We start from the raw sequence: 62,600 nt of genomic DNA, 5'->3' as shown, positions 1-62,600 counted from the left end.
TATATATTATAAGTCAACAGTATCAAACATTATATTTATATGAAACAGTTATCAGCACTGGGCAATTCAATAATATGAACTGAAAAGTGAAACCATTTTTTTTTTTATCTTAGTGACAGTGTGAAGCATTGCTCTTCTGAAAGTAGAGTTTGTATTTCAAGTACAACAGGAAAACTACATTGAGATACTTAGTAAAATGTAGCCTACTGAAAGCTTGTATTCTAGGATAAATTTCAATAACTATTTTGCTGTAAGTGAAGCAGCTGGTGACTGTTAGTAACATGCACTTTATCTGTGAAAGTGGAACACTTTATTTCCAAATTGAGGCATGATCGAGAAATACTTACCTGTACTAGAATGTAGTTTTGGAAATGTCAAAGGGGCACACTCTGGATAGGATGAAAGTCCTGCATTTAAGCCTTCAGTGATTCAATTTTTAGCCCCCTTCCCCTTCCCCTGTGTAACTTTACTTATTTACATTCCAATAATACATCATGAATCAAAGTTCAAGATATATTACTTAGTAACTACATTCATAAATGGTAGACAAAAAGGTTTTGATTAACCTTTAATGTCTGAAGTGCCCCGATCGGGCCAGTGATGAGTATGGTCGTCATGGCCAAAGTACCCCGTTTTGGCTGGTTGGGCATTTAAACTCCACTAGTGGAAACGCACGCACATGCTGCTAGTAGAAGTGCATGCAGTTTTTTAACATTTATTTTTAAATGTAGTAATTACCAGACAGACTTGAATAAAATCATAATAGAGGAATTAAAATGATACCTAAGTGAACAACAGCAAGAAAGAATATACGTATGAGTTATGCCCACACTCATCCACGAGCCGGTACTTTTATTGCAGATTCTGCAGATTAATGTGTTAAAATATATAGTAAAATTCTATGTACATACCTTTTCTTTTTATCTACTTGATATATATATATATAGGCTGAAATGAAACTACAGTATTCGATTTCACTATGAACGCACAGAAAACAGATCACACTCTGTATCTCAGCCATGATGCGACTGTCTGTTCACGATCCTAGAAAGGGCAATATTCTCTTGCAGCTATAATGGAAGGTCTTAGCACTGAAGAAGGGAGCCTTCTAGCTTTCTCTTGAATAGCCATTCTTTCATTCTTCTGTCCTTTAGTCAAAAAATTCGAAAATCCGAAGAGTGTAAGCAGTGCTAGCGGAAGACCAAATTATTTTATTGCTTCAATCTGTTTTATGACACCAGGGACTGCTAAAATTTGTCCAGTGTTACAAACAGAAATGACTTTATAATGCAGAACATCTCTGTGAAGAACTGGGAAACCATTTTTTCAGTATACATCAAAATTAAAAGAAGAAAACTGAAAATAGAGTATAACTCTTTGTATAAAAATTTTCAAATCTTCCGTTATAATATGCGACACAATGTTTTTTGCTAATACAGACAAAGTTAATTCCATTCATTTATCATAAAAATTGAGTTAGATACAACATTTTTAAACACAATGCTTAAAATTATTTAAGCGCCCTAACAGGAACGGACATTTAAACGCAGAGTAGCAATGGGCATTTAAATAAACTCCGGCCAGGTCAAGCTTACCACCATTTCAGAAGTCTGGCGTTTAAAGGTTAAACACTTGGCACATATGCATTGTATACAATTTAGAAGTTCACTTTAATATCGATAAAAACATGGGATATTTACATTTTTCCAACCTTCTCTTCCAACTTAAATAGGCTACTCAGAATTCAACATTTCGAAGTTCACATATCCCTGATTATTATTGCATGCACCATATAGAAAGGAGTGCATAGTGAAAACTACAATGTGGAAGTTTTGTAACAGAACACTGTACATATACATGAAAAGATAGTTTCTCATACATCTCACCTTCCACTGTTATAATACTAACCATTGCAATACATGGCATAAATAGCTGCCTTCCACAGAATACTTTTATTACGGTATATTCATTTACATGATCTATAATAATACAGTGAATCTATATATGTTGAGTATAACAGCTTATTTAGATCTTTCACTATAGTAACACTGAAGAGAATGAGAGAAAGTTAAAAACACTTAATTTTAAACTATAAAATAACTGACTATGAGATTCACATGGATTTATTAGGTTTTCCGTATTAAAGCATGCTGTCTGTTTGCCAGTCTGATCTGTTTCTTTAATTTTATGGGAATTTTATGATATTAGACATAAATTTCTACAGAATGGAGCCATAAAATCTCTTGAGGTGAGAGCAATACTGGCAACCCTAAATATATGTAAAATCTTTATGGTATGCATGCTATTTGTGTGTCATGATATTACAAATGGGGCCATCTACATAACAATAATATTGTCACATGTAGCAGTGACTAAGATGCAGCTTTGGATTGGTAGATCAGTTTACTGGATCTTCACTAGTCATAACTACAATTAGTTCTTACACTCTTAAGATTACTGTAACTATAGCATATAAAGTCTTCAAGGCTGTTAACACTACACAGCTGAATCCTCACAACTCCTTTCTGTGACAGCTTCATGTCCTTGACTCAAGGCTTTTAGCTATGACTGACTGCAAATGACCTTCACTCTCCCCTCTAAACCTCTGGCATGGACTCCACAGAAAACACCTATTATTGTAGACATGTTTACATTTCTGTTGCTTAGCACTGGGTATGGCATGGACCACACTGAAAAATCTTCTTCTGCTGTCAAAATTGTTGCATAACCTAGCAATAGACTGTTTACCAAGAACCTGTCTTCACGGTAACTTGTTTACCAACCCATTGTCGAGCAATGGGTGTACATGTAACATTATCTATGAATGTAAGCAAAGACAAATCAATACTAATGTATCACTATGCCTTTATTGTGCAAAGGTGGTTTCGACTTTCAAGAGATCATCATCAGGTGTACTTACAAGAATCAGTCTTAGTTCTTCAATTGAACTGAGTCATAGTTATTAAGTTGTTAGGTGGCAGGTTGACCCAGTGCAAGTCTAAGCAGAGCCGCAATGCAAACAAAAAAACAACAACAGGGATTCCTTTGCATACACATACATATAAGCATTAAACTCTCTACTTATGAGAACAAAACTAATTGAGAATGACACAAGACAGAAAACTGCTGAGCAACCCAAAACCGACGAAAGAAGTAAATCAACACTACGAAGATTCTGAGAAGGGCCCCCTCACTTTGCATCGACTTGCTACTTATGACTATAGCAAAACCTGATGATCCAAAAAAACTACTCCTAATTTTAAGCTTATCTTCGAACCAACTCTATATCTCAAGTGTAACCCAAGTAGTTAACTGGGAAATCTGAAAACATTTTTAAAATCAAAACTATATAAAAAGTTATCAGTCTTAATATCCAAACAAACGCAAAACTTTAGTGTGTATTTATTAGTATATTTAACAATATGGTAGTATTCATTATCAAAAATAAAATAAATTGTAATAATATGGATCCATATTAAAATAAATTCAAGAACTAAGACTGAATTCTTGTAAGTACACTTGATGATGACCTCTTGAAGGTTGAAACATGTAGCGAAACACCTTTGCACAATAAATGAATGGTGATATATTAGTACTGATTTGTCTCAGTTTACGATCACAGATATTACTGTTGTACAGACAGCCACATTTGTAGTATATGTAAAACGTCTACTCCAGTAAGAGCATAACAGAAATTAAGAAACTGACACATCTACCGCAGCATTATTCAACAGCATCACACCCGTGAGAACAGTGTCTAGCAGTGTGATGAAACAGCACATAATGCAGTTACATCCACTGTCCTCATAATGCTCTTTATTACTGAACACCATGCGGTTCAGAGGTTGTCTTGCAACAACTTCTGAATTAGATCATTTGGGTTTTGTAATCATAATTCAGCAGTATAAACTCTGACAACGAAATCATTATGATAACTGATGAACCACTGTGGTAAAGACCAATACAAGATTTGTATGTAGCATATTTTGTGTCTATATCAGTTAAAACATAATTACAGTATCAACATTTGAAGATGTCTGTTGGATTTCTTAAGACTATGCATAAGTGCTTGGCTCAAAGCTTCAGAAAGAGACAACTTAACCCTTCAGCGCGGTCATTTAAATTCAGCTGCTGTGTCTCTCCGGCAGTAATATTTTCAGCCGACCATTTAAATTTTGCTCGAAAATGATTTATTCATCATTATTCTTAAATTATATGAGATAGGAACATGAATCTTTCACTAAAATGATCTTAAAAGATGGATTTATAATCTTACCTTATAATATGAGCGCCCGGTATCTCGGCAATGGAAGCAGGTGGTTTAGAAGTTGAGCAGTGTATGGTATGCCTTGAAGCATTCTTCTAAACACAATGCTGCCTCACATTCACCACACCAATACTTCGTATCTTTCCTTTGGCCCTTTTTTTCCGCAAACCACACATATTCTGTGCGGTCTTGCCTTCTTCTCCGTGGGGGGAATACACTCAAGGAAATGTCTTTCCGTGAGTCGTTTAGGCGGCGGCTGAACTGATGGACGGCCGTGTACAGGATGACGTACCCCAGAACCGTGCTTTTCCACGAGCCCTTGCACTAGGGAAAGTCTGAACTGTAGTGTCCAGGTTTCGTTTGTTTGTGTGGGACCGATAGATTACCATACTGTTGTGGATTGCTACATTGAGTAACCGCCTGAACAATTTTAGGTACCACTTGGTACCCTTCTTTCGTTCAAGCAGGTACGGTTGTAGCATCTGGTCTTTCAGATCCACCCCGAGCATGTTTTTGTTGTAATCGCAAACAACCACAGGCTTTATTTCTGTCTTGTTTGCACGATTAACAACCACACGCATATCGTTTTTATGGTATGTGGATATCATGGTCACCCTTTTTTTGTCTTGCCACGTCTCCTGAGTGCTGAGCACAGTGTTCACCTTTTTTTCAATTTCTTATTTTTCACTAATGGAGGAACGTTTTTCCTGTTGGGACGTAAGGTTCCAACACAGTCTGTAGTTTTAGACTTCAAGAAACGAGCCAAATCAGGGGAGTTATAAAAATTATCCATCCACACTGTGTGTCCGCGACCCAGAAGATTTTCTAACAGTGTTATTACAATTGCTGTAGTTTTGTTTGTCTCTGCAGTCACATACTGATTTGTTAGTTCCATTCCTTGTCCAGTATAGACAAGAAAGGACCAAACATAACCAGAACTAGACTCGCAGAGTTCAAACGTTTTGATACCAAATTTCGCAGCCTTGAGTGGCAAGTACTGCTTGAAAGACAGACGACCTTTCCATAGGGTCAAGGATTCATCTATGGCAATGTTGTGACCTGGAAGATAGAGAATCTGAAATTTTCTACTCAGGTGCTGAATGACGGGATAAATTTTGAAAAGTTTGGAAGGGCCTTGGTACTCATTTTGCTTGCTGTTGTCCGAAAAATGCAGAAATCTCATTATGACCTCAAGTCTTTCCAGAGGTAAGGTCTCTGCAAAAAACGGAGTGAACAGCAGGCGGTTCTTTGAGTAATAAGACCTCAATGTAGGCCTCTGATCAATGCCAGTCAACATAATTAGTGCCAAAACCACGTACATTTCGTCCACTGTCACATCTTCCCACTTCCGAATCCTAGAGCGAAATGTGAGAGGTCTGGCGATTTTCGATATTTCCTGTTGAGCATACCTGTTCGTTTCATCAACAATCAGCTGCACAAGGGAAATATCGAAAATGCTTTCAAAAACACTGATGACATCTAGTTCAGCAGTGTCGAACTGAAAACACTGATGACATCTAGTTCGGCAGTGTCGAACTGGGGACCACACACACCACAAAACAATTCTCGCGAAGCGTGAAATGAATCGATATCTTCCCACACAAATCTCCTGGGCACCTCTTCCAATTCATCGTGGGCCACGATATCCTCAGGCTCACTGTCCCTTTCACTAGCACTGATGGTTTCAGGTGGCACCAGTTGTGTGTAATCATAGTCCGATGCACTGTCATCATCGGAACTATAATTACTTAGGGTTTCGTCATCCAATACTTCGTTCAGCACGGTCACTTGTTCGACCTCCGTCAGCGCACGACTTGTGGAAGGGCCAGCCATGATAGGACTCAAAGTTTTGAAGTAAACTGTTGGTGGCCTGGTGTATGGAAATTATGAAGACACGCGTCTTTAGCTTGACAGCTCAGCTGCAGTAAATTCAACCTTTATGTTATCATAACAAGGGGTTGGTGCTATGCGTTTCATATTCCATCCATTTTGGCTGCAGCAGATGTCATAGGGGTGACCATAGAATTCATGAAGTTATTCTAAGAACTGGCTGGTATGTAGTTCACGAAAGCAGCTTAGCTTTCAGGACAAAATTTCTGGGCATCCCTCGACTCGACCACCAAGGTCAGTACGATAAAATGGAGTCAACTGGAGCGATAATACATGAAGGAATTAGTTCTTTTTTCCCCCCGTATCGTCACAGCGGGTGACCACAGTGTTCTGCCTTTAATTCGTGATGTTATTCTAAGAACTGGCTGCTATGTACTGTGCGAAATCAATCGATCTTGCAAGAACAAATTTCTGGACACCCCTCTTCTAAGAATTCTAATTAAGTGGGTTGATGTGGCCTGCTCAGGGCAATATGATATTATTCACACAGCACATAATACGTCTCCGCTGTTTATAACTTCATACGAAAGAAAACACGCCATTCATAACAGTTTGAATGATGAAATCTCTTCTCGAAGAAACACGCTTTTGCTGCAAGACAGGCATAGGTAACGATAACGCACCGCAGCTAAACTTATGTTTCATATATATATTGTTCTTCTGACAACAGGCCAGCGAAAAATCTAACAATCTACAGCAAAACCATCAATTATTATGGGCGTTATAACATAGGTGTGCAGCTGGACGATACATAGTCGTCGAACCCCCGCGAACCATTTAAATCCCTTGATGAAACATACATGTCAAACCGTGCTGAGTGGTTAATAAAACAAGACCTCCAAACTCGATGCTTCACAGCTTCTAAAAGTTGTATCAAAAGTGTTTCTTCATAATATAAACCCTGCTTTTAAAACAAATCTTAATTGTTCATCAGTGGTTAATGAGGACATCAAAGCCTATTTACTAACATTTGAATACTGGACCAAAATGCATTCCCTGCAATACCTGGTCTTTGTGGCAAAGAATGCTATGTAATAGGATGCTTCCACAACACAGCCTGGCTCTTCACCAAACTTAGATGAAACTATTCTTCAACTGGCATGTTGCCATGATTCAGCATGTTGCAGACTTAATCCTGAAATTAAAATCTGGAACATGGAGGTGTTTTAATTTACTGAATGGAATCTGAGGATTGCCCTGCCTGCTATTTCCGACTGACAAAGTTTCTTCACAACTTCGCAAGCTTCTTCAGCTGGGAACACACAATGTGGTGGAGGTTCAATCTGGAAAAAAAATAGAGGACACTGCTGAAAGAAAGCACATGCATGCATGTACGCGCATGCACACAAACACACACACACACACAGGGCCATTGTCAGGCATACACGATGATTTGCATAAACTGTTATACTGTATTACAAGGTGCTATCAGAAAGTTCCGGGACTAAGTCAAAAAAGGAATGCTAGCTTAACTTACTCAATTTTGGCTGCCATCTCCTTCAAAATAGTCTCCTTTGGAGCATATACCTGATCCCATTGTTTTTTCTATGCTTCAAGAGCACTGTGGAAGTCATTTTCCTTAATGTTGTACAGTACTGCTTGCAATTCCCTTTGGATGTCAAACACTGTTTCAAAATGTTGTCCATTCAGTTTCATTTTCAATTTGGGAAACAAAGCAAAATCACAGGGGGTTAAGTCTAGAGAGAAGGGAGGATGGGGAACAATAACAATGTTGCTGTTAGTCACAAATTCTTATGGTTTTCAGGGATCTGTGGGCGGGCACGTTGTTGTAATGAAGGAGCCAGTTGTGGTTGCACCCAAACTTCTTGTCTTTTTCGTAGCACATATTCTCTCAAGCATCTCAAAATATCACAGTAGAAGTCAAAGTTGACCATAGTATTAGGAGGAACAAATTCATGTTAACAATCCCCTTCACATTGCATAAAATAATGAGCATGCTGTTTGTTGAACTTTGGAGCTGCTGTTCCTTGTTTGCTCTTGGTGATTGTGGGCTCTTCCACTGAAATGACTGTTGCTTTATTTCTGGATCATAACCATAAATCCAACTTTTGTCACCTGTTATGATCCTAGAGATAAAAGATGGGTCCTTGTTAGCCTTCTATTGTAGCTCAAGGCACACGTTTATGCGCTGCTGCTTTTGATTGTTTGTCAAGAGTCGGGGAACAAACTTCATGGCAATGTGGCACGTGTTCAAATTTTCTGTTAATTAAACTCCATAACTGATCCCAACAGTGTGTGCTCATGGATTGTTCAGTGATAGTCTTTGTGGACGAGTTCTCACATTTCTTAATCATTTTCTGTTGTTTTGCTGGTGCTTGGTCGCCCTGAATATTTGTCATCTTCAACTGACACTCGACTGGCCCTGTAACGTGAATGTCATTCAAAACTGCTGACTTAAAGAATGTTCTCCAAAAGCCTCACAAAGCATTGCAAGGGTTTTGGTAGCAGATTTGCTAGCTTCACATAAAACTTGACACAGGCATGTTGCTTGATTTTGCCATCCATTGCAAACAAAACAAAACATGAAGTGAAAAAGCACTCGTGTAAAAACAATGTATGTTCACAGTGTGGTGTCATGTGGCAGACTGATACAGTAGGCTTGCAGAAGTGTGACCTTGGCCTTGCCTCTCATCTTTCACTGAGGCAGTTACAACAGTAACAGTCTGGGAACTTTCTGATAGCTGTACATCTGAAAAGTTTACCATTTAAACCAATTCTGATACCTGTCAAAATTAAATATATAAAATTATTTTACATTTTTTAAAATGATGTATTTGTGTCATGGCATTCTCCTTTCTTGTGTTCTAAACAGACTAAATGCAAGGCCAGATTTGAGAATTCGATTTTCCAGTATCAAGCTACACACACAAGAAAGAAATTGTGAAGAAAGGAAGAACCATTCTTTGCACTGGAAATTGCAAGTATGTGGTGTATTAGTTTTTAACCTTTATGTTTTGTATGCATGAAACGTGAATCTATTTCTAAATATGTGCAATAAGATAATATATTGATCCATATTCCAGTTTAACATCTATATACAGGGAGACTGAAAAGTCGCGCACATCAAACTAAAAGTTGTTATAAATTGTATTGCAGTTAATCTCCTACTGCCAGATGGTACTGTAGGAGTACTAACAATGAGTTGAATGCCATCTGTCATGTATCAGTCATAGAACGTCTGCAGTATAGCTTTGTTTTTGTGTGACAGACATGTTGTTTTCCAAGAACGAGTTCTCATTGTGGAACATCATTTTGCCAGTCATTCTTATGCACATGTCGCAGATGAGTTTCGTCAGGAATATCCAGATTCTGGAGTTCTAACAATTCAACGATAATGAGAATAATCAACCGATTTCGGGTATGTGGATCAGTTTCAGATAGGAAGAGATCTGGGAGACTGGCCATTTTGACTGAGGCTAAACTGGCTGATGTGGAGAAAATGTTAAAGTGTTCCCCTTCAAAAAGCCTGAAGAGACTATCAGCACAATCAGGGATTTTGTATCGAAGTGCTCAGAACGCGATGAAGAAGTTACACCTTCGTGCATATCGTGTTAGCTGTGTGCAGGAACTGAAGGACCTGGATAAAGAAAAACGCTTAGTGTACTGTAGATGGTTCTGGGCATTTGTTGGCAACCATAGAATTGAAGAGTTTGATTGGGTTTTCTTCACTGACGAAGCATGGTTTTGCCTTAGTGGCTACATGAACAGTCAAAACAATAGGATTTGCTCATCTGAAAATCCACATGTGTTACATGAAAAGCCCTTGCACTGTCAGAAAATTGGAGTGTGGCATGTTATATCACATCGTCGAATAGTGGGTCCAGTTTTATTTGAAACAACAGTGAACAGTCCAGTGTACCAAGACATCATTACACAGTTTATTGTGCTTCTTGAAGTTGATGAACATGAATGTTGGTTGCAGCAAGACAGTGCCACATGTCACACATCTAATGAAACCATGAAGTTCTAGCGTGAGTTTTTTGGTGACCGTCTCATTTCGAAAGGATTGTGACCCCTGCATTCGCCCAATTTGTCACCTGCAAATTTTTTCCTTTGGAGGTACCTCAAAGGAATGGTCTTTAAAAACAACACATACACTGGATGACCTCAAGAGGAACATTATGACGGCGATTAATAGCATCAGTTTACAGGTGCTCCACAAAGTGGCCTCAGACATGGTTAAAAGAGATCGTGCATGCATTGCTGAACAGGGAAACCATTTCAAGCATATATTGTAAAGACATGATTTGATTTTGCATTTCTAAGATAGAAGGTTATAAACATTAATAGTAAGTGCTGTATGTTGTGTAGTATGTGCATTAAACCAGCAAAATATAATGGCTTAGTGTGATGTGTGCGGCTTCTCGATCTCCCTGTATTGTTCTTACATATTTATGGTCCAGTTTTTTAGTTTCATTTATATATACTACTGCGTTTTATCAAGAATTAGTGTGAGAGAGAGTGTTGAGGTTCTCACAACATACGTGTATCAAAATTATGGTCTCCTGGTATGTGATGCCATGTAATTTGATAGGTAGGTATTCACATTTCAGAGGAATCTGTTGCTTCCAACAATTTAATAGTGTTTCATCTGACAAACTTCCTCTTCCCTTTCTACTTTGAAATATTGGAGTCATACTGACATGCAGTGTAATCAGTTTCAACAATCAGAAGTATTCACTTGGACTTGAATTTAGTTTTTCTCTCATATATACAATATCAAACATACATATAAAACATGCAACAGGAACTTTGTCTTGTTAATTTATATACCTTCAGAAACTTTACTTTGACTCTATATCACTTCCATGCATGTGATACTGCATGCAGATAAACATATTTCCAGTACCTCTCCTGTTCCCACTAGCTCAACCAATTGTCGTAGCTGTTCAATGGAGCCCATGTCAACAGGCTTGATACACTGCTGGCGTTCTTCTGCTCTTCGACTGAATTTTGGAAGCAATTTCTCAGCAACTTCAGAGCTGATAAATACAACACCACCCTAAAAATAGGAATATATCAGCTCATATCACTAGTTTAGACTTAACAGGAAGATGGATATGAAATTTTTAATGAACTATATGCGTACCCTACTCAGGCACTGAAGAGATCGATGCAGACTTCGAGATGTGGTTCCAAAGTCAATGACAATGTCAACAGTTCCTTGACAAGCATCCTTTGTGCGCTCAATAAGTTGTTTTTCATACAAGTCTTCATTCCACTGGACCACATTGACCCTTAATAAAAAGGCAAATGTTAATAAAATATAATCAAATGAGTTATTGGTCTGCTTGTGTGAAATCTCCCTAAATTCTCACTACCTATAATAATCAAAGCAGGGGAAAGTGACATTATGCAAATTATTTATAGAATAGGTTCTTGATGGTATGCATAGTCAGCTCAAAAAGCTCCTGCAATGACCATATGGAGTAGCACCAGTCATGCACACATGGATATGCATGGAATGGCTGATAGCTGTGACTGTAACCTACATTTAGAAATTTGTTCCAAACATTGTGGGTGACATTCTGTAGTGTTTTAACCATTGGCATAATTGTGTGGGTTTGGTACTGTCATGTTGTGATATGGCATCCATAATGGAGCAAAAAACTTGTGCGAAAGATTTTATCAAACAGGGCAGAACAGTTGTGAAAATCCATAGAATGTTCTGTGAAGCTTATGGCAACGAGGTTTTGAATAAAACTATAACCTATGAATGACACACATTTTTCAAAAGCAAAAGAACTCCAGATAATGACATCATGCAAACTTTAAACTTTGAGAAATAATTTTTGACTGCCCAGGTGAAAGACGTTATCTGTGAAAATCACACACTAACTGTATATAGTGTAGCAGAATGGCCTTACGAAGTTTCCCGTGAATGTTACAGTAGGAGTCGGTATTTATGTAAACATCATCTTTTGGCTGAACATTTTCCCGATGATGAAGCCATAGAAAGGGAAGTCACCACCTGGTTCCGATAGGAGCCCAAAGAATTTTATGCTGCTGGTTTTCAGGAGCTTGTGAAATGATGGGACAAGTGCCTCAATGTACAGGGAGATTATGCTGAGAAATATAAGCATTTTTCAAATTATTTGTTTAAGTTCTATATCCATTTGTAACTTACTTATTGAATTACCCTCCTATCAATATTTATAAAGTCCAACTGGCCCCAAAACATAAACATATCTACAAAAGTACAGGGTTGGGTCAATATAGGAAATTCTGCCACCACCCCCCCCCACCTTCCCGCCAAATAAAATAAAAATTTACTATAATTTCAAAGTTGACTCTTTCTACCTCAGAATTAACTGTAGAACTGCATGCAATAATTTTCCTGCTAAGACCAAAATCCTTCATCTGGTATGTTTTCCTATTTGGTAAACCTCAGCATTTTCCAACCACACTATTTATGAACACACAAATGAATGTTAACACAAATACTATTAATGTTTATTTTATCTCCCATCATACCTTACACGTACATCATCATTCATCACAGATATTGATGAGGCCTGAATTAGTTGCTTAGTTTAATTAGTTCTGATATATGGCATAGATTCCAGTCGCTTCTAACAGTAGCTATAAAATTTATTACAATGTCATGTGTTAGTGACAAAGACATGGGGTTTGGACTGACAACTGGATTTACCGAAGGCTTTACTGCCAGTTCAGTGTCTTCAGAACAGGCAGTACAGTGTCATCACCACGTGAATCACATGAGAAATAGGAGCATTGTTTAGTCTCAAACATCCTGGAGGAGGAGATACAGTGATCAATTTTACTGAATGCTAAGTGAAACAGTTAACCTTCCATGTACAGCATTTTTATTTCATTTATGGGAAGTTGTAAGGTGTTTCACTTGTCTCAGTGGTCATTAATGTGAACTAATAAGAAACTTGTAGATCTCTTATCCATCACTCTAATCCGTGATTCTTTCTCTAATCATATTCAACCAACTTATATGGGTCATTTAATTTCATGAAGGTGATAACCAAATTTGAAAAATAAAAATGTAGTAGAGAATGTGCCTCTTACGTGCATACAAACAAATCTGTCATTTTCCTGTAAATTATGCCTAAAAAAGGGATGGGGGGAATTTTTCCAGTTGTCTGCAAGTTTCTAATTTATAGAGGACTCGAAGCTAAATAAATGATTTGATGACGTTCAAGATTGAGACTTCACATCTGAGAGGTATTTTTGTGATTAATGTACTGCAGTTTTTAAGAAGAGAAGACTGGTAGCACTTTCCCCACATATACTCACATTTAGGGAAACCAGGATGGCTTAGTTACTAGACTGACTATGCTACAGGCTGTACAGCTGAGAAATCAGTGTTTGATTTCGGGTGGGTGAAAGAACATTCCCTCTTCTCCACAGCATCCAAACAGGCTCTTAGGCCCACTAAACCTCTCACCCAGTGGGTACTGTGTACTTTTACACAGGCTGTAAAGTGGCCAGGGTGTGACACAAACCACTCACCTCATCCTAGTGCCAAGGTTAAGAATGTGTATAGTTATACCTCCACTCTTCATGTGGTGGTATTTAATTAAATATAGGGATAATTTTATCTTTGCTTACATTTTATGTAGAGACTTACTTCTCATACTCCCGGGCTAAAAGGAAACCTTCATCTTTGAGTGAAGCAACAGTGATAGACACCCGATTCTTCATGTTCTGATAATGGTGACCAGCAATGCGCAAGGCCCACAATGCTAAGCCACCAGTGCCAACAATGAGGATCTTACATGAACCTGTGACAAAACAAAATGTAACAAATACAGGGGGTGAGCAGAATAATAAGAACACTTAGAAATTAAGGAACAGAATTTGTATTGGCTACATTGAAAGAACTTCAGCTGGCAACACTGAATGTTTTTCTTCCATTTGTTTATACTCTGTAGTGCTTGTGTCAGTGGATTATTGATCGTGCTGAGTGACATTCTGTGTAACAGAATTGGAAAATGGGAGACTTGTCTGATTTTGAAAGAGAACAGATTGGTGGTACATGTTTAGCTGGAGCATCTGTGACAAAAACTTCCACATTATTAGGTGTACAGAGAGCGGCAGTTTCTAAGGTTATGTCAGCGTACACGAATCATGAGAAGAAAACATCAGTGAAGAGTAACAGTGGGTGAAAATCAATGCTGACAGATTCATGGATTGATGAGGGAAACATTTCAGATACACTGTAATGGGTTTGCAAGCTCATATGGTATCTATTTTAATCACAAATCACATGATAATAACGGCACCTGCATGTGGGAGGCTGATGGACAGCGCCACTACTGATAGCTGGGAGAACTACAATGTGACAAGTACAGTAAGTGCCAAAAGATATAGTACTGAAATGAAAAGACATCCTATTGATACCACTGTCTATTCATGTGAAGGCCCCTTGCATGACAGGACCTTCTCAAATCCTGAAGAAATGGTCTGATCGCCATGTCCCTGTAGCGTTCTTGGGTGACGGTAAGAGCATCGCCTTCCTCATCCTCAATGAAATAGGGGCCTAATATACCGTGTGCTGAGACGGCACACCATATTGTCACACATGTACTATGTAGCGGTTTCTGGACGATAACATCTGGCCGCTCAAAACTAAGGAAACGAGGTGTCTGGTGACCACTTCCATACGAGCGGAAATAATACTAAACTATGAATACTTTTTCCTCCGTTGAGAGATACATTTCCAACAACTGCACAAAACAACTTCCTTTTCACTACTGGGAACAAGTGTGGCTGGAGCTATGCCCCGTCGACAAACACACATGCACCATCAAGACATGCGAGTTTCAGTACTGAAATGTACTGTATACTGCATACTGTAAATGCATGGACATAGCAACGTTGCTTTAAGTAACTTCAGAACATTGTTACATTTCTTTGATATCTGTCAGTTGCATGAAAATTCTGAATGCCTGGATAGAGCATAACTAAAATTTTTGGTACCTGTCTTTTTCTGTGAATGTGAAAAGAATGACTTACAAGTCTCTGTAAGTGTAGTGTCAGTAGTGTAAGTCACTAATGCACTGGATTACCATTTTTACTTCTGCAATTTCTTCCTCAAAATTTGAGATGGGGTCATCTAACTTCAAGTGACTGATATGCCAGCTGCATGTTCATGCAAATTTTTAAAAATTCCTTACTTTTATTGAAGAATAAAATAAATTCACATATTATTGTAGAATAAGACAGAACAACTTTTTCTTTGAAACTGACAAAGTTCTTTGTTATCGTCTATAAAAATATCTTTTCAGTTCTGGTGCCATTATTTTAAAATTGTGTAAAATGATTTCCCCATATTTTCACCAATCTTGATAAACAGCTAAATAAATAATGGAAAATTCATGAGTAAATGCAATATCTTTTCTGCTTTCATTACCTTAGTGATAGAGAAGTTTGTACTATAAAAATGTGAGTCATTGGTGTGTATTCAATGATATCACTCTAACATGAGTCTTCAGGTACAAATCTGAAACACACTCAGGAGACTCAAGTCGGATGGATAAGGATCTACCCTATATGATGCCTAACTAAATATACATTTTAGGAGCACAAGAAAGGCAACTGATTGCCACAAAAATATATTAAATGTATACAATCACTTGACTAGAATGGAAGTAAAGTAACAAAATAGCCCACTGCATTTAGACTTTCTACATAAACCAACCATTATCTCCTCGCTCTCGCAGAATGTTCTCAACATATTCATGTGCTTTGAAGACTGTGTTCATGGCAAGAAGGGCACCAGTGGGCAACATGGCAGCAACACTCAGTGATATTGTGTCAGGGATTTTCACCAGGTACTGCAATTCTGGAACAATGATGAACTCTGCATACCTAGAAGACAATAAGTAACATGAGTTGGGGCAGCTATTGAAATACCATCAGAAGTAGGCAATGTTTGATTTATACTGACTGTTGGTTTGATAAAAGTGTTACTCTCATTTGCTTACTGGAAGTTTAAATCAACTGTCCTCTATTCTGAAATTACCAGTTCTTCTTCCAAATTTAACTATATACAGAGTATGCTAGTCTTAATGGACGAATTCAGGGGTTTAATAGTAGTTGATTTAATTACCTACATTCTCTTGAAAGTTTCACATACTTTGGAAAACATGAAGTCATGATCGTACTGAAATTCATGTTATCATAATATGTGCATGCTCAGTAGGTGATGAAGGAACAAATTAAATTAAAACAAGCATGACTTACAAACCTTAATCACCTACCACATAGATTTGTAGTCCCATTAATCTATTATCCCTGTTATCATTATTATTTTATTTTTCTGAAGAATTTATTACTCACATATTTTTCATGTGTTAAAACTGTCAGATATAGTCTCAAAGTTTTGAACCATCTCCATGTTTTCAAGTGTTAACTTCAAAACAATATTTACAAATATCATATGTACGTAAGTTTATGATCTAGCTCCACATCACATTCTTCATACTTAACTCCAATGGTTTATTAGTTATTGCCATCAAATCAAATGATCTATTATCACACATCATATCAGGTCATTTTAATCAGTAGCATCAATGCTTGGGTTAGTCAAACACAAGTTCATGTGTTCAACATGTTATTACTGTGATGATGGTTAACTGTTACAATTAATATGTTGTTGGACATTATCCATCATCTTGTCAGCTCTTAAAAAACAGTCATGTTTCTTTTACAAAAACACAACGTTTCAGGGAGATAGGACCTAGCTCTGTCTATTGGACCCAACTGAGTAGGTTTTACCTGAAGACGGGGACAGAATCCAGTCCCCGAAACTATTTTTTTTTTAAAGAAACAGGGTGGTTTTTTAAGAGCAGACAAGATGATGGATAATGTCCAACAACATATTAATTGTAATGTTATTGTTGGCTGTAGGAACTTTTAAAGTACAGCACTGGGTTGGCATCCAATGGCATGACATTCAAAATCGATTAAATGGTTCAAAAGCCAAAATGACGGAACACAGATACACATATAAAGACAGACTCTAATGATATGTCACTTTTTCCTTTTAAATATTGAAAAGTCGGCCATAAAAGATGAACTTACACTGAAGCTATTTCATATACAGGTCAAAAAATTAGCTCTTCAGTATGCTGGCCCATTTGCTGCACTGAATATAAAATCATATTAATTTGTGGAAGCAATATTAGGAAATAAAATTAAGTACTAGAAAACAGTCCACTGAAATGAACAGCATACTGAAAATATGAATATGGGAAACCTGTTTGTTACAAGCCATTTTTAACTGAAAGAACTATAAACAAACGAACTGGGCAATTCAGAAGAGACAGTAAACTTTAGAGGTTTGTAAAGACAAATTTAGCATATAATATTGTTGCTATTTGACAACAAATGTTTCTTGCAGAATATGCTGTGCTTATCCTAAAATTAAATTGCAAATAAAGTTTAATTTCTTATGGTTCTATTTTTTTAATGTCATGTAACCTAGACATTTTCATCCAGATTTTTTTTCCTTGCAGATGAGCACATACCAAATTAATAAACTAAAACAACAAGCACCTATACCCAAAAAGATTTTGCAGCAAAGTTCAAACATTCCACTACTAATAAAAAAACACAGAAAGGAATCTTTACCCATGTGGAACGCCTTCATAAGGGTACAACACCACTCGATCTCCAACTTTGAACTCTTCATTGTCTTCAACTTCTGTTCCTAATGACTCAACTATCCCAGCCACTTCATATCCAGGGAACAGTGCACCATCTCGTAGCCCATGATGTGCAGGGCTTTGAGGTGGAAGGGCTGGTGCAGTTCCACAAGCCACATCCTGAGAAATTTCACTTGAAAAACTTGATGTACTAGATACACTAGAAATACTGGAGATCGAGGGTGATCTCCGAAGACGGTAGCATGCACCAGCACACACAACCTATAAAATGGGACAAAGACACAAAATACAATTTGTCTGCCCAATAGTTACATTGATGCTTCAGAATTTTTTAATCAATGATATACATACAGGTGATAAGTAAAATTAAGTAATGTGTCACATTGTAACAACTGCAAGAAAGGAGCAGATGGAAGCTAGATGAGTTAGGTTTGGAGAAAAATTTTGGATAATACTGTGGCTTGTCTGCTGAAAGCCAGAATCGTGAAACGAGCAGACAGCCGTTGCTATGGAGCGGCTCTGTAAACATGCCCATTGCTAGGCAATGGCTGCAACAGACATGAATGCAACAACAGAAGAGCTGTTGGAAGCAATGCTCTCTGAGCAGACCATGCCGAGGCTACATATATAATGACGACCAGCTTCCATTACTGACAACTCCTGAGAGGCAGTTAGAAGAATAGGAGGTTGGTGTGAGATGGTTCCAGCCTGGGAGTCAGAGAGACAGTGAGCCCAAATTCGGAGCCGAGAAACGTCTGCAGACAGACAGTCAGTTGAGAGTTTCAGTAGCTGAGGCTGGGAACAGCTCAGGAACCCAGAAGAAGGAGAACGTCCACCATTGGAAGACATTACCAAGAAGAGCTGTGAAGACCATGACTGAGAACACTAATCTTTGTGTGATAGTGATTTGTAAAGTGTAGTCACAAGTTCTGTGTTAAAGTATCCAATAAATTTGATTACCAATTGAAACCCCGCCTATAGTCACTCTTATCACAACATGGCTGGTGTCAGAGGTGGGATTGGATTGATCAGCCAACTGGGTTGGAGATTGTAGTGGATACTTGTATTGCCACACCATGAAGCTGGAACATATACTGGCAGAAATGAAAACAAACCATGAAATTCTGGCCAAGATGACGCAAATCTAAAGGAAATGGAAGAAGAAATTATGGCCAGCAAAGAAGAGATGAAAGACTAAACGAAGACTGGTCACGTGGAAATGAAAGTCACAGTAAGCGCCAGCTTAAAGAGATGAAGTCCTGGTGAGAAGAGACTAAGGCCTATTTGGAGAAGAGGGAGTCACTTTTAGAAGTTGCAGAGGCTGCCGAGGAGCTTTGGGAAGTCCCTAATGAAGAGGCCGCAATTGAGAATATCAGAACACTAGAACTATGATCTAGAAAGCAGCAAGCAGCAACCAGCAACCAGCCACTGTATACTGGAACCCATGGAAAATGCAGAGCAGGGACAGTTTTGTACAAGGAACCCCTAAAGGACCCAAGATCGAGAAAATACATCGGGCAATCACTAGAGTGAAGATAAAGTGTGTGTGTCCAATTGAAGACTCTCTGTTTTGATCATCATGGACTGACACAATGGGTGATATAGCCCTAGTATGCTCTGAGAGCATGGGCTAGGGACCCAGCAATTTAGTTCAGCAGTAATGTGGTACATTTATATTCACAATGGATTTCGCGATTTTCTCAGTTCCTCCATGCAAACGGCAGAATATTATATTAATGTAAACAATACAAGCCTCTTCCATCATTCTTCCCATTCTGCATTTCACGACAGAAGCTTCTTCCCTTATTCCTCCTTTATGTTCCCTGATCAACATAAAATACAATGTGATACTGATGATACTGTCATGTGTATTATGAGTGTGACAATATATGGGTTTTGGATTGATGACTGAATTTACTGGACTCTTTGATACAGTGTGTGACTATGCTTTACAATTCACAATGCAAAATTTTAAGCATGCACACACACACAAACTCTCCCCCGCTTCCTCTCTCTCATGTCCACAGTCACATCTTCACTAACCGTCACTTGGTAGCGGCTTCCATTGGCAGACGTTCCCCTTCCTCTAGGTTCCTGATCTATCCCCGGCCTCAGCTACCAGTTTCTCACACCAACAGCTCACAACAATTGAACCTCAGCCATTCTCTATCTCACCAACCAACTCAACTCAACTGACTGACTCTCACTAACTGTCCTGCTTATAACATCTTGGCATTGACTGTACAGAAAACACTGACACTTTGTTGCAGTCTATGGGCCGTTGGCTAGTAACGGCCGCTGTCTAGTCGTCTGTTTTATGGTCATTGCCTAGTAACAGGTCTACATGTCACAATATTTAAATTCTCAAAGCCATGATGCCATCACCATTGAATGTGTTCCTTCTTTCATGATTATAAGAGGAATTGGAACAGGAAAATGTTCATTATTTATTTTATTCTTGTTGATCACACAGCACAGGGACACATCTGTAACCAACTGCAGGTAACAGAAAACTGTGTTGACTAGGTAGGTTGACAATTTCACTGCTTTGATAAATAAATTATATTGCTTTACTTGACATAACAAAATACTAAACCCTGAACAGTCCTGTCTTCTGGGGTGTAATGCTGTGCAGTCCATGGGGTGACTTTCAATGGACTACACAGTGTTGTGTCCCAGAGAGTAGGACTCTTCATATCCACTGCTGTGAAAACTTGAAATCCTACACACTAAACGCCCAATCCTAGGTATCTGGTTTTATCAACAAACTGAGGAATTAAACAAGCCAGTCTCACTACAGGTAATGATGTTATGGTAGCTGGGAGGGGAACAGATATGTTTGCTTGAGAGGACTATTTGTATCAATGTATTTAAAAGGAGCATCTGATAAACTCTGGGAAAATGGCACATTTAGAGGTATACTAATAGGTATGTAAAATGAAATCATCTTATAATGCTGCTTGTGCAAAGAAATTTGGTTCTGATGCATAACGTAGTTTTAACTACTCTTCATCCTCCTCATCCTTCTGCTTCCTCCTCTTCTTACTGGTGCTACAACCCTGTGTGGATTCTTGGCCCCACTCTATGGTTTTGTAACAGTAAATTTCTCCAAGACTGGGTCATTAGTCCCACACCCAACCTTCAACCTGGAGGACCAGAGACTACACTTCATCTGGCCTCTACTCTTTGACTTGTCTGGCATGAGTGGCCCTACCGGGAGCTTATGCCCCCCAGCATAACTCTCCAGGACACTGGGGCATACAAATCTCCTCTCCAAGATAAGATGGCACTCCTCATGGGGTTAATTATCATTATCTCTCTTTAATTCATCCCTTATATTAATATTATGTTCCCAAATTCTATGATAAGCCGTTCAGAGGATGATGGCACATCAAAACTGCAAAAAATTTTATTTTTTCATGATTTTAAAATTTTATGCACACTATGGGACAGCACAGTAATGAATAAATATTCCCTACAAGATTTTACAGCTAGTTTATAATGTCATTATGCAAAATTTGCACAGCAATACCAAACATGACCTATTTAGTTGCTAAAAGGGGCAGAAAAACAAAAGAGGTAGTTAGTTGTAAAACAGGCTGTGCCATAGCTCAGGCAGTTAGTAGCTGGCTTCTCACTGTGGCAGCCCAGGTCTCGTCATGTGGGATTTGTGGTGGACAAAGTGGCATTGGGGAAGGTTTTCTCCGAGTACTTCGGTTTCCCTTACAAATCTTCATTCCACCAATTGCTCTACAACCATCATTGTCTATCATCTGGTGCTGGTACAATAGGCCAGTAGTGGCTGCAGTACCAAGTGGACTCAAGTCTCACCCCAGTACTACTACTAATACTACTACTACTACTACTACTACTAATACTACTACTACTACTACTACTAATAATAATAATAATAATGAGTAATAATAATAATAATAATAATAATAACAACAACAACAACAACAACAACAGAAGGTTTTGGAACGAATTTTTTTTAGTTACAATAAAACACCTTACATCGGCTATACACCAAACGCTAACTTGAATATCTTACGGCCATCTCAATTTCTGTGGATTACCAGGCGATGGACACTGATTTAGATTGATATATTGATTTCCGTGACAATAAACAATCACAACTGTATGAACTATGTTAGATGCGCACAGACAGCTTGACAATGCATATTTATATTCTTTTGACATGTTACATGCAAATATTTTGAAGAGGACAGTTATGCTTGGCGCTAGCTTCAAATATAGGACCATACTGATACATATAACTGTTTTATGGTTGAAAACGCGATATTCAACGACGTCTACACAAAATACACAATGGTACAATGAGTAGCTCTCGACTCAGGACTTAATATATAAAAGACTCAGTGATGGGAGACGATGTAAAGAAATAAACGTCATACGTGTTGATTCTCTCAGTGAAGGTCAGGCTATGCAGAAGTGCGCGTCACTTTGCCCACTGAAGGACCCCACTGGCCTCACCCTTCTTACAATGCGTATGATCCTCAAACAACAGGATGCTTATTAAGATTTTGTTCAGCAATGGAAACACAGCTGCTGCGGGAGGAAGGGGGTACTCTGCAGAGGTACAATGCGTTCTGTAACACTGTTTCAATCATGGGTGTTCGTGTCGTTTTGTAATTCATTGCTCAGCAAGGTCGCTCTCATACGAACGAGGTGCTACTTCCACACTACGTTTCATGAGTCGCCACCATTGTTTCTTACGCGCTACCTGAATCTTTGATGGAGAGATTCTACAGGAAACAAAAGGCTGCGTGCGCTTTCTATGAAACGTACCGTCTAAGTCTCCTGGCAGTAGCTGTTGCTTATGGAAGACTGACCTTGGCGTTATTGTCCACCGAAATGCCTGGCAATCTGTATTTAGATCAAAATTTTCCTGTCAGCATGGTTTGTCCTGAGTTAATTTAATAATTTATTCTAACCAGAAGAAAATACAATTTCGCAAAGCCTTGTTAAAAAGAGAGAAATAACCAAACGAACAAGGAAAAGAAAAGAAGAGAGAACGATGCAATAAATAAATCGGAGAAAGCGAGAACAGAATGAGGTTGATACTCATAAAATCACGCCAAATTGGTCTCTTGGCTGAACTGTGGACAAGGTCGATCGCTGCGCTGTTCATGCCTCCTCCAGAATTCACAGATCACATCTAAAAACTGGCTACGGCGGATTCCTCCCAGTTCGTCCGATCATCATTCACAATCTTGTTACCAGGAAACAAAAACCACCAAGGAAAGGGAAATCTGAAGTGGTCTACAGCTGAGTGGTGACGGCTGAAGAACCAAAAGGACTGTAATTCCGTGTGTATCGAAGCAGGCCAATTGACGTGTTNGGGGGGGGGGAACAAACATATCAGAACATACTCGTAGTTGAAACGTATCCACTGACTGAATATTTGAGGAGTAAAGTAATGGGAGTTGAATTCGATTTAACATGCCTTCGGGTAATGAGAAATAAAATACCGTATTATATGAAAAAACGGGCGCAGAACCTACAAAACTGAGGGATATGACCATATTGATAAAATGAAGGAGGGAACGACTTGCATGTAAGTGGACTATCATGAGAACTGAAGACGGTAAACCCATTACGAGATAACGCCAAGAGGAAGAGCTTGGTATTTACAATGTTCACCAAATTCAATTTCAAATTACGCAAAATTGTCAAGAGTTCCATTTCACTTAAAAGCATAAGGGGACGTGATTGGTACACGCTGTCGCCTGATCTTAGCCTTAGATTACGAGGCTCATAAAAATCTGAGGGTTCCAAACATCCAGCACGTTGTTTCTTAGTTTATTTAACGACGTTCTTCCAACTACAGACTCAATAGATGGATGTCTGTGGATGACGGATGCAGAAGGACGCGACACTGTCCTGATTTAAAGCACTATTAAAGAATTCCCCTAACGGGGCAGAAGAAAAGTATGAAGAAACATCAGTTAGATTTCCAGGACCAGAGTCGAACTCGGGACTTCCGGTATATGAAGTGCAACTTCGGTCAAAACTATTGGAGCCTCACATGAAAGCTTCAACATGGTCAGTCCCTGTCCAAGACCAAATAATAATAATAAAAAAAAAAGCTCAAGCGTGGTGAGGCCCTACGAAAGACAGAGTACAGGCATAACAAGAGACGGTCTAAAAAGCAAACTTGTTTGATGCAACTTCGGAATTATATTCACGCAACTCACTATGCATGGCCTCGACAGGATTTCTACTTCCCGGTGCTCATGCGTTCACTGCTGTTCACGTGAACACCCAGTGACGAGTTACCGATCAATGTTCCAGGGCTGTCCAGATGTTACATGCGCTCCATCCACTCAAGAGTACATGATACGTACCTCACGTACACAGCTTTAACGAAAGAAAAGTCCTGTGTCCGTACGTTTTAACTTCCCACTGGCGAATGAATACCGCACGTGTGCTCAAAATATAATTCGGCAAGTTTCTAATTATGATACATCGATCTAAGCCACTAACTGACGACGACGCAGCCATGTTCCTACAGTAGCTGAATTCCTTACTCTGTAACCAGCCGAATCACCTATTACTAATTAATGTAAAGTTGCTTGGACCAAGCAAGTATCTATAGAGGTACAGGCCTAACAAGATTCACGCGCTTTCGTACAGATCTACAAGCCGTTTTAGTTCTCAGGAACATTCCATATTTATTGCTTGCGTGCCGCCGTATGTGTGATTAGTGTGATTCCAGGAAAAGGCCCAGAATAGGAAGAGGAAGCTGCTAAACTACAATAATATTCCCTCGACCTCAGAAACTGCAGCTGTTGAGAAAGAATCTAACATCTGAAGAATGCCGTCTTCTGGGACGTGTCCCCATGTATATATTGTGTAAACCGATGTTTCGGAGGAACGTAGTATTATTATTATTATTATTATTATTATTATTATTATTATTATTATTATTAGAGGTGGTGGGTTTCCCCATGCACTTAGACCAGTTATTGGTCCATTGTGCGTCGCCATACCCTACCGGTACTGGTGCGTGCTATCAGCCCCGTTTAGCCAACGAGGTCGGCCCTCGGTACCTGATCTACTAGAGGCACTGGAAACTACTTGGGCGGGAAATTGTTGCCTAATTTTGCTCAGAGGTCTCCTAGAGACATGAGGATCTTTTACGTGCCGTAAATCTACGACACGGGACCCGGATGACTTGTTCCCTGAATTTTTCCGCCATTAAAAATTCCATGACCTCCGCCGGGTTTGAACCCGCGTACCTTGAGTCATGAGGTGGGAACGTCACCCCTAGACTACGGAGGCCGCTTTCGGAGGAACGTATCTTCAGGGTAGAAAAATCAGCGAGCGAGGAACCAGTGTGAGCAGGTGACTGCAGCCTTGCCGTGAAAACCTCAAAATCTTGCAATCTAAAGTCTGTGCTGATGACCTATTCCCTTCACTTTCTCCAATTAACTTCTATAAACTTACAAAATCTTAAGTTGAGAACAAGGGATCATCAGAAGCGTTTGCAATGAACTACATTTTTTTTAGGTGTTCACCGACTGTGCAGTCTCACTCGTACGGTCTTCTTTAGTAGAGGTCCAGGGACGCAGGATCGACCCGTCGCAAGACTATTTACGAAGGCCAACCAAGGGCGAAAAACGAGAACATACAAGCTCTGGGCAGTGTGGATCTCACGATCCCTGCGATGAAGAAATCCAAGACTGTCATGTGCCTGCGTGCCAATTCTGATCCTCAGGCTTAAGTGACTGACTACCTTTATGGAGCCGAGCCCTTCTTGAGAAGCCGCCTATTGTGCAATTACTCACAGTATTTTATGGAACCCGAAAGTGCATTACCGAGTTCACCAGAGCCCTCCAGTGGTCACTATCCTGAGCCTGATCGATCCATTTTAATATTATCCACCCATATAAGTCTTGGTCTTCCTAGTAATCTCTTTTCTTTTGGATTTCCCACCAATATCCTGTCTGCATTCCTCTTTTCCCCAAGTCGTGCTACATGCCATGCCCATCTCATCCTCCTTGACTTCGTCATTCTAATCATAACAGAAGAGTGTACAAGTTATGAAGCTTCTTCTCATTATGCAATTTTCTCCAACCTCCCGTCACTTCATCTCTCTTTGGTCCAAATATTCTCCTCAGCACCCTGTTCTCAAACACCCTCAGTCTGCGTTCCTCCCCTAATGTCAGAGGCCAAGTTTCACACCCATACAGAAGCCCAACTCGTAGTTTCGTACATTCTAGTTTTCATGTTCTTAGACTGCGGACGAGAAGAAAAAAGGTTCTGATCTTCTATCTCCACTTAATTTTATCCTGAATCAGGTTTTGATTTGTTATAAGTGTTCCCCAATATCTGAACTATACCACAGTTTCAAAACATCTTTTAGCTATCTTTATTCCATAATTCTGCCCTGCAATCTGGTGACGAGACAGCAACATATATTTGTATTTAGTTTTCTCTCTGCTTCTAGACCAACCTTCTCACTAGCGTCAATTAGAGATTCTGTGCTTTTCTTGGCAGTACTACAGTAACTACTACAGAATAGTCAGTTGAACTCGTGAATTAATAACTGTATGTCGCATAATCTGTGAACGCCTTTTCTTCACAAACCAAATTTACACTACATAAACCCATAAAGTCTCCTGTCTCCAAGAAACATCCTGGCGGAGATCTTAAGGAAAGTAGTTTTTAAGGACAATTCATGTTAGTCAGATCTTACTCGCAATTTAACAAAATTAAATCGTCTCACGTCAGGCTGGAGGGTGATATGGTTTTCCAAAAGTTACAGACAACATACCTTGAAATATATGTGGATTTCAGCTCGGGACGGAGTGCAGTGAAGCCTTCCTGGGCCATTCTGCGTTATCTGCATAAATTTCGCTATACGTGTATGACTCGTAATGGTAACATCGGCTGTTCGACCGCATGTTTCTACCTCCAGAACGATTAAATTAGGTACAACTCTACTAGGAGCACACGCCGATTTTCTTTCGTACCAGTCGTAAGGCGAACAAACTGTCTGAAATACGTTTCGACATGATGAGTCGAAATGTGAGTAAAAAATTGACGAATTTCTGCAGTACATTTGAAACAACAGAATAATATGCAATGAATGGAAGTCAAGGCCATTGAGATATGCGCAACAGTAAAGAGTGCATTTAGAAAGCATGTGTACTTCATTTTACTGATCTTGGTAGTTTCTCAACATTACCTTCATAAACTTACTTACTTACTCATGGAGCTGAACCCTTCTGGAGCCGCCGCCAATTCTGCAGCTACTCAAGAATTTCTCAGCATTTTATAGAACCCGAAGGTTCATCACCGTGTTCACAAGAGCCCTCCACTGGTCCTTATCCTGAGCCAGATCTATCCAATCCATACCATCCCAACCTTCATAAACACCTTCGTATTAGTTGTGGCCCGCCATCACTATTCCCCACCCTTTAAATCGTTAGCAGTGTCTCAGCATGGGATTTTTAGAAAGCATGGCAGCCCTTACGCTAAAATTTACCGATTCGCCTGTTCCTTCTGTATTTCTGACATGAGGTGTGTATGATACACGTTGCTCCGATGGAGATATGTTAACCATTTAATTAGCGAATTAACTTACTCAGGAGCGCCTCTGCTTTCAAATATGTCTTCGATTATGATGTTTAAAATTCTAAAAATAAATAAAGGCTTTAATAAAGCTTTCTTAATATTACATAAAAATTATACTTAACTAAGAATTGCAAATCAAAATAAAAAAATTACGGAGAAATTAACACTGAGGACTACCTATCGGCATGAGGGACCACGGGTAGGGAACCAATGGCAGACGTCAAATGAGAAAATGTTAATGAATGGTGAAAGGTATGATGTGGATGATGCCGGTCACGGTAGCCGAGCGGTCTAAGGCATGTACTGTCTTCGCTCGGAAGCCGGGATCGTGGGTTCGAATCCCACTCAGGGCATGGATGTTTAGTTTGTGTGTGTGCGTTTTTCTGTGTTTGTGTACAGGCAGAGGCCTTGCGACGAGCTGATCACCCGCCCAAGGGGTCCTACCGTATGTGTAAGATCTAGTAAACCGAAGTGAAACGGAGAGTTTCATGGAGGTAGGCCTAGGCCCAAATTGGGGCTGTAGCGCCACAGAAAAAAAAAAAGATGTAGATGATACAGCCGTGGCCGATTTCAAGGAAATGCTTAGTTTCTTAATCTATACACAGACGATAGGACTCCTTGGATGGGTTATCAGCCCGTCGCAAGGTCGCTACTTACACACAGAATAAACGCACACAGATGTTCATGCCTCGAGTGGGATTCGAGCCCACGATGCCAGTGTTCGAGCGGGAGAAGACGATTCATACCTCAGACCGCGAGGCCGCTATGATCGGCACTTAGACCGACTATGGAAAACAAGACACACAAAGTCTCAGTAAATACAACCTATCTCTGCGTCTAAAACTGAACCAGGGCCTTTCGAATGCGAAGCAGAAGTGCTAACCACTATACCATGACCTTCGGTCTTCTGAGTAACAAGCATGAAACTTAGGCATTGGCATCTGTGATACCCCAGAAGCACTGAATATATTTTGAATCCTAACACCACCAGACTTACGTAACGGCTATAAGTGGCCACATTAGCCAGGAATGCAGCGAGACCCTCAGAGCAGATTGCCCTTTTAATAAATGGAAGCAGTTTATATTCTGCTTCATGGCCGTAGTTAAGGGGTGTTACATATGGTCATGCAGTCGCTCGTTTGTTCAATTTGTTTGTTTGACGGTACTGTGTCGTGTTATGTCAAATGTTACTTTCTAAGGCACTTAGTAAATGTATTCCAAGAAAAAGATACTTGAAGCTGGAAGTTAACGAACTAGTATTGGATTTACTTGGAGTTACATCACTGGTACTGGTAGTTGGCAACTAAATGACGGCAAGAACCATGGAGTGAAAAACAAACGCATGCGAAATACGAAAAACCAATTATAAGATTGCTGCTTGCAGTGCTGCAAGTGGAGCACTGTATTTGCCCCGCTATGAACAAGGGAAGTAGATGACTGGCTACTTACAGTGATTAAAACAGTTTCAAATTTTAAGGTGCGAGATTAAACGACAGTAGAGCCATAGGCAGGCAGGCAGACAGAGATATAGATAGATAAGGTGCGAGATTAAACGACAGTAGAGCCATAGGCAGGCAGGCAGACAGAGATATAGATAGATAAGGTGCGAGATTAAACGACAGTAGAGCCATAGGCAGGCAGGCAGACAGAGATATAGATAGATAAGGTGCGAGATTAAACGACAGTAGAACCATAGACAGGCAGGCAGAGAGAGAGGGAGAGAGAGATAGATAAGGTGCCAGCTTACACGACAGTAGAGCCATAGACAGGCAGGCAAGCAGGCAGACAGAGATATAGATAGATAAGGTGCCAGCTTACACGACAGTAGAGCCATAGACAGGCAGGCAGGCAGGCAGGCAGACAGAGATATAGATAGATAAGGTGCGAGATTAAACAACAGTAGAACCATAGACAGGCAGGCAGAGAGAGAGGGAGAGAGAGATAGATAAGGTGCCAGATTACACGACAGTAGAGCCATAGGCAGGCAGGCAGGCAGGCAGGCAGAGAGAGAGATAGATAGATAGATAGATACGTAGATAGATAGATAGATAGATAGATAGATAGATAGGGTGCGAGATTAAACCAGAACAAAGTGTGTAAACATTTTAATGGCCATTATGCACGTTGTTGGAGGAGGAGGAGAAAGGAGGGAAAAGGGCTGGCCGGCGAATTAAAAATTTCTTTGAATTACAAGGTTCTTGGCTACTGGCACGGTAGCTTGCATGTCGAACTACCCCAAGCCGTCCAGTATTTCTTCGAAATCACTGGCTTTCATGCGCATGCAATGTAAATGTGTATATATCTATGAAATAAAACTGAAATTCTGTAACTGATTTAGGCCTCTGGAATCTAATAACCATTAAAATTATACTGATCCCTCTTCTTTTTCGGCGGCTGTACAATTACGTGGCTGCATTTGGTCCTTTCCCACTAAAATATACAGTATTATGAAACCGGGTCGTGTCGAAGAACTCCTGAAAGTCGTTCCTGCGTCTCTCTATTCCTCGATGTTTGGGAGTTGGAGTAAACAACGCCCCTACCCCCCTACTCCCCTCCAACAGACGTGATCGTACACACGTTCTAGTTAACAACGCTGCTGATGCTAGCTATCAAAACATACGTCTCCTTGTCAAATACTGCTGCCTCTGTAAGACTACACTTTATATTCTACTACTTGATGCGACATGACCTGTACGGACGTCGTACGACCGATGTCGCTGTGTGTGTTCCTAGCCTAACATAGAAACAAAACAAAAACTGACTACATGGTAACTATATTTCATGTACACTGTGGTCAAATTTTATGCGAGGGATACGTCGCATAATTCAGAGTTTTGAAACACATAACTGATTCTTACCGGGATTCGCATTATTTCGAACTCTGCGCATAAAGTTAGACTTTATTTATAGACTTTATATTGTTGTACCTTTTTTATATAGCACGATTTCAAACTCGCATAAAGTGCGACTGCACTGTATTCTACTCGACATGCCTGCCACCTATAAACATACGCTAGCAATGGTGGCTGCATCACTGCTCTACGAGAAGAGAATGAGCCGCTCCGACAAATTTCAAACAAACATAAAACTAAAAACAAATGAACGGGCGGCCATGATGTCACTCATTATTAGCTATCGTTCATCTATTCTGTTCGACATGCCCTGCACTGATCAACGAAACTAGCGTTCCAAGAAGTAAGTAAGTTTCGATATGATGAGGGGTCATTTCAAACAAATTATTTGTAAAGGATTAAGTATAAATAATATTCGAATAGTATTTAACAAGAACGATGGGGTTTCATACTCGTTAGCCATTTTTACGAAGAGTTTCTGAGCTAAAAATCTTTTGCACAATTTGTGTTTCTACGGTAGACCTATGTCCTTTTGTTGTAGTCGACGTGCACTGTCATGCGATTTGCTTCATTTCTCAAACATTTAGCAGATTTTCTGGTAACTCTGGCCGCAGTTTCAATCTTGAACGAAGGAAAAGAAATTCGCCCTTTTTACAAAATTGCAGCCAATAGTAAACAGCAGCTCGTTTATGTAAAACTTTAGCATTCTCCGACTAACCCAGCCTATCCCCTATTTTATATACACTGTTAATTGCGTGAAACAAAAGAAAAACTTTACAAAATCCAACAGCAAAACTTACTAGATGAACTCTATTCTTATTAATGCTGCCTCGTATGTAAGGAGCAAAAGCAACAGGCGCGTCAAACTTTCCATCTGCCTCCCTCTAGTGCCGTACAGAATGCATATTTATTACTAATCTTATTGGGCTTTGTTACGTATCCACTGCCGTTGGAATGAACTTCGTTTCAGAGTACAAAAGAAGTGGATATGGTTACATGCGCACCCGTTGTCTGTTTATCGACTGCATGAATTCTCGTCAAATATGCCATTTTAGAAAATGCCGTGTCGTCCATCGCGAAATGAATGGAATATCCTTTCAAGTCGAATATGGCGAACAAAATACGAACAATGATGAGAATCTTATCCATATCAGAACACAAAAGCATCTGGCACACGAAAAACATACATGCATATTCATACACCACAATCTTCAGCTCTATAAATCAGCATTTACGAATGTTTTATTGGGCAGGTACACTGGTCTAATCTACTTTGCGTCTGACAGGATTCGTTGAAGGCCCAACAGCTAGATGTCTATTCATATGCAAGTACCAAACAGTCTGACTGGCGAGTAACTCAGACCCTGGAGTTTTTTCTGGGTTACAAGAACATGATCATAAAAGTAATTAAAAACATTATTGTACCGTCCGTCGCAGACATTAAGAATGTATACTTAGTCATCGCCTTAATATGGCCAGCATTTCCATGCCTATTAACTTAAGTTTCGAAAATCAGCATATTATAAAGAGAATCACTTGGCTGAGAGAAAAAATAACGAGGTTGGGTTGGTGGAAAGGAGGGAGGGAGGGAGGGAGGGAGGGAGGGGAGAATAAAGGAAAGGTATATACGTATATGTACATACATACATATACAGGTTCCCACAGCGATGAGTATGAGGAGTACAATCTTTTTCGTTGTAACGCCGTGTAGTTTAACAGAAGCCCGCCAACGTTTCGGAGGATCGTGCCGAATTCGTCTTCAGGGCACGTTCCTCCGAAACGTCGGGGGACTTCTACCGGATTACATGGTGTGACAACTCAGATAACAGTACTCCTGCGTACATATATGTTAAAAAAAAAACAAATTGAAGGGATACAGAAAAACAAAAAGAAATGGGCGGTTCTTCTGTCGCCCTTAGGCATATCTGTAAATTATGGATTTGATTTATTGCTGTCTTGTTTGCTGAAAAGTAGTATGTTCAGAGCGAAAACACGAAAGCCTGAAGTTCCTGAGAACGATATTGACTAATTAAATTCTTCGTCGTGGTGAGAACTAGTTCGGAATGTATTTTAAAATGTGACATTGTCCTAAGAACGTGAGATATCTTGTGTGAAACAAGGGGTTTAATTTTATAACAGTTTTCTGACAATGGCACCGAAGTGTGCTGAACAATCATCATATGCGATTTTATTAAGAACTACCGTTTTTCTCGGACCCGGGTGTGAGTAGCGGTGTTATAAAAATTCTTGAAGCTTTCCTTCCTCTTGGAGAGCGGCCATTAGCCTCCTTACTTTAACTAAATATTCATAAGTGTCACAACGAGAGGAGCTGAGAGTTCCTGAGTTCAGAAACATGTAAAAAGATCTTCGGCCGTCTGGAATTTTCGAAAATACAAGACGAAAAAGGTACACGATTTTCTGTATGCGGAGGCATATAGCCGTGAGAATATATCATGTCTTTTAGCGGCCAATAAAAGGAAGCTACACGACTGCTGTGCAGCAAGAGTATGGCACTTCACATCAGTCTCTGTAGACAATCCGTAGTACCGGCTGAAAGACTATCAAATGCCGGGCGAAGAACGCATCGGCGCCTGAAATGGCAAAACGTCGATTTCTCTGAGGAAACTTACTTGTCTTAAGATGTTACGTTTCACTAATGTGCTCAGCTTTGTAAATGATTAGTTTTATGTACTGAATAGTTGCTAAACGAACTGTATTTTATATCAGAATAAAACTCTGTTGATCAAGAATGACTTATATTTCTGAGATAACTTTCTGACATTTCATTAATTGTTGTTGTTGCTGCTGCTGCAGGCTATAACACATTGTGAATAAACGCTTTTGTGAACATTAATCTTGCCTGTAACAAGACTGGAACGTATAATTACATCACAATACACGAAGTTTCGAGATTCATCATTTGCACCCCGTACACAGATGGATATGTATACAAATTAAGTGCATAAACTGTTTAATACACATTTGGAAGTCTTATTGCAGTGCAGCACTACACTGAAAGAACAAAACAAACCTCTCTGAACGCAGTTTAAGTTCAATAACTACTTTTATTTTTTCTTTTTCTTTCTTAACCCCTGACGTAGAAGTTCGACAATATGCTCATCACATCCCTTTATTTTAATTCTCTAGAAAATCCTAAGAATTTAGGTGAAAGTATATTGAACATAAAATGAGTATTTCATTACTCTCTACAACTTGTTCCACAAATTTTTCCTTAAGATGAATATTTATCGAGATACGTTCCGACACACATGTAGGCCTTCGTGTAGTCAAGTTAAGCATGTCTGATTTAGTTGGAAACTGAAATGGTTCGAGAATTTTTCGTAATTTTCTTCAGTATGACGCTTAATGAAAATACGTCCGGCGGTTCTCGAGCTGAAACATGCAGACAGACATGGCCAGCCCTATATGAGTTTATTTCAGGCACATCACACAATAAACGCAAGCGTATGGGCCGATCGTGGAATATGAACCCCATGTGCCATGTTTGTGGGCCGAATTACCATTAAAACAGCAAGCGATCTCAACACCTCAACATAATTATCCACAACGAAATATGTTGCCTGTCTAAAATATCTCTGCGGATACGTCATCTCTTGCGTAAGCAAATTATTCTGTATCCTCTAGGAAGTACCTAACCAAGTCCAGAACGAACATTACAGAAGTGTTACACAGTTCAATGAGGCAACAGCTGGTAGGTCTAGAACTGCTACGCTTGCATGGGTATTCTTTATGCTATCTCTTCTGTGATAAAATTACGAATTCAGTGAAACCTTATCTGGTCACTCTATGAACATTTCTCCTTCTAAGAACTAACATTTTTAAATGTTGTTCATACAGTGAGTTTTCTAAACTGCGTTTCCTTAAAACAAATCAATGCGTCGTTATGGGTTGGCCCGACTCGGCCACTCACAAGTTTTCTCACTCTGCAGGAAGGACAATGGACCTAAACCCCTGGTAAAATACACGTATGCGAATTACACGATTCCACTTCCAGCCCCTGCTTTTGGGAAGAATCTCTTCCTCCTCGGCTAAGCAACCCACCTCTCTCTCACACGCTCTCTGATTAATTGACCGATCCCTTGCATACACATTAATGAGAGGTTATTCGTGATGAGTAAGCAGATAGTAGACCTAACAATTCATGCAGCAGTAGGGGCGTGAAGCTGACCACTCACCTTGGTTTTGTGTCGAAGTTAAGAATGGTGAAACTATAACTCCACTCCCCAACAGACCTATGTCTTCATGGTGCAGTGCTTAATTAAACACTAGGACAGCTCTAATTCCTTCACAAGATTAATTTACTCACCAATTATAAGGCAAACTATTCATAGGAAAAAAAGGAATTATCATCAACGTAATTGAAGTTATTATTATTGCTCTAGTCCTTTGTTGGACCTTGGCCGCTTTTTCAGTCTCTTGATCCTATACACAGTCAGTAGGACTCCTTGGACAGGGGTTCAGCCCGTTGCAAGGTCTCTCTAACTACACATAAAACAACATAAATACACAATAGACATCCATGCTTTGAATGGAATTCGAACCCATGATCCTAGTGTTCGAGAGAGCGAAGACAGTTCATGGCTTAGTCAGTGGTACTTAACCTTGTTTTGCTCGTGGCTCACTTCAGAGTTTCATTCACTTCTGTGGCTCCCACCCTTCATATTTATTAATTAAAATAAATGTAATATTCATAATAAATATGTACGTTATCAACTGTACTTTTATTTATAAGATGTACTATATGTTCATCATGTAAGTAATATTAATTATTTAATTTTTAAAATTTATGACTGCCTTATTTAAAAATATTTTAACGATGAGGCCCATTTCGGAAGTTAATACTCATAAAAATTACTTTGGCAGCCATTCTACTTAAAATGAACACAAAACTGCTGTAATCAATTCACAACATTTTTCTATTGTAGAGGGAGGGTATTCAAATTCTGTTGAAAGCTACTAATTTGTTTGTAATGAAAGTTCAAGTTATTATTAAAATGTAGTGCTTAGTTGTCGAAAAAGAGTACCTGGAAGTTTTGAGGTTTTCACGGCGATGACAATGAAGAAAGTCGTCTTCTGGGTTTAGGCACCGTGTATTCTTCGTTTTGGCCGACGTTTCGGAGGAACGTAGCGCCTCCATCTTCAGAGCAGTAGAATGGCTTGGAATGCGGAGAGCAGTAGCTACTGCTACAGCTACTGCTCTCCGCATTCCAAGCCATTCTACTGCTCTGAAGATGGAGGCGCTACGTTCCTCCGAAACGTCGGCCAAAACGAAGAATACACGGTGCCTAAACCCAGAAGACGACTTTCTTCAAGAGTACCTGGAGTTTGTAACTTACCTCCAAAGTAGGGAACTGCCACAATAATAGAAATTACGTAGAAAAAATTCTTCTTTTAAACATTCCGAATACTGAACTGAAGAACACCTGAAATTTACTGAAAAGGTGGCCGTGAAAATCATGAGAGGAGTGGGAGATATTTAGGAAAACAAAGGATCATTTTTCCGGTTAACCTGTAAAAGCATGCTTTTACCGGTTCTCACGGTCTCTTCGCTTGCAGATTTCTTATATTTTTTCTTCTACCCTGAAGATGGAGGCTATACGTTCCTCCGAAACGTCGGTTAACACCACATATACACGGTGCCAAATCCCAGAAGACTGCTTTCTTCAAAAATAATGTTAACACATCAAACTCGTTTTCATTGATTTGTAACTATTTATGACACCCATACTGACTACTGACGTTTCAAGTTTGTGTTTCTGATAACCGAATGATGAAAGGCCCACATATGAACACAAATCTCAAGATATCATGCTTACCCTTATTCTGGCACCTTTCGGGGGAACATCCGGAACTGGAACCTCGAAACTGAACACGCAGTCGTTAATGGTCGGCCCAGGGCTCTCAATACTGACTTGACGGCACAACTGATTCATTTTTGGATATCCCGTCCACTTCCTTCACTGAAAAGAAATAACATATTTTATGTCATCCTTTCTCGTTTTACTACATAAGGTTTAAATGTCCCGTGCTTCCTCAGTCATATACAAGGTTTCTACAAAGTCCCTTGAGCCCTACAGACACATATGGCAGAAATATCCTTTAAAAGGAATATGACTACTGCGGCTCGACCTATGTTCCTCCGAAACGTCGGTGAAGTACTGTACGACACAGATATTCCATAAGATAACACCCTTTTCATTTATACCGCTGTCATTCCTGACTCATTAAAGAGTAAGATGGAAGAAAAAGGAAGAAAACTTTGTCTATAAACGCTATGTACAGAGTACAAAGATTTCAGTAGTACGTCCGGATTCACATTTATGTATTATACTGTACACGATTCACGCGAGAATAACTCCTGCTGAGAGAAAGTACACATATACTTCATTTTCCCTTTATTTCCGTTTTGGCAGGAATATCCACAATGCATTCAAAGAGTGCAGAGACTCGTTCACACGGACGAAAAAATATAGCAAACACTGACGATAGCTTTCGCACTGGTGTGTGGCACGCGACAGCTTCGTTTTACGCGGGCACGGTTACAGCTTTCCTAGAAGCTGCAACAGTGATCTGTACTGAAGACGGTGTTTCATTACGGCTGCGTACCGGAATTAGACGGCTGTTCATCCTAGGCCTTCCCGCAAATAGCTGGGCCGCTCAGGCGGACATTTGAGGCTACCCCCTTCAATTGGGGCACGGAGATTCGTACTGCCAGAGGAATCGACAAGCCTACTACGACCCACAAATCGCGAATTACACTATGATTGTCGGCTATATATCAGAACGCCCTATGTGGACGTCATATCCGTCCGTGACCTAGTATTTGCGCCTAAACAGGTCGGCAGCTTCTTTTAAAATCCGACACGAGCGACGTTCACTAAAAGTTGTCACATAATTCCAATTTTTAGCCATCCCCTACAAAGTCTACTTTTCATATGGTCATTAAATGGATTTTCCATATACACAATTTTAAATCACCGGTCAAATTTTGTCACATTCAATACGAATGGTCTTTGCGTAACGTTAGTCTGCCACGTCGATCGGTACCCATACTCACGGATTACAAAACCTACTCTACGTAAGGACTTACCTATGTAACGCAACACTGTTTCACAGATTTTACAAAAATTCGATATTATGCATTAGTAAGCTGTTCGAATTTTGCTCGATTTACCTAATACATTTGGGGCACGCGGTGGTGCAGTTGCTAGAGGCACTATGCTACCAGCCGGAAGGTCGTGGGTTCGATTCCTGATGAGGTCACTGGATTTTTCAATTAACCTAATCCTTCCAGCCGCAATATGGTCCTGGGATCGACTCAGCTTCTAACAGAAATTAGTACAAGGGATCTTCCTGGGGGTAAAGGGCGGCCGGCGTGTAATACTGACACCCTCACCTCCATCTGTGTGCCGACTGTCTAGAAAATGTTAGAGGCTCGACGTCTCACAACGCTATGAGCCTCCATAGCCTCTTACAGGGATAACTCTACCTCTTATCTTACCTTACCTTTCTTACTTACTATATTTAGTGTCTTGCTGAAGTGCCACTTAGGCATAAACCGACCGCAGGTATGTTAAACAGCAAAGAAGACAGCTGGGAGTTTTGTATAATACGAGGGGAGTCAGTAAATGGGTCATAAATGGATATAAAACGTAAGACATATGATATTTGAACCTGGGAAAAACATTTATCTCTCGACACATCCTCCACCAACAATGATACACATGTCCCATCGCTCTACCAGCGTGTCAAAACTCGCAGCATAGAAGTCTTCTGACTGTTCACTCACCTACTTCAGTACCTCCGTTTCAACCTCTTCGTTATCAGCAAAACGTTTGCCACCCAACTGTGAACCGCCTTACGCGATAATAACTTCCCGCCGTAAGCAAGAAACATTTTCTTTATGAATGCACTTTGCATTGAGTCAGTTTGCACACAAAAGAATCATAATAGAACGCTGCTCTTCGTTAGTATACTCCTCAAGCACTGTTGCCATTATGACCACCAAAACCAGCCTCCGTATGCGTGTCGGCTACCTAGACTGTCATGAAGCTGGACTGTGCTGCTACCTAGTGACACACAATGAAAAACTATTACGTCAATTACAGCTGTTTTACTTATAGCTGTGCCTATTTACTGACTCCCTCGTACATATGGGGCACGTCCTCTTTTATTTAATTCTCCTCACATTCCACGGTCCAGTCGTCACTATCACTCCTTTCTGTGACGTGTCGCATAGCATAGTTGACTACGTTGTGGTTTGACTTATGGTACTTCAAATAGTGCTGCAATATCACGTATACCGTAGAGTGCACAAATAATCGTAAACTCATCTGAGGATACCATGGTGAAACAACCTAGCACTATATAGGTATCGGCCTACATAAATTACAACCCGAAGAGCTAAATAAACCTCATGCGTACGTGTATTTGACGCCATTTAGGGTTAACAATGTGCATATATATGCGACTACATCCAGAAATCATCGTAATTCCTTTCAAGATTATTAGCTGGTTGTCATTTTGTAGGCATTCAGAATGCTAATGTTACTTAACAGTGTGGGTGAAAATATAAAAGAACTTCTCGTCATATATTTTGGTCGTATCGGCAATGAAAATTTCATCAAGGTAGTACAAAATCATGGCATTTTCAGACATGTAACTCGACACGCAAAATATTAAGTACATACTGTACTTATCAGCCACACCTACCATGGTTGCATGTTTGAATTCGGGAAAATTGTCCATATTTTGCTGCAGCAGTTCGTCAGGTATCGTCGTCGAACAGAATCAGTAAATAGGTGTGCTGATATCGTGAAGATTTTCAACTACACAAAGTGACCACAAGAATGAGCATTTTTCAAACAGCAATGTTGCATTACAGTGGTCTACACTGCAATGAAGAGTGACAAAGACACTTTCACCTCAGTTCTCAAGACTACGGTGCTGTTACTGCTGACGAAAGAGTACTAACCAGACACCTGTGATTCCCTCCAGTGGTGACGTTCTCGCGGGCTTCTTCGGTGTCTTTGGTGGGAAGAAGAGGGGGCGCACACAAATCACGTAGGCATGATAGTGTCATGCACCGAAATATACGTGTACTTCAAGAATAAGCGAAATGGGCTAAACGGTAAAGTTTATTAATGTGACTGAGACAGAGCAATATCATTCGCTGTATTTTTTTCAAACACATTCTACCTTACTTTCAATAAAAATCACAAACCAAAACCAATTTGTTGTATTTTTTTTTCTCAGTTGGTGCCGGTCACGGTAGCCGAGCGGTCTAAGGCATGTACTGTCTTCGCTCGCTTGGAAACCGGGATCGTGGGTTCGAATCCCACTCAGGGCATAGATGTTTAGTTTGTGTGTGTGCGTTTTTGTGTGTTTGTGTACAGGTAGAGACCTTGCGACGAGCTGATCACCCGCCCAAGGAGTCCTACCGAATGTGTAAGATCTAGAAAAACCGAAGTGAACGGAGAAGTTCATGGAGGTAGGCCTGGGCCCACTACAACTGATGATGCTTAAATGAGTATACGCTATTCTAGAGTACTTCGTAAGTGGCTATGAAGGTTCAGAGCCTATGTCTGAGTAAGGACTATAAAATCCATAAAATGTAAATCTGTAGGGCTGTTTTCTGTAACCAGTATTTTCCAAATACTAATTTAACACTGTAATCCTTGAATATCACCTAACCACGTGGAGTGGCTACAGAATAGATAAGATAAAACTGAAACGGTTATGGAACTATGAGAGGCAGCACCTAGCTTACAAACCTGAGGGAACACTTTATATTATACAGGTCGCTAATCCAATAAAATGTAGCCTAATAATTAAAAGAGAACATAAAAATACATCCGCACAGTTATCGAACATGTTAATATCGGAATTGAAACTAGTGGGAATATGAACATCTATAAAGGCCTATTAACAATGACTTCTAAGCTGAATAATCTTCTTTTCGTTGACTCCCCTATAACAGATGCTATAAAACGCTACAGATGAATGAGAACCATAAATGCGGAGGTCTCTTATTATTTTCACTCCTTCAAATGTTATACCGTTCGAACAACGTAACCGCCATAATTATTTTCAATAAACACAATTCCGAAATTTATACTGCATTTGATTCAGTTTCTATATTGGTAATTTTAAATATGGATATTCTCCGAACGTGACAATTAGTTCTTCATTGTTCTGTCTTCTTCATAATGCCCATAGACAATGATGTTAGAAAATCATCTACAATAGATTTCGGAGGTGCGTTGCTGAAATAAGCAAGAGTTCGGTGTGGATGACTAAAATTCTGGACAAAATAACGGATATTTACGTTCCATAAAAGGTGAGAATTTCCTGCAGAGCAGAGTAGCCATAAGCTGTTCAAGGATTAAAGGTAAAGTTATCCCTGGAATCAACAGGTGAGGTGAGTGGCTGGCTTCACGCACCAGTCTATACTCCTGAGGAAAGACTCCCAGTAAAGGACTCTTTTGCACAACGAAGGTGGTTTAGTCATTTCTTTCATAAGAGTTCGATATAAATTATTTTAAAACACATGGATTCCTGGGCAAAGGTAAAGAGCGTTATCCCGTGCTAAATTAATTACGCACAACACCATGATAACTTATGGGGGAGCAAAGGTATAGCTCCACTACTTTTGATTTTTATACTAGATGGTGAGTGGTCAGCTTCATGCACCCCGGAAAGAGCCCCCATACCCATCGACCCACTGGATAGGAGTCTGGGTAGGCCCCACAACATGTCTGGAAGCTGTTGGAAAAACTCTTTTCCTCCCTACATGGAATCTAACACCGGCTGTCCAGCCGGTAGCCCGTCACTGTACTGATTAAGCTACCCCGGTAGTCGCTGGCTTTCCACCGCGGTGGCCCGGGTTCGATCCCGGGGTCTGGTCAAGTGGGATTTGTGGTGGACAAAGTGGCGCTGGGGCAGGTTTTCTCCGAGTACTTCGGTTTCACCTATCAATCTTCATTCCACCAATTGCTCCACAATCACCCTCACCTATCATCTGGAGCTGGTACAATAGGCCAGAAGTGGCCGCAGTACAAGGGACTTACTTAGTCCCACCCCACTAGCAATAAAAGAAAAAGGTACCCCGGTTCCCAAGATTCCATGTTCGTTTCTCGGCCGGAAACCGGCTATCTTTGGGGGTTTCGTTGCTTTTATTAGACCCTCCATACAAATGCTGCATTAAAGCCTTAAAATAGCTGACTGCCGCTTCTTTCCGCAGTCACTCACAGTACTCACAACCAGCATCGCGATCAGTGCCACGTGCTAAATCACGCAGTTAAGAGATCGTCGTGAAGTAAACAAACTCATGTAGTTAATAAAGAGTCTTAAAATAAAACAGAAAGGAAAGCAAGATTAAATGCTACAACTCGATAATTTATTTTCATTAAAATAATCATAAGCTGTTGGTACAATTAATTCTTAAATACCGTGGTTCAGTGCTTCTGTTAGCGATGTCAACATTTCGAATGCTGGCAAGGAGCTTGGTATTCTGACGGAGAGTTTGTTTTTTCCTCGGTTACTCCAAGCAAATGCTTGAATAGTACATGAAAACAGGTACATCAGGTTCCTTCCAAATTCATCACTCATAATTATCAAATAATAATACATTAATAAATTAACCAATAAACAAATACTCCAACACGAAGATTTAGTAATGCTCATGCAATAGGGTCCACGGGGCCATCACGATAACTAATCACAGGTGAGTTAAGGATGCGAAGATAATGGTAAAGTTGTCCCTGAGCTTAACTAATTAAACACTACGCCATGAAGACGTACAGGGGAGTGGATGTATAGATCCACGTTTTCTTGACCTCGGCACTAGTTAGAGGTGAGTGGTCAGCTTTAAGACCTGGCTGCTTTACCCCTGGGAAAGAGCTCCTGGTACCCTTTGTACAGGTTGTTTAGTAGACCACAGAGCCAGTCTGGACTATATGGAGAAGCGAAAATTCATTACCCTACCGGGGCTCGAACCCCGAGCTCTCGGTCGTCCAGCCAATAGCCAGTCGCTATGCCTATTACGCTATCCCGGCTCCTAGGGATGCGAAGGACCTTTACAAAATGCACGGCCAGATTTTGGGATCCGGGACATTGGTTTCAAAGAAATCATCTTTCGATAATTTCGCTGTATCAAGATTTAACACTGCTGAAGTTCTGTGTACATTTAATGATTTTGGTAGCTTATGAGGCGCCACGAAAACAATTTCTTTTCGTATTATAAGTTTCTGTATTACATTTGAGAGGAAAGCTGATCGAAAGGCCAATATGTTTCATAATACCAGTCTGAATTATGAAATAGCACTTTAAATCAGATCAAATCATATCCTTTTGGGCCACCAATCGTAATCTCACATGTATCAAATAGCCTGCCGATACAAAGCCCCAAGGTGGGACACAAATGTACACTGTGCTGGATAGGACAATCCCTGGATAAATCACAGATTCAAGGTCTTTGGTCTCTAGCAGCATCTAATGGGAAATTCCGAGTTAGCAAAATAAAATATGTCACGAACGCTTTCCCCCCCCCCCAATTCCTTCGAATTCCATTATACCAGTCCATAAACGTATCAAACAGGGCGGAAGATCCAGAAAACTTCTTTTCTCTCAGCTCATTATCAGGGTGACAGATACGACTATAAATAACCTGATAGTTTACAAATTCACACCTGCTCGACTGACCTTATAATGGTAACAACGAAAAACAAGAAATACTTTCACGGCTTCCTGTTCAACATATCACGTGATACACGGCAGATATATACGTCCATCTGTCAACAAAACACGAAGCAACTACGAGCTTTGAACCTGTGTAGAACTGGGATAAACAGGTCCAATCGACAGAAGGCTGTCCACTTCCAAGCATAGATAGGAGTCTTACGTCAATCGATGTTCTCTACTCTCGCACGAATAATATGTGTATTCACACGCTATGTATGCCACACCTTGGTGAATACATATTGCGCATAAAATGGACACATGAAGGAGTTTGGTTTCATACTCGTATATCTAAAATAATATAAACCTACAGTGGCGAGAATAATTTTCATACTGTGCAGGATGGTCTTGTAGTAACGCTCTAGACTTGTATTCGGGAGGTGGTTACTTCGATTCTCGGCAGGGTCACCGGTTATCCTGCTGTTTTTCATGGTTTTACTTAGTCCATCAGGGAAAAATTTGGATAATACATAGATTACGCCATGGCTGCTTCCTTTAAAATGATTAATCATTAAACGATGATTCTACCTTTCAACGCTATATAGTCTAAATCACGGCCACTCATCCTGTCGCTAGCGGGCAACACGTTATCCGCAAAGACATCTGAAACAAGAGAACCTCAAACGGCGCCATAAAACGATGAATCAATTCCATCCGTTTCCTGGCAAACTATGAAAGAAAACTTACCACTATTTCTAAGAGTTTGTGACAGTGGTGTATTAAAGCAATTATTTTGTTCCTGAACATTATCCATATTCCTGTTTTCTAAACACGTTTACGAGACTGGGTTCTGTCTCCGTCATCATGTAAAAGCCTACTCAGTTGCGCCCAATCGATAAAGCTAGTCCCTACCTCCGGCCAGAATCCAGTCTCAGAAACGTCGTTTTAAATATAAAAACAGGACGATGGATAATGTCCAGAAGCACAGTAGGAAGGAGGATGAGGTGGGCAGGTCATGTAGCACGAATGGGGGAGACGAGGAATGCGTATAGGATATTGGTGGAAAAGCCAGAAGGAAAGAGACCACAGGGAAGGCCAAGGCGTAGGTGGGTGGACAATATTAGAATGGATCTTAGAGAGATAGGATGGAATGGTATGGATTGGATAGATCTGGCTCAGGATAGGGACCAGTGGAGAGCTCTTGTGAACATGGTGATGAGCCTTCGGGTTCCATAAAACGCTGGGAAATTCTTGGGTAGCTGCAGAATTGGCGGCTCCTCCAGAAGGGCTCAGCTCCATGAGTAAGTAAGTAAGTAAGTAAGTAAGTAAGTAAGCACAGTAACTGTATTATACCACCACTTCCATATATCCAAGTGACCACTCTATCATAAATCTTTATTGTTGGCTGCAGTTTTTTTACCGGGATTAAAATAACTTTGTCGACGACTGCCGACCTATACGGTCCATATTGTTGCGTGCACATTCTCTAGTTACCGACTTCAATGAACACTGTCACAGTCAGCTCCCCTACATACTGCTTGAATGCCTTCTCCTGTGTATCAAGATATAATCTGTGTGTCCTTCCATCAGGAGGAGTCCAAGCGAATTTAGGAATAATACATCATATGGGTACATTATGCGCCTGAGACTACGGTTTTAGGATGTGTCAAATATTACTATAAATCCACTATCAATATTAACTTCGTGTAAACCAGTGGTTCCCAAACTTTTCCGGGCCACCATAAACTCATTCCCAGTGCCCCAGCCCTACCCTATATAAAGCATTGTTCAGAATATCAATTTGTACAACTCACTAAGGAAAACAATAACTTTAATATGACAGTACACTTAGTAAATTCTTAATGCGACGAATGGGATTTATGAATTGATACCAGTTTCCCAGTTTCTAGTCTAAAGTCACTTCAATCGTAAAGCTGCGAAAAACGCGCTCGAAGGGGCCCACCTCCAGCGTCCCCCTTAGGTAATCCCAAGCGGCCTCCGTAGTCTAGAGGTAACGTTCCCACCTCATGACTCGTAGTACGCGGGTTCAAATACCCGGCGGAGGTCGTCGAATTTTTAAGGGCGGAAAAATTCAGGGAACAAGCACTCCGGGAGGGACTTTAAGCTGTGTGTCCCGTGTCGTAACTTTACGGCACGTAAATGAACCTCATGTCCCCAAAGGGGATCACCGAGCCAAATTCCAGGACGTTTCCCGCCCAACAATAGTCTCTAAGGCCTCTGATAGATGGGGGAAGCATTATAGACACCACTAAACAAGTGGCCGAACTCGCTTGCTCGGCGGGACTGATGGTACGCACCATTTATCGGTAGGGTATAGAGACGGGTAGAATATCATAGAGGGAAGCACAATAGATCAAACTGGTCGCGGTGCATGGGGAAACCCACCCTCTCTAAATAACTAACTAGGTAATCCCACCGCCCCACACGGGGCGGTACAGCTCACTATGGAAAAGACTAGTGTAAATACTAGTTCGGAATTTAAATCTCGAAACAAAGTGTTCACAAGGTACTTTGGGAACCGATCGAATATATGCTCTGCTCCCTGTAATACATATTATTCTTTGTTATTATCGCCTTTATCACCAGTTGGCAAAACTTCCTGAACAAAATTTATAAACTGAAGGGAAATATGTACTTGGATAACTCATCTATTTTCATTTATTAGTCTGACTAGCGTTGAATTTCGATCGATTCACTTAAACGAGGGAAGAATTAATACTTTACTGCCGAAAGTATTGTCTTCATTTAACGATTTCACTGCGAACTCGAATACAGCCATGGCCTGGGTATTTGTGCGTGCCGCGCCAACCCTGAAAGCGGCTGTAATATACGCCTTCTGTAGCTTGACTTACAGCGCCACATTCAAAGAGAATTTGAAAGAATAAACTTTTTCAAAGTAACTGTAAGATTTCAACAAAAGTGTAGATATCAGTGTCTACTGGGGCGACTAACCATCATTTTATACACATGAGAGGGAAAGGGTTAAATTACTTCAAGAAGCAATTGTCGCGCACACGAAAAGCAGATACCTGAAGGGGAAAGCCTCGAACTCATGTGCTCATTTTATTCTTAATATATGGAACGACGCTTTCTCGACTACATCAATAAAGCGTAACTTAATTTCTCCTTGTTTCTTCCACTCATTTTACACGGATGACTATTCACATGCATTAAGGACACAACATTCATACTTATTTACAGACTTTAAGACGCAGTTCCTGAACCATTTATTTCACGGAATGAAAGGATTCAAACTGCCATCAAACGCTACGAATTTCGCTCTCGCCTTAAGCAGAGTAGCTGCTGTAACAGTGTGTCCATACCCCCATCCTATTTCTGTTAAATGTCGACTGCCGACTTTTGATAACCAACAGTCGGTATAGCGATTGGCTACGGGCTGGACGACCGAGGGGTCGGAGTTCGAATCCCGGTATGGTCAAGAATTTCCAGACCGGCTCTGGGGTTCACCCAACCTCCTATCCAATGGGTATAGCGGGTTCTTTCCCCAGGGTAAAGCAGCAGGGGCGTGAAACTGACCACTCACCTCCAGCTAGTGCAGAGGTCAAGAATACATTAACCTATACATCTGCTCCCCCATACATCTTCATGGTAAGATGCTTAATTAGTTAAGCACAGGGAAAACTGTTTTTTTTTCCTTGGCACTAGAGCCCCAACTTCTCCGTTCACTTCGGTTTCTCTAGATCTTACACATTCGGTAGGACTCCTTGGGCAGGTGATCAGATCGTCTCAAGCCCTCTACCTGTACACAAACACAGAAAAACGCACACACACACAAACTAAACATCCATGCCCTGAGTGGGATTCGAACCCACGATCCCGGTTTCCAAGCGAGCGAAGAGAGTACATGCCTTAGACCGTTCGGCTACAGTGACCGGCCAGGGAAAACTTTACTTCTACCTTTAACAACTGAATTTCGGTCACATCGGTGTGCAGTAGAGTGAAATTACATGCCGCACAGTGCAGTTAGGCGTGGTAACTCGTGTATCAATGGCCGCACCATAGCTCGGGCAAGTTAGTCGCCGGCTTCCCATCGCGGCGGCCCGGCTTCGAGCTCGGTTCTCGTCATATCATGTGGGGCTGGTACGACAGGCCAGTAGTGGCCGCAGCACCAAGTGGACTCAGTTTCGCCCCACTAAGAATAATAATAATAAACACGTGCATGAACAAAGTTCCGTTTGTGCTTTCTAAGTAATTTATTGAGAAGTCGAGGCTCCCACATTTTCTTCACAATCGGCTCACAGATGGCGGTGAGATTGCCAGCCTTACGCTCCGGCCGCCATTTTCCCCCAGAAATATTCCTAATACTCACTCCTGTCAGAGGCTGAGTCGACCCCAGGACCATAGTGCTTCTGGAAGGATTGCGGCAATTGAAAAATCCAACGAACTAATCGGAAATTGAACCCACAATCTTCCAGCTTGTGGCAATGCCCCTCAAGCAACTACGCTACAACGGGGCCCCTCGTGCAAGGAGTCCAAACAAATTTCTACTTCCGGAAAACGGAAGGTCTTAGGCCACAATGATTTGTCATGCTACAAAAGGTAAGTTGAAAAATCGCGTTTGGCTAATTGATTCGTGATTTATTTAAGGCCATTGTTTCAGTTTATTTGGTTGAGCAATATCGAACTGTGACTGTATGTGACTTAGAAACAACATATTATCTGGGATGGGGGGGTGGAAACAAAATACACGAAAAGCCTAGCGGCAGGGATTTCAGTTCCAATACGATTATTGTGTCATAATTTTTCATTCATTAAAATACTGAAAACATGAAAATATTCTCCCTTCCAAACACTGGCAACAACATTTTATAACTGAATACAAATTCTGAAGTTGTAAGAGAAAATCGAGTTGGTGAATTCCCATATATATATACCGATGTGCATACGTTCCCGCCATTTAATGTGTTTCTGCATCTATTTCTTTATTGCTAGTGGGGTGGGACTAAGTAAGTCCCTTGTACTGCGGCCACTTCTGGCCTATTGTACCAGCCCCAGATGATAGGTGAGGGTGATTGTGGAGCAATTGGTGGAATGAAGATTGGCAGGGGAAACCGAAGTCCTCGGAGAAACCCTCCCCCAGCGCCACTTTGTTCACCACAAATCCCACTTGACCAGACTCGGGAACGAACCCGAGCCGCCGTGGTGCGAAGTCAGCGTCTAACCGTTTGAGCTACGGCGCGGCCCTTTCTGATGCTTTCTAACCGAAGTAACCCTTTGACTTCTAGAACTGGGAATGTCCCTGTGAGTCATTACTCGAAGAAACAATGGTCACTTCGGCAAACACTGATTATTCTTTTAAAAAAATTCACTACTCAACCTCGGATTAAGGCAGATGAAACTTTTTTGGCGAAGCTGAAGAAACTGCTTGGCAAGCATTTAAGGCAGTGAGCACAAATTTCCTTCGAAACTTCAGGGCAGAATATGAAGTCACTTGACGAACAGCTTCTCAGAGTCTACAAATTCATGGGATGCAAAATTCCAAGAAATTTCCATTTTTTTAATGGACATTTATGGGAACCGGTCACATCTAGAAATATGGAGATGAAACACCAGAACGGACGGAGGTGCCTACTGGTGGACACTGGAATTATACACGTATATTATCGGTAGATATATTTTCGGCGACAATATGCAATTTCAACTTGCTGCTGCTATTACGTCTTTAATTTAGATCAGTTACATCACTTCCGATTCACTAAAATTTGGCTGGTGATATAAACATTTTGAGGCCATTTTCGAACCCAAGAGTTAAAAAACCTATGAGGTCCATCCACTTCTGATCACGTGACAAAGGTACTGTTTGTCGTCCGGTTGTTAGTAATTGAAATGCAATGCACTAGGCAACTAGGCAAAGTTTGACGTTTCAGATCCATGGACTTAAAAATGTAAAGATATATAATCAGGATAGTAACAGCATTCATAACCCAATTCTATTTCTTTGTGCCCTTGCAAAGACACAAATCTAAAAAGTTTCTTCTGCTTCAGTACACACCAGTAGCTATGACAGATTCGTACGTTCACGATCACATTTCTAAAATGAAAGTAAGGCAATCTTCTGGAACAGGAGTATTGATTAGAAATAGAAATACTTAATGTTAAACAACCAAATTCAAGTTTCTAATCTTAAACACTTAATGAAACATTCAGCATTAATATTTCACATAACTGTTGCCTATTTACCTGGAAACGGTATAACCTGTAGTAGATCGCAGCAACTACAACTTAGCACCTAACGTACAGCCCTGAATCCAAGACGCATCTGTTTGATATTAGGTTAATGCAACATATGTAACTCCATGCTATCGATTAGCAACTAGCCGTAGTGATGTCACGGATTATTATACTGCCATCTATCCACAACTCTTTTGAAACTACTACTAGAGGTTGTTCCGGAGGTAACAGCCATAATCTAGAGCTCAGTCGGTAGAAATGTTAACAGCTATCCAATATTCACATCTGCTCACAATCTTCCCAAGTTTTCACGACATAACAATGATTTTGCAATCTAGACCCCTTATACTGCAGAGAAATGTACACTGTTGTTAAGTATTAACTCACATGAACTGATATTAACCAGTATCACCAGTATCCATCAGCAGAAACTTTTGCGAAAGTTTGTTTAGGAAAGCACAAGCATCTTATCCCCTTACTGAAATGTATTACACCATAGGCAGAAAAGATTAATACTCACAGGCATTTAGGACAGCTGAGGATGGGTAAATTTCAATGAAAAATGTGGTTCTGCTACAAATATGCGTATTCAAGCTCATAACTAACTCTCCTTGCAAGCTACATAAAACCTTGTTAAGATAATGAGGTTTTCATGGACAGTGACCATGAAGAAAGCAGTCTTCTGAGATGTGGCGCCGTGTAGATATTGTGTTAAGCGGCGTTTCGGAGGAACGTATCGCTGCCATCTTCAGGGTGGAAGACAAGAAGAAATCGACAAGCAAGCCAGCATGAGCATGTGCCACTCATAATACAAATGAATGGCACCACGTGTTCACAAAGGAGTAACTGTTACAGTACTTTTGTATGTCTAATTACGTTCTTTCCTTTTTCTCATTTATTCCGTCTCACAGATACCTCTGCCTCTATTTTGCTTTTTGATTGTGGTTCTATTAAATATTATTTATTCTATTATATATAGAATTCTTATTATTGTGACATGTCCTACATCATATGTATGTTGATTCACAGGATTGATAAACAGTACATTATAATGTTCTGGCATAATGACTTCAAAATCTTAATTATTTATTCTCATTAACCATTTCTTTTACAAAACAATGCTGTAATTAACTGAATACAGTGCATTAGTCCTTACATGTACCTACCTGGGCACTGAAAGCTGCTGCTGCAATGTGGCTTTTATAGATGGGAGTAGTGGTATTAATATTGGACTTTGGGCTATACTTAAGGAGAGAGAGAGAGCCAACACTTTGTCTTCAGAATTCCATTTACTGCCCTTAGGATTCTGTTTACAGTTCCTAGTCACTGTTGCCAATAACCTGGCAGCCTCTACAAAGGATCTCCACTACTGGATCACTCTCCACATCAGAGAGTGCTTCCAGCTTGTTCCTTGTTATGTCTTCTTGATTTTACAAAGCACTTGCCTTGTTTCCAACATGTTCATACATACAACTCCTTTTACCTCAGTGTCACTTGTGATATCAAAATTTAATTACGTTTCTCTTGTAAAGAACAGACTTGCCCTAGACTTTGATGAGGGACCTGAACAAATTGATGTGTCCAAGTTCCCTATAACAAGGATTTAAATCTACAAGACTATGCAAAATTGTTGGCTGCTACTCATGACAGATTTCAGACATTTATGGGGAAGTGGAAGAATGGATAGAAATAGGTGTTTTAGTGAAGTCCACTAACATCTTGCTATAGGATCCTGTGGAAGGATGGATATGAAGGTCACCTTCATAGGTTATAACTCAAGGCAATATATCCAAAGAAGGGCTGCATAATGAACAGACAGAACTTTGTGAGAATGAATATGAAGCCGATTTTGTGCCATACAAAACTGCCACTCTGTATTCTTCCAGCTGTTTCATAATTATTTCCAAGTAATGTTTGCTGTACAATCACTCTTGCTGAATTCTTCCTTCTTCTCCTGTCTTTACCACAGCAACATCATAAATTAGAACACACCATATGACAACATAAACATTAGTAATGATGAAATATGATCAACATTTTAGCATTTACTAGGACCGAAGGAGGCACAGGGAAGCATAGTTGGTTGAGGCACCATGTTACAAGATGAAAAGTCAGGTGTTCAAGTCCAAATTAGGTGAATTTTTTTTTTCAATTACACTATGGCCCTGGGGTCAACTCAGTATTAGATACAGCATTTTTAAACACAATGCTTAAAACTGTTTAAGCGCCCTAGCAGGAACAGGCATTTAAATAAACTCCAGCCAGCTCAAGCTTACCACCATTTCAAAAGCCTAGAGTTTAAAGGTTAAGTGTCTACCCAAAACCATAATTCTAGCACTGTTAGGCCCCTTTTAAAGTAAGTGACCAGACCGGAAATTGATGTTGCTACACTTCTTGCGCATATTTCGCTTTATTTCCATATCACACACAGAAAGTATGCTAAGCTGGTTATCAACACAACACTGACAATAATGTCCACTACAACACCACCATCTGGATATATTCACTGCGTGGAGAAAGCTAAATGGTATTACATGTCATCCAGCAGGTAGACTATGGGTTACATTACTAAGAATCATGTTCCATGAAATGTACTATTAAGTGTTAATGATGTAAGGGTAGATTTAGGGATTTCATAAATGAGCAGAATTCCTACTGGTCACTTTTTTTATCTTTGTGTATGTCCCTTTGTTCACGTCACAATGGGTAGGGAGCAAATGCTTTCAGTGAAAACTACTAAAAAAAGATTCAATGTCATGAATGCTGGGGTTTGTATGATCTATATTCACACTAAAATTGGGCTGAGATGAGACCAATACTTCCAAGTCTGTCAAGAAGTAGACAAGGGAAAGGACATTTCTTCTTCACATTACATTTTTATTGTCGCATGTTTGCTAGGCAACATGGCAAGAAACTGTGTGGGTTCTCGGATTTGAACGAATATTTATTAGATGGTTACTTTTACACTCACAATTATTCTCAACTTACGTCAGACATTTCCCTCTTCACTATTACAACTATTTGCACTGCTGATCTTGGTGAAATGTCATCTGCTCAGAGCTCAACTGTCCTTGGTCCCATCAGATACGAAACTCTCCTGTTCTAGTAGGATAAGAACTCTGCTGGTCTCTTGCTGAATACCCACTGTTATATATTGCACTCAGACTGAATGAGGAATACCTTGTTGATGGGTTAATTACACCCCCTGCTTCAAACAATTTGTTTGTAATGGTGGAAACCCTAATGCTAAGACTTTCATTTTCGAGGTAACGATTTCCTCGGCTTTGCTAGCCATTGTATAGCTATGGATGTGTTCTTATTCCAAATATTCTGGGCCTAGGCAGCATGTCACATTATTATAAAGAAGCTACTGCCAAACACTGTTAACAGTTTTAAAAACTACACTGAAAGCAATTATAAAATGGAGTTACATCCTGCTATTCTTCTTGTAATTTTACTTTTAATAATAATGCCACCTACTAGCCTTTCAGTTTACTGTTGCTTATGGAATAAATTTTAAATATTTACAATGTAGCTCTTTTCTTTTTCAGGTATCATTCCTTTGAGTGCACTGTTTCAAACATTTTGACAAGACATAATGCTATTCCTCAAATTTGCAACACATCTTTAATGCAGAAATTTTCCTGTACCACATTTTCTTTCAGAGCACTATATTTTCAGGGTAAGTAATCCTCTAGTTGACAAAACTGTAGAAGGAATCCTAGACAGTGACTGTTTAACAGTCACATTTTGAAGTCACATATTCTGCTATAACAGGCATGTAAGCCACTCCCATTAATCCAATTTTATACTTTTAACTTACTGTCTCACTGTATCACTTCAGGAGCGCATCCAAGAAATGACAAAATCATGATAAATTATCAAGACTTCACACAATTCAACTGAAAAAAATTACTGTCATGTTACACTAAAAACTGATCTTACCATGCATATTTCAGTAACTTTCATGTAATACTTATGCTGCTTCCCTTTGTCAAGGGCTAGAGATCAACTATGGAATGGGGAATGTACTTGAACAGGTGGAAGATTTACTTCAAAACTGCCTGTATGGTGACAACAGTTCCACTCACTTTTGGGCTCTCTTATGAACATGTTGAACACTGGATTCGAGGATTTTACAATGTTGACCATGCAGAGTATTACTTGCTTGCCACTTGTTTGGCTGATTCTTTCACTTGCAAGACTGAGGCAGAACATTCTTCTGAACCATTGGTGAACCGCTATGTAACCACATAGCATCCACATGTGGGTTTCACAGAAGGTATGTCATCTGAGTGACTATCAACTATCAAAGACTATACTCCAGGCATGTCCAACTTCAAACAGGTTGCGATCGACCTTTTAGTGTCAAAACTGCAAGTGATCTACCACCCCCTCCAATTGTCATACCTCGCTTTAAGCAAAACTAACACAACACGTTTGTTGCAAAAGCAACATACATTGAAAGTACAGACTACTTTAACACATATTTTCCTTTAAAAATCTGAATATAATCATATTATATTACAAATGAATTTACATGCTTTTCACGTATAAATTTCCTTATAGGCCTATGAGATTGACCAAAAATCGTCCCACAATTGACATGCCTGCTATACTTCATGGTTGGTTAATGAGTTCCCACTTTGAAAAGATGAATTTTAGCTTGCTTCCTGTGCTTGATCTTCCATATACTCACCTGCTTTCAATATTTCACTACAAACAGTGCACTGAACAAAACACCAAATCCTTTTTATAGTACAGGCAGAAATTTGCATGGTTGTGTCTAGACTTATGGGAATGCCTTCACTGTCTCACAACTGCTAAATATAATCAAATTCCTCCATGTAGGCAGGCCTTTCTTGTCTGGAATTACCATCTGTCAATGATCTACTGTAAGCGTATATTGTGGGATAACTCCTACTCAAAATCTGTGAATATACTTCTAAACTGATTTACTCAAACTATTATTATTATTATTGGAGAGGGTGGGTTTCCCCATGCACCGTGACTAGTAAGTCTATTGTACGTCCCCCTTTGATATTCTACCAGTTGCCATACCCTGCAACTCCACTTTCCTTAAAACTAAATTTAACATAATGAAAGCAGTATTTAAATCATCCCCCTACTAATGGTTATAATTGCTGAAACAAAATGGGCTTCCTCCAGAGCAGGTAAACCACTGATACTTAATATAATACAAGTAAGACGTATGTCAATTTTCCTTCAGATCATAGCACAAAGCAGTGCATGTACCACGTCCTGCCAGCCACTACTCCTCTTCTTGAAATAGCCCTCAGCAAGAGCCCATGAAAACTGATGTGAACAGTAGTGCTACACCTGCATAAGGAGCCACATTAATGGCTTCTTTAACTACTTAAAAATGTAGTACCTACAGCGAACTAGACTAGAGAACACTTTAAAACAGGACCTTATTTCTCGGCAGTATGAGGCAACAAAATTTCAAATAATTGCAAGCCCAGCAAGAAATTTGTGAATTCATATAAAAATTCCCACAACAAAACTGGATTTTATCTGAAATGATGCTGAACTTAAACTTTCATTCTCAATACATTACTTTGTTGAGGATCTGCTGATACAAGAAGTCAACTGCATCTTACTCATATCAGTGGTATTTACACAAAGTTAAATATGTAAACTGTTTAGGTAATTTTCCACACTCCCAAAATGTATAGCATTTAACTGTTGTGACTTCTCTTGTTGACAGAAACTCCACAAAAACAGCTGAAAATTTCAAACACCAAACTGATAATTGTTCATTTAGAGTGTATTTCATGTGTTAAGGGTTTATTCTATGCCTACAACAAAGGCATAATGCACACAACCTCACAGTGAAATATGACTTGTAATAATAAAAAACAAATTCTTAGACATTTAAAATGTCAGCTGTTACACCAAGAGTTCATCATTCCCAGAACCCAAATCATGTCAGTCAACTTATGAAAATTGACAGCTGCAATGCTGCGAATTGTCCTGGATACTGAAAAATAACCAGCTGCCCCTTCTAGGTATATAACAAAATACTTGGAACAGCTGTGAAAAGAGGGAAGAAATTATTATTTGGAAAGTCAGAATGAAATGGAACACCTATCATAACTTTCACTGTATGTTTGTCCAAGACTACGCTGAACAGCAGCTGCATCATGTTGCAACCTCCCAATCATGAGTGTAAAACAAAAATGTCAATACTTGAAAAACATGCCTACTGGATTTGAGATTCTCACAGAAGTGACTAGCTCCTTCTAGGATGTAATGCTATGTAATCCAGTAGTAAAGTAAAAAAGTAAACCTATCCCTGTACCCGTTAAGGGTCCCACATTACCTTGACAATCGGCTCAGAGATGGCGGTAAGGTTGTCAGCCTTACGCGCCGGCCGCACTTCACTCCCCGGGAAAATCATTTTAATTAATTCCTGGTACTCATTCCTGTTAAGAGTAGAAATTCACAAATATTACAGTGGAGCATACTGCTTCCATCTTCAGCATTTAAAAGTAAGCTAACCTTACTACTTGCTTTGATCCTGAAGGTGAAGACTGTTTCTCTAAAGTTCTGATAATCTTCTACTGGACTGCACAGTGTTACTTTTCGAAAGACAGTCCTCTTCATATTCAATGGAAGTGTATTACACATATAACCTGACTTAGCTATAAGACTGTCCCATTTTATAAGTTCTCAGGATATTAAAGAGATTTTATAATAATGAATATAGCTGCTGTAGACCTGGCATTATATGGTATCAAAGAGGCAGAACAGTGGAGTCCACTCCAAAACAAAACATTTAAATGTACTACATTTCAGGAGCCTTGTTATAAATAACCTCCAATAACAGGTATTTTGAGTTGCATGATAAAATAATGATGCGATATAAACTTAAAACAGAAAGTATAGAAGAAGATAAGGAAATATCACTAAATATTTAAAGATAAGTTTATCTTTGTTTATATGAAACAATAGAGAAGGTACAGAAGTTTCAAAACTTACCTACCACACAAAACGTACAAGATGATGACAATATTAACACATATCACTTCCAAATTTTAAAAATATTCTTGCACAATTTTCCAACATGCTTCCTAAATGCATTGCAGCACAGTATGCCAGGGTATGCATGGAGATACGTCATGAATATTACACATCATTATGCTGGCTGCTTCAGAACACAAATTTTGTCCACCACTTTGTTGAAACACTGAATAGTATCACAATACATAGTGTGAAACAGGTCCAAATTTTAGACAATCAAATGAATTTATCTTTTATATGAAGCAGTCAACACAGTAATGACAAAGGTTACATTCAAGATAATTGATGCACTACCATTTCTCTTGTTTATGCACATTCAAACTTTCTTCCCATTTCCAACAGCTTACAAGGTACCAAACACCTATGGCTGACATTAATTTTACAAGTTCTGAATGGTGTCACGCTACCAAGGAGCAAGTGTAAGAAATGACCACAGCAAATGTGCAACCTAAAGCAGTGACTGATTCTTTGTTTGTGCTTAATTCAACATGGAAGTCACAGAAGGCAACATACTTATCTTTGGTGTCACATATCCAGAACACAATCTATACTGAATATACAATTTACTGTACATTTTCAACCATTTGGCATATAACTCACCTACAATAAAATTCAATTATTTTACATAGAAATTTTGTGGAAGATTACAGTAATGTTCTCATTATATAAAATTTTCCTTCAAGTTATATTATCAAAAGCTTAATCTTTTTTGTTTTGGGGAGTACTTCCTGTATAATTTCACCCTGCACAATGCACTGTATTAAAAAAATGCCCACAAAAATGCACATTTACACTTATTAGCTAAATATGTTTCCTTAAAGGTTTGTGTATAAGCTGAAGAAACCTGTTTGAGGAGAGCATATATCAAAATTCTAACACAACAGATAGGTATAATTTTGTTGCTAATCCACCACAAGGTTGATGCCTCTGTTTTGCAGAATAAATTAATTAGCTTTTGTTATATTTTAGCGTCCTGTTGCACTGATTTAAGTCCATGATTTATTTAATCCGTCTTGCAGTGCATACACTCATTTATTTCCTTCTCTCCCTCGCACTACATGTTTCGGCATAATAATGCCATCTTCAGGTGCTTACTTATCCACGTCAAACCAGTTCATTGCATGCCATGTTCACACATTAAAATAACAAAATATGTATCTATCATATACATTGTCAAACGTTAAAAATATTAAAATTGTTCAGGATACCACATCGCTACGTCGCCCCTCACTACGTCAGTCACGCCCATTCTCCTTTGTTGGAGCACTCCTTCACTATCTTGTGTGTTGTGCTTTTGTTGTGTCGTGCTCCTGCGACTGCGTGTGTTATACTGTTGGGCTTCCTGGGTATGTGTGTGTGTTCTGTCTTCGTTTTGAGTGAGTTATGATGTTCTTCATCATGAGTTCATCATAACTCACTCAAAACGAAGACAGAACACACACACATACCCAGGAAGCCCAACAGTATAACACACGCAGTCGCAGGAGCACGACACAACAAAACCACAGTAAGTATTATTAAAAAACTATAATACCACAAGTATTAAATAAAATACGGAACGCGATATTAATGAATAAAAAATTCACGTTACAGACACACAAGATAGTGAAGGAGTGCTCCAACAAAGGAGAATGGGCGTGACTGACGTAGTGAGGGGCGACGTAGCGATGTGGTATCCTGAACAATTTTAATATTTTTAACGTTTGACAATGTATATGATAGATACATATTTTAGTTATTTTAATGTGTGAACATGGCATGCAATGAACTGGTTTGACGTGGATAAGTAAGCACCTGAAGATGGCATTATTATGCCGAAACATGTAGTGCGAGGGAGAGAAGGAAATAAATGAGTGTATGCACTGCAAGACGGATTAAATAAATCATGGACTTAATTAGCTTTAATTGCACACAGATTTCTTTCATTCATTCCTAAAAATGTGGAGGTTCCAGCCCCACATAACATGTGAACACGTTTAATTTCAAATATTTCATAGTCAGATTAAAAGATAAAACTTGAATGCACATTCCCTCCTTGATCTCAAACCTGTCAAATATAGATTAAAAAGGTACAGGTTAATTTATATAAATGATGATATTCACAATGGCCTCGCATCTTCATAATATGGTACCCATTTCATTACAGCATGTATTAACATGATTTAAGGTACATTATGCCCACATTCATATCCTGACAAAGAGCAGGTTTGCCAGCTAAAATATTCCATGTTACATGTGCATACAAGTCCCTGATAAAGCTGCCCCCTAAAAATATGAACTAAAACTATGGCGTGGCTCTGCAGTTCAGCTAGAGTTCACAAACTGTCCAACAAGATTTCTGCTGACTTACTAATATCTGAATCCAATATATCATATTACTAAAGACTAGCATATTGAGTTTATTATTTTATATATATATATATACATATATAAAACTCTATAGCACTTACCAGAGTAAGAGTTCACAGAAACGAAACAGAAGCTAACATAAGATTTCATTCCACTGTTTTTTTCTGACTTGCTATAAAACAACAGGAGAATAATTTATAGCAGTCCAATGGAAGGTGGGACTGAAGAAAGGGTCAATGCATACAGATAAGAGCATGAAAAATACTGGTATATGGGGCTGACCCACTGGCGGGCCAACAAAATATGCTATTTCTCTAACGCAAACATTTCCTTATGTCATTTTAAAAGACCTCACCAAGTAAATATTAATGCATTTATTTCAAAGCACTGGCTATTAAATTATTTAGGTATGGTGTAGTATATCATGTGCTTCCGTTATATGGCAATGAAATGGGCAGAAACAGTATAGGAATCAGGCAACTGCCCCCTGGATTTTAGGATAAATAGAACAACAACAAATGTTAGTATTGAAAATTATTCTTTTAACATGGATACTCTTGGTTGCTCAGTAAAGACAGTATTAAACACTTAAGCTAAAGTTTGTAAGCAAATTTTCTGGTTCCCTCCTTCGAAAAAATTCCTGGGGGAGCCCATGGGTTAGTGTAACTAAACTGTTTAATAAACTCAATGTGTGGTTTGCAGAGATTTTTGCAAATAAAGTTGCTACTTTAGCAACAATTATATCAATTCTATCATGAGCCAAGTTTAGTAACTGTTGGATCTGAGAACTCAAGTGTGATCTGGCTTCTTTCACTTGCTGTTTATGTTTAACTCTCAACAGTTTTTCAGTTATTGGAACTATTCAGAAATCTGGGTGAGAAGTCTGACATATTAACTAGAGGTGATGGGGAGGTCACTTTTCACTGGCACTGCCATACACCAAAGATATGAACAGTGAAAGAGGTCTGTGTTTTTAAGACATATTTCACAAATCCACAATGGATATACTGAATGGTGGTGGTGCGGGGAAGAGAAACCCTAGCCCAACCAAAAATACAACTGCCTGGTCTTTTTGTATTATGCATTATGTTTTACACATCGCAAATGAATAGGAATTATTTAAACTCCAAGATAGGAGAAGCCATACACCTTGGTGCAATCTGGTAACTGCCAAATGTAAACTCTTTATCTGATACAATGACAAATGAAGATCTCTAGTCACGGTGAGGTATGAATATTTTTTTTTTCATATAAGAACTAACCACAACAAGTTTCAGTACAATCTTCAATCAAGTAGAGGGCTTGTGTAGCACAGCAAAGAACATGGTTGATTTATGCTCTTCTCCCATGAACACTTCAATGTTTTCAATACAATGAATATAACAACACGCTTCTTCTAACATCTGTTAATATGTATGCAGTGGAAAAGGTGACGCGCACAATTTCAAGCTGTGAAATAACTCACAAAATGAGCTTATTTTCTCTACAAATAATATGAAGTCAAAGCCTTCACGTGTAAAAAGAAGTGTATTCTCTTGAATGGTGTAATTTAAAGATCCATGTATTTTTATATTACCACAAATGAACTGGTGATGAAAATATTTACATATTTTGGGGGATATATATTACAAGAACAAGCATTCCCCATCACAGAATGCTATGAAATCCTAAGACTTCTGAATATCCGTTAGAACTCCTTGAAGTCAATAGTTTAAAATTCACCGCATTCATCAAGGTGTGTATTTTTTTTTAATTCAGCTGGAGATGTAGTAGCTATGTATATTTTAATCGCTACATTACATAACAACCACAAATTACATGTTATTTACTGAAGTAGCAAAATGTGTTGGATCATTTTCCACATACTGCACCCACCCACCCACACACACATATGCACATCATTTGTGAAATACAAGTAAATGGAAATACATGTTTAAAATTCAGAATCTTTGTACTGAGAACAGAATATAGATTAAGGGTTTATTAAAATATGTTATTCACATAAGAATGAGAAAGCAGATCCAGTATAATAAGAAAATAAGATTTAAGTAATACGAATTAAATATAAAATGCTTGCATACAAGTTCTGTGAAAGCAGTTAATATATCATGGAGTTGAAAAAAACAATAACGAATGTCTGCAGTCATAGAAATAAGACATTATAAATTATTTAACAAAATTTGACATGAAAGATGGAAATAAACATTTAAGCATAATTAATAATCTGTGCAGCCTACACTGAGATTTAAATGCTTTAATATTGGTTTAAACAGAAACAGAAGGATAATGAAAGATAAAATAAAAAGTTGAAAGTCTGAGAAGAAATACCTTGTCAGTCTTGTAACGAATGCATTAAAACAAGAGAAAATTCTGCAAGTAGTATACCATTTATAAATAACAGCCATTGCTTGAAAACACATGCATGAAGTTCTGCTACCCCACTATGTTAAAAAATCTTAACTGCAACATACTGAACTGTGTATACTGGTTTTGATAGAAGCCAATTTCTGGAGGCAGAAGATAAAGAGGGAAAAATGTAGAGATCGTTAACAAAAAAAAATGTGTATGAACAATATGAAAACTTTTAAAAAAACTTGGAAGAGGAATAAGAATCCATTCTTTGCTTGGTGTATGGCAAGGCCTTCAACCTGTCATCTCTTTCAACAGTGAATGTGCAGCCTCTGCCTGTATCTAAGACATGTGAAGCTAACCTCTGTATCCCTTTACACATATTAATTCACTATATCAGCATATGTCACAAAACCACACAATAAATACAAAATAACCATCCCAAGAAAAAAGATAAAATCTACCACTGAGAATTTTCAATATTTGTAAGAAATTAACTGCAGTTTTCTAATAGATCATGGCCTGAAATTTTAATTTTTTAATTACCAATAAACTGTGTCAATGGACAACAGAAAAATGGAAGTGTTATCAAGACGTCTGTCCATCAGTAACTGAAATACATTTAGCAATACAAAATTTTGCACTATGTAGAACAAATGAAAATGAAAGGAAATTAACTCACCTTCACTTCCAAATAGAGCCTTCTACAAATTATCCACCAAATCACATTATTATTATTATTATTATTATTATTTAAACAAACATGGCTGCAATAAACAACAGAAACAATAGTGCACAATCTGAGACTTCTATTGTACATAATGGTTGGCAGTCCAGCGGTCCAGTCTCACGTCTACACGTTAACATTTTCTGGAGGAACCAATTAGGGGAGGGATAGGGACCACTGATATTTGATACAGAACCATGTTACTTTGTGTTCTTTCTTAACGTACACCCACTTGTATCATCACTGACACCCAAGCATAGTTTTCACAATCCATCCTTGTATATACTGCTCTTCACTCATCACCACCTTCCTCACCCTCTTCAGCTAGAAACATAAATATGTTAAAATAAGTAACTGAAAAAGATTCTCAAGTTTAGAAAGGAACTTCAATAAACAAATGGAAAATACACAAGCATGTGCAACTGAAGTTCTGTCACATGAGTAGATAGTATCCTAATGATAATTAACACTCTGAGCCTGGAGCCATTTAAATATCCACCACACCATGTGTCAGTGGTTTTAAAGGGGCTTGGGGGGGAGGGAAGCCTGTTTTCAATTTATGATATGCAATCACAAGTATATTTACCTTCATCATCCCCTTCTTCTACAACTTCTTCCCCATCATCTTCATCTTCTTCCACCATAACCTCATCATCATCACCCTCTTCACCTTCCACATCCTCCTCCTCTTCAACTTCCTCCACCACTACTACTGAATCATCTCCTTCCTCTTCTTCACTGTTAATACCAAAACAAGAAATCACTCTGAATATCATTAACACTTAAGAAATACAATAACCAATCATTAATAATAAACAGTATCAAGCAATTTCTACCCTGAAAATGTAAGCAGCCTGTCCTTCTAATACACTGGTAACAACCTACAGATCACAAGGTGTTGTAATCATCAATCTATATTTTCTGTTGTACTGCAACAGTGAAGA

The 62,600-nt window shown here is 39.4% G+C and overlaps 2 protein-coding genes across 2 annotated transcripts in view; both read right to left on the bottom strand.

The window, feature by feature from the left end:
* Positions 1-4,852: 4,852 nt before the first annotated feature.
* On the bottom strand, positions 4,853-49,302 carry LOC111872674 (zinc-type alcohol dehydrogenase-like protein C1773.06c). Its single transcript, XM_023866779.2, has 8 exons — positions 49,197-49,302; positions 36,113-36,256; positions 17,786-18,081; positions 15,852-16,021; positions 13,779-13,932; positions 11,268-11,415; positions 11,028-11,180; positions 4,853-7,440 (listed from the first exon to the last, which is right to left on the bottom strand). The coding sequence occupies exons 2-8, from the start codon at positions 36,227-36,229 to the stop codon at positions 7,324-7,326; spliced, it is 1,155 nt and encodes a 384-aa protein (XP_023722547.1). The 5' UTR covers positions 36,230-36,256; positions 49,197-49,302; the 3' UTR covers positions 4,853-7,323.
* An 8,973-nt stretch (positions 49,303-58,275) lies between these two features.
* Positions 58,276-62,600, bottom strand: part of LOC111872679 (protein SET) — a 24,447-nt gene continuing 20,122 nt past the window's right edge. The window contains exons 6-7 of the mRNA XM_023866791.2: positions 62,243-62,394; positions 58,276-61,980 (exon numbers count right to left, since the gene is read on the bottom strand). Of these exons, the coding sequence (XP_023722559.1) occupies positions 61,949-61,980; positions 62,243-62,394 (184 nt within the window). The 3' untranslated portion in view covers positions 58,276-61,948. The remainder of the gene's footprint in view (positions 61,981-62,242; positions 62,395-62,600) is intronic.

The sequence above is a fragment of the Cryptotermes secundus genome, unplaced genomic scaffold (genome assembly GCF_002891405.2).
Source record: "Cryptotermes secundus unplaced genomic scaffold, Csec_1.0 scaffold102, whole genome shotgun sequence".
Lineage (NCBI taxonomy): Eukaryota > Metazoa > Arthropoda > Insecta > Blattodea > Kalotermitidae > Cryptotermes > Cryptotermes secundus.
Note: the sequence above shows the minus strand (reverse complement) of the source record. Positions and strands in the feature narration are given on the sequence as shown.

What these genes read in the sequence shown, in the direction of transcription:
- LOC111872674 (XM_023866779.2), bottom strand. Translation starts at nt 36,229, where the DNA reads ATGAATCAGTTGTGCCGTCAAGTCAGTATTGAGAGCCCTGGGCCGACC. An exon ending in TTAGCCCGGGAGTATGAGAA is followed by an intron (nt 11,416 to 13,778) that starts GTAAGTCTCTAC and finishes CTTTTTATTAAG; the next exon opens with GGTCAATGTGGTCCAGTGGA. An exon ending in AGCTAGTGGGAACAGGAGAG is followed by an intron (nt 7,441 to 11,027) that starts GTACTGGAAATA and finishes TTTTTTTTCCAG; the next exon opens with ATTGAACCTCCACCACATTG.